Source organism: Onychostoma macrolepis, chromosome 23 (genome assembly GCF_012432095.1).
Source record: "Onychostoma macrolepis isolate SWU-2019 chromosome 23, ASM1243209v1, whole genome shotgun sequence".
Taxonomy (NCBI): domain Eukaryota; kingdom Metazoa; phylum Chordata; class Actinopteri; order Cypriniformes; family Cyprinidae; genus Onychostoma; species Onychostoma macrolepis.
In genome coordinates this window covers 7,569,394-7,621,887 of record NC_081177.1, presented here as the reverse complement: position 1 = coordinate 7,621,887, position 52,494 = coordinate 7,569,394, and the positions used below count along the sequence as shown (strand labels likewise).

The window sequence follows — 52,494 nt, the reverse complement described above, 5'->3', positions numbered from 1 at the left end:
GGATACCTTGTATCTGGCCCATGTGTAAGGGGAGCCTGTGGCTACACAGGAGGGGGGTCAGAGGGTGTGTGCGTGTCTGCGTTTGCGGGGGGGGAGCCTGCTGAAAAGCCCGGAGAGGCCTCCACTGCTGTGTAACTGATTCCCAGCTCTCTGAAGAGATTAGGCGCTACATTGTTGGTTTGGTTGCTCATTTCCATCTGAGGGCCGCTCCCCCTGCGGTTAGGGTCCGCCGTTGTGCCGGGGAGGGGGAACTGAAACCAGCGGCTCAAGGCCTCCAGCTTCCTTGTAGTCTTTGTTTTACAAATGACCCAAAATGTAGATGTCATGTCACAGATGCCTTACAAGCACACCAGGTATTGATTGTGAGGAGAAAAAAGTGCATTAGTTAAGCGCTTCATGCAAGTCTCTGCTGGCTGTTATTCTGAGTTTCTGATCACAAATGATCAATGATGTCTTATCCATCAGTTATCGTTTTGTCTATCCACCTGACTGTCTATATCTTTATCTATCTAATAAATTTTTGATCAATCTATCCATCTATCTCTGTCCTTATCTATCTATCTAACGCATTTTTATCTATCAAAAGCATTATCTATCTATCATCTATATATCTAACGCATTTTTATCTATCAAAATCATCTATTTATCTATCTATCTATCTATTTATCGCATTTTTATCCATCTGTCAAATGCACATCTGTCTATCACATTTTTATCTATCAAATACATATCTATCTAATGCATTTTTATCAAAAGCATTTATCAATCTATCAACGCATTATCTATCAAAAGCATCTATCTAATATATTTTTATCCATCTGTCAAACGCACATCCATCTGTCTGTCTATCACATCACATTTTTAATCTATCTAAATGCATTTTTATCTATCAAAAGCATTATCTATCTATCATCTATCTAACGCATTATATATCAAAAGCATTTATCTATCTATCAATGCATTATCTATCAAAAGCATTATCTATCTATCATCTATATATCTAACGCATTTTTATCTATCAACGCATTATCTATCAAAAGCATCTATCTATCAAAAGCATCTATCTATCTATCTATCGCATTTTTATCCATCTGTCAAATGCACATCTGTCTGTCTATCACATTTTTATCTATCAAATGCATATCTATCTATCCATCTGTCTAACGCATTTTTATCAAAAGCATTTATCAATCTATCAATGCATTATCTATCAAAAGCATTATCTATCTATCTATCTGTCTATCTGTCGGTCTATCTAATGCATTTTTATCCATCTGTCAAATGCACATCTGTCTGTCTGTCTATCTATCACATTTTTATCTGTCAAATGCATATCTATCTAAACGCATTTTTATCTATCAAAAGCATTATCTATCATCTATCTAACGCATTATCTAACAAAAGCATTTATCTATCAACGCATTATCTATCAAAAGCATTATCTATCTATCTATCTAATGCATTTTTATCCATCTGTCAAATGCACATCCGTCTTTATCTATCTATCTATCTATCTATCTATCTATCTATCTATCTATCTATCTATCTATCTATCTATCTATCTAATGCATTGTCTATATCTATTTATCTGTCTGTCTATCTATCTATCTGTCTATGCACATCCGTCTGTCTATCTACCACATTTTTATCTATCTATCTATCTATCTATCTATCTATCTATCTATCTATCTATCTATCTATCTAATGCATTTTTATCCATCTGTCAAATGCACATCTGTCGGTCTATCACATTTTTATCTATCTATCTATCTATCTATCTATCTATCTATCTATCTATCTATCTATCTATCTATCTATCTATCTATCTATCTAATGCATTGTCTATATCTATTTATCTATATATCTGTCTGTCTATCTATCTATCTGTCTATCTATCTATCTATGCACATCCGTCTGTCTATCTACCACATTTTTATCTATCTATCTATCTATCTATCTATCTATCTATCTATCTATCTATCTATCTATCTATCTATCTCTATCTATCTATCTATCTATCTATCTATCTAATGCATTTTTATCCATCTGTCAAATGCACATCTGTCGGTCTATCACATTTTTATCTATCTATCTATCTATCTATCTATCTATCTATCTATCTATCTATCTATCTAATGCATTGTCTATATCTATTTATCTATATATCTGTCTGTCTATCTATCTATCTGTCTATCTATCTATCTATGCACATCCGTCTGTCTATCTACCACATTTTTATCTATCTATCTATCTATCTATCTATCTATCTATCTATCTATCTATCTATCTATCTATCTATCTATCTATCTATCTACTGTATCTATCTATCTAATGCATTTTTATCCATCTGTCAAATGCACATCCGTCTATCACATTTTTATCTATCAAATGCATATCTATCTATCTAAAGCATTTTTATCTATCAAAAGCATTATCTATCTAACGCATTTTTATCTATCTATCTAATGCATTGTCTGTCTGTCTTGTCTATCTATTTATCTAATGCATTATCTCTATCCATCTATCTATCTATCTATCTATCTATCTATCTATCTATCTATCTATCTAATGCACTTTTATCCATCTGTCAAATGCACATCCGTCTGTCTGTCTATCACATTTTTATCTATCAAAAGCATTATCTATCTATCAAAAGCATAATCTATCTATCTATCTATCAACACATTTTTATCAAAAGCATTGTCTAACACATTTTTATCAAAAGCATCTATCTAACACATGTTTATCTATCAAAAGTATTTATCTATCTATCTAATACATTTTAGATTTTTGTCTATACATATATTTATGTCTCTTTTCTGTTTATAGAACTTTCTTGTTCCTGTCTTCTGTTCTTTTTTTCTTTTTTCTTTGCAGCAGCAGTATCCCAGTCTTTCGTTCAAGCAGCAGAACATGTAGCAGGAATCTGGGTGCCGTATGGACGCAGTGCACTGTATTCTCAACCACACATAAGGATGCTAATGTAAATGGGCCCCAATCTACAGCACAAACTCCAACCACCATGCCGCCTGTCACAGGCTAACGAACACCACCTGTCACTCACCCCATGCGGGGGCTGTCAATCAAATCACACCCCAAAAGAGAAAGAGGAGTGGGCGGGCCTGGTCCAGACCCCTAACAAAGGCATCCTCCCATTGGTGAGTACTTGCAATGTCACTTCTCTGTAAAGAGGAGTGATAGAGTGGGGCTGATAACACAAATGACAAAAGATAGATGGATAGTGGAGGGGGTGATTGATAGAGGGGAGGTGGGAAAGACTGATAACATTCACGTTCAGCTAACTTCCCTCTGTTTGGGCCTGTGGACTTGGCATAGCTCATTAGCTCTCAAAATGAGGGTTTTGAACACTAAAAACAACAGCATTGTTTTAGGAGGCCAACACTTTTATGTGGTCATGCCATTTAAAATGAGACTTGATGAGGACTTAATGAAATGCCCATATAAAAACAAATTTCTTTTTGAAAGGGGATTTTAAAAGAATTAAGAGCAATTTAGACCACAAATGGATATTTATTTTCATTTCTTTAGATTTGTCAAACTAAAAAAATATGCTTCATAACATTCAAATGACTCATAACCTTTTATTTAGGTCACTATTAAAATATATTTAGTATAACTCAATCAACAAAAATGAAAGTCTTTTTTAAAGGTCATGTTAGGTGGAAAAAGCTCCTTAAAGTAACATCTTGCTTTATTTATTTGTTTGTTTCTTTAGACTAAATTTCTCTAGATTATGCTTTAGTAAAAACTAAATGTGATAATTCCTTTTTAGCTATTATTCTTTTAGGTTTAATACTAACTTGATTCACAGTGTTTAATTAAATTTGACCTCTTCTCACCTCAAAACAACTTAAAATGGAACTACTTCCAGAAAGAAAAACTAACATGTTGAAGGTGTGAAACACTCTCTGTGGATTCCCTTCATGCTTTTGTTAACAGATCTTATTGACACCTGACTATTGGCCATTCTAATGACGTGTTCAAGCCTTTTGTCTGCTCAGCAGTATGTGATGAGCACTAAATGAAGTCACACCTCTGCCCATTGTCATTATCAACTCATTAGGATACACATACTGCGCTCAATGGATGATCCTCCCATTTGCAAAGAATTCCATTTGGGTAAAATGCAGATAGTTTAATTTTCAGTTTTGGAGTACCTAGACAGACCAGTTTGTTTTTGTCTTGACATGTTTAACATTTACATGTCCTCAACAGTAGAAACTATGGTTTATTTTTATGGTTTATTAATTCAGTCTTGGAAAAGTTGATTTAATTACAGATTTCTTCTTTTACATTACATATACATAGTATAAGTACAGCATCAAATAAGTTAAATAAATGTTATATATACCATATCCATGAACTATTTGCCATATACAGATGAATTTACTTTTTATTTACCGTGTATTTGTATGATTTTTATTTAATATTAACAGACGCTTAAGAGTATATCCTAGTAAAACCAAGTTTTGTGCATATACATTTTATTATTTGTTTATTTTTAATTAATTATTTTTTTTATCATTTTCCATGCATTTGCATGGTTGTTTTATTACACTTTTTGTTTTTTATTTTAACTGCTATTTTAAGGTGTGTCTTAAAGCCAAATTTTGTGCTTATTTATTTGAACTTTTTGAGTATGTCATAGTAAAACCAAGTCTTGTGCTTGCTTATTTATGAGTTTATTCATCTAGTTTTTTTTTATTTACCATGCATTTGCATTGTTGTTTTATTTAATTAAATTAAATTTTCTAAGCCATTTTACAGTAGCCATATCTTATAGTAAAACCAGGTTTTGTGCATATTTTTATTTATTAATGTAGTGCATTTTTATGTTTCTATTTAATTTTCTGTATATGATATAATTGTATTAATTAATTTATTATATTTATTGTGATTAATTATGACCTATGAAAATGTCTTTCCAGTAAACATATTTTATGATGATATTGAGGATTCCAGCTGACCTTGATGTGTAGAAGTAACACTAAGCTGGTAAGTACTGGCACCTTTTTCTCTGATCCTGCAGTTGTTGATTTGTATCGATTAATCTGGTTGATCTGTTTGGTTAACCACAACACAATCCATGAGGATTTTGACACGAGGAGTTCCAGTAGAGTGAAACAAAATTGAATTAAGCTCTCAGGAGAAATCTCCACTCACGCCGATCTTGATTTCTCTGCTTTCTCTGTGGTGAAAGACTGGAAAAGCTCATCTCTTATCTGAATTATGTCGGTCTGCTATCTCACACTGTTCTCCTCTCGGCAAATGACTGACATCCCATGAGCAAACAGTCTTAACTGGACCTGTCAGAACATGAGTACACCTGTATTGTGTGCGAGAAGAGAGGAAAGAGAGTGTGTGAGGAACACAATAATCACAGCCCTGAGCTGCTTATCTCCAGAGATGCAGCATAAGCTTTGCTCTTTGCTCTCTGTTTTGACCATTGTGCTAGCTGAGTAAATTTGCTCCCGGCCCGGGGGGATCTGAACCCCACCCTGCTTCCAAACTTATCTGTCCGTCTGTCAGCCCTTCAAATGTCTCACACCTTCACACAACCTCACCCTAGAAAAACTTAATAAACATTTCCAAATAAAAGGTGATGGACCGTTGGAAAAGATCAAGGTAAGTAACACTTGTTTTCATCAGATACCCTACTGAAATAATACATAAAATTGCACTAAACTTAATTCTGAGACTCTGTCAAAGTTTTAGGAAACAATGCATGCCAGCATTGTTTACTAGATAACAGATTAAAGAGCTAGTTTCAACAAAAAAACTTGTATTTCCAATGTCAGAGAGCCTGCACCCCCTGCTATCGAGTTGTTTGCTGTGCTTTTCTTTCCAGGGCATTGGTATGTATGTTTAGGAATTCTAATCTTATCTGAGTATCTCTCTACATTAACATCTGTTATGCTGCAATTACCATATACATTAGTCGACACCTGTTTCGCTTAAACCTATTTAATTACGCCAATTGTACTGGTTTGTTGTAGGCAAAAGCAAAGTCATCCCCTTTTAAAAGAGGTTTGATGTTCGGTCACAATAAAGCCAAACAATTCATAGTCCATGTTTGGAACCGAATGAAAAAGAAAATCATTTGCAACCGTGCGGAAATGATTTACAGAGGCTAAATGAAATTAGGAAAATCATTTCGCTTTTAGACCAGTTCATTTGATTAAAAATTAGGCGTGTATAAACAAGATTATTTTTATGTCTAATGTGTAAAAGACATCAAATGATTAAACTGATTAAACAAATTGTATTTTTAATAACTTTAACGAAAATGTTTTTTAACAATGCTTTAAGAAATTCTAATAGGCCTACATTAATTTTGCTTAATGTTATTAATGAAAGCTAATCTACTTTTTATACCAATGAATCAAACGTGCAACGCAAGTTAAATACATCTGCAATAGTAGCCTATATATATATATTTTTTTTTTTAAATAATTTTTATATTTAAACTTGCAATAAAACTAATATCAAATCAAAGTAACTAAAGTGTCTAAATCGGTGTTAATTAGCCCGCTACAAGGTATTTTCTTTTTCAAACGCCTCAGACACGCATTGCACCGTGTTGCTAATCAAATTCTGATAATGGCTTGTCATGTCGTGTCTTGTATCGGTTTGCTCAGACAAAAAGATGAAACGGTCTCAGCAAGATGGAAAAAAGTTTATTCTGAGACGTTAATGTGCGACATTTGTAGGTGTTCCGATGGCTTTCAATCGCTTCTCTCGGCTGAGCATCGTTCAATTCAATTTAAAGTGTTACATGCAATCAAGATTAAATAACCTATAAAACAAAATATAAAATATATTAAATGTAAAATAACATTTTAAGTATTTTTTTTAAATCCCATTAAAAATACTGAATGAGAACATAGCCATAAATAGCATCTGATTGTTTGACTTTAAGACATCAAGACTTTAAGAAGTTTAAATAGGCCTATGCCTAATATTTATCCTATAAATCAAAACAGACATATTTTCTACATGAAGCTTATTTTCATGTTTTTAATAACTGCCTGAAAGTATTTTCGATCGACGTACAATCAAACGCCAATCTCATTTAGGAGCATTTAAAAAAAAAAAAAAAAAAAATGCGAATTTCAAATGGAGGGTTTTCAAATTTCCACTCTTCAGTACGGATAAGCGTGAGATAAGCATCATGAGTTTAAAGACTTTTAGAGGCCGTTAAAAGGAACAACCGAAATTCTCCTTTGAAGGGATTTAGCCCCAGTGAAAGCCTTTGGGTCACAGCTGTCAATCAACCACCATGGCACCGCCCACTGATGCGGCTCCGCCTATAAAGAGCGTCCGTGAACGCGAGGGAGTGTCATTCAAACACCAGAGCTCAGGGAGTAAGGATGCCTGCTTCTCCAACGGGGTTTGGAAACTTCTTCATGGACAGAAACATCAACATGCCCGCTGGATATCAATTATTGGGCTGCCCTCCTGGAATGCAACAGCCACCGCCACATCTTGTGGGAATGGCTGGGGTTCCCTTACCTTTCTCAGGAATACCGGGGTACAGTTTCATCCCTTATCCTCATCCGGGACACATTGCACACATTGTAAGTATTCTGAAGTTTTATAATTTTTTTAAATTTTTATATTGCATATGCATTACAATTCAATGCAGATTTTTTTATTACAAATGGTATAGCCTAATGCATGTGAAAAAAACTGAACAATTATTTCTTTATTGTTGTATTTCAACATGCATATTCTTCATATTCTAAAACCGAATCTCTTGCTTACTTTCAGAGCAATTCCTATGACCTCAAGGCTGCATCTCCGTATCACCAAGCTCTCCTCGGACGTGGAGGACCCTATTACACTTCATATCGTCCCATGCCAGCTGATGACCCGAGTAGGGTCACCAAAGTAGCCACCAGAGAGAGCACCAGCGCTTTGAAGGCCTGGCTCAGCGAGCACCTTAAAAACCCATATCCCACCAAAGGCGAGAAGATCATGCTCGCCATCGTTACCAAGATGAGCCTCACGCAGGTGTCGACATGGTTCGCCAACGCTCGGCGCCGCCTCAAGAAAGAGAACCGGGTCAGCTGGGCCTCCAAAGGAAAGTCCGATGAGGAGGATGAGGAAGAGGAGGGTGAGAGCGAAGAGGAGGGGTCTTTGAGGAAAGGCACGGAGGACGAAGATGAAATCGATCCTCAAACGGTTGATGATGATGAAGATGATGAGGAGGAGGAGGATGTCGCGGTGTCAAAGTCGGTGGAGGACCGTTTAGCGGAAGGACTTGATCAGCAAAAGGAAAGTGACAAATCGTGTGAGAGCAAAAAAGAGGTGTGTAAACAAAATGTCGATGTCCAGAAACCTAAAATCTGGTCTCTCGCGGAAACCGCGACTTCAGATATCGTCAAGAAACCCAGCGATTTGAAACATCTTCACAGTCCAGACTTTGGGAAGTGGTGGGCTGGATGGCCTTCAAGGGACTCCTACTCGCCTGTAAACCTCTCCACACATGACCTGCTCAAAGAAAGCCAATGAAACTGTTAATCCAAGACACTATAGACTGAATTTTGCACTTTGAAAACCATTGGGAACATTTTGTTGTGGAAGTTTGCATACAAGATTTAATCCAAAGGACGCGTATTGTGTAAATATTGTACAGATATTTTGTTTAAATTATAAATGCATTTACCTGCTGACTTATTTTTGCTAAAATAAAACGTTGAAAAATTGAAAAGTTTTGGTCATGGTCAATGGTAATGGTAAAATCCCTAATAATGGTAATGGTTTGGGGTTTATTGAATTTAAAAACGAGTTGCGTTGAATTTATTTTATTTTATTTTTTTAAAGTGCTGCATTGTTTTGCTTTTAGGTTTAGTTACAGCATACTTTCGATTTCCAGCTGTAATGCTGTAGTTTCTTAAAGTCCTAAAGACCAATTAATTAAACGAATAAGTCACGAAAAGTCTCAAATTTCAGTTAATTTAACTCGCCAATTTTTTCATAACCAGCAACATCGGCTATTTCATCGGGCCATCGGTTAACAAATGGAACCTTATGAAATTTCGAAATGAAAAATAATAGGCCTATAGATCGTTATGCTGTTTACACAAGCAATTAAAGCATCAACATGATGGAAACTGTATAGGCCTACTGACTTCAAATAGCTAAGGCTCGCCTCGCCCAATAAAAATTGGCGCACAACTTTAGGCCTAATAAAAGTTATAAAATAAACAAGAGCTTAAGAGGAGTTCTCAGATTTTGGAGGCAGATCAAGACGCGTTCAAAGCGTTTCACTTCAAGGCTGGATTTAGGCTTCATGTTATCAGTGAGGACACTACTATTAAGGGATTTGCATATCTGCCTCTGATCTGTTAAAACAATTCAAAGCAGCGCGGATTAAGGACATGAATTGTTCCGTTTTAAAGAGTGATAATTAAGATTATTCTCCTGTTTAGTCACGACTTGACAGACGAAAAGTGCCAGAGGCTTCTACCTTTACCCTCATTTAGTGCTTAAATGTAGGTGCCATGGGATCAAACGTGAACAAAGTGACTTGTGTGAAAATAAATAATATACTGACACAAAAGTCAAGTGCAAAAAGGTAAAACTGAAAGTAATATAAGCCAACTTGAAGTGGAATAATTGTATATTATTAAAATAATGTTATACTACAGTATAGAATATAACGTGAGCAAAAAATAAAAGAATAAATAGTCTAAAACCAAAAGTACTAGTAGTAGTAGTAGTAGTAATAAAATGAACAAACATGGTACTCACAATTACATATAGAATAAAAATACTTATGCAAAAAATCTAAAAAGTCCAAAAGGGTAAAAAAAAAAAATTAATAAATGCAGCAATTTGTTATAACATCATAAAAATATCATGTGCGTATTTAACCAATCATATAATTTTTAATTGCTACTACAAAACGATCAAATAAATAAAATAAAATGAAAATAATAATAAAATAAAATGGTCAAACAAACTGCTGCATCAAGGAATGGGGCATCACAGATCTTGCATCCTTTGGTTTCTTTTATAACTCTCTCTGACACAAACACACCAATGGGATTAGGCCTTGGGACAATATTCTGTTTTTGCGGCCTCAACCTCTGCAGAGGGAATGATAAAAGGAAAACTCTTCCTTGCCAATCACTATGGCCTCCATGTAAATTCAAAGGCCTGTGGCCTGTTAATCCAAGGATAATGAGAAAACCCCTGGGTACAAAAAAGGAGCACCTCCCACCCGCCCCCCGAGCACATATTCACAGCTAACACACACTGGGCACAACAATCTCCTCCATGCCCCCCCTTCAGTGGCCCAAATGATGTGTAATCCCAGTCTAAACATGACAGGCAAAAGGCTGTGATATTGAGATAAGGATTGAGGCGTTGCACAATGGCGTGAGATACAATGCCTAAATCGGCCATCAATGGGCTCCTCGATCCGAGCATATGGTCATATATGCTTTGGATACTACGGTCTTATTTATAGTTCAACAAGCTACTTTTGGATTTGTTTGTTTAGATATATACAAAAAATAACAGCTTTAGGAGTCAGAAATCTACACATCAATACAACTTCACATTTTCTAAAAAAAAAAAAAAGAAGAAGAAGGGTTGATTTAAGAAAAATCATGCTGTGATTTTAATGTGAGGAAAAGATGAGATTGAATGTTTAACTGTTTTATGCCAAAATATGGAAATAGCAACCTCTTGTGGACAGTCAGAGTATCCCACAATGCACGAGCGATTCGTGTACAACTCAGTTTCACACCATTTGTCAATAGTTTTTCTATGGATATTTCACACCTCATAAGCAGAGAGTGAATATCTTACAGTGACAGACGGGGAATTATTCATGGAGAATCAAAAATGTTTTAATGTACAGAGAATCAGGAATTACTTAATATGTACAGTTTTTTCCCACATAAACCTAATATAAAACACACAATGCAAATAGTAACTCCCAGTAAATGAAATTAAAATCATACAATGTACAATGAAAATTATTTATACAACATAACATCAACATGCATATCAACATTTAACAGCAAATCAATGATTACGAAGACAAAACATGACAAAACTTTACACATGATTTTGTGAACATAGGCGTAATTACATTACATCCAAGTTAATGTTCTTAGAATGTTTTTCTGACATTCCGATTAGGTTATGAAAAAACGGCATTTCCAAACATTCCATGAATGTTCAAAACTTCAGTTTTTAAGTTATACAATCATTCTGGAAAACATGACCTGAATAACTTGCAATCTGCAATCCTAAATATAAAGCACTGTTCTTGAAAACCGAGATGGGATGCACGTGCGTTTGTTTTGTGCAGTCTTTTTGTATAACATTGGTGGTGCTGAGTCTTTTTCTTATCAGACTACAGCTGATGTGGGGAAAATCTCCTTTAACAGTCTTCTCCTTCACTCTTTTAGAATAAGACGGCGTTAGCAGAGGTGGACAGTAACGAAGTAAATTTACTTGAGTATTGTACTTTACTCGAGTATTATTTTTTCTGGAAACTTGCGACTTTAACTTCACTACATTTGAAAGACAAATATCGTACTTTTTACTCAACTACATTTATATCAAGGTCCCCAAGTAGAAAGTCGTTATATTTAGCAGTTTTTACAGTGTGTGCATTTTCAGATTCACTGAACCCTTTTTTTCTGCGAAAATTCGGCCTGCGATCTGCCAGTACCTTCCTGTGTTGCCAAGTGTTACAGTATTTCTAAGCCTGAAGTTGCTTTGAATGGACATTTGGCTGATTTTTTTTTTTTGCGCAAATCTGGCAACCTCGGGATCTTCCCCGCTAAACTAATGTAAACGTCCGCGCTACTGCACAGCTAAAAGCGCTCTAAAAGGGCATGTGTTAACTCTTTAAAGCCCTTTGGAAAATTAACCATGTTTTTACTATAGTAACCATAACTATGGTATTTGCAGTAAAATCACAGTATCCACAAATTTACTATTATCTCACTATAGTAACCATATGCTGTTTGTAGTAAAACTTCAGTAACCACAAATTTACCATAGTTTCATTATATTAACTAGAGTTTGATTTTTGTAGTTAAACTATGGCAATACAAATGGTAGGCTAATATATCTGTCAAAAATTGCTGCCCTCACTTTTCTAATATATATATAAACTTTGGCCTACTGGTAAATTGCTGCTAAAAACTGGTCAGGGAAGTATACGAATCTGAACATTATTTTATTGTCAAAACACTGCACATAAATGCTTTTTTTCTTTTTCTGTGCAAACAAATGATCAAAAAGTACGTTAAATGAAAACTTTGGAATCTAAACTGGGAATCAATAAGAATTGAAATCAATAAGCAGAAGCAGAATCGGAATGGATAAAATTCAAACAATACCCAACCCTAGCAACATGTTGTGAAGTTCACTGATTTCTGAGTATTTTATGAACACTGATCAGTTGATGGCAAAATTCAAAAAGATGGTTATTTGGTGCAACCTTCACACCCGTGGCCATACTGAGAGAGTATGATCCAGTTCTCTGAAGAGACTAAAGGTTTGTTTTCTTTTCAATGTTTGCTTTGTTTGCCTAAAATGAACAATATCATAGACTTCAATATCTCTTTGAAAAAGAACTTTGTAACTTTTAAAAAAGTATTAAAATGAGTTCGATGTAGTTAACACTCCTGGTGTTAAATACGAAAATAAAGATGATTATCTTCATTCAGTTGTTCCATTTCTATAGGTTTGGTAACATAAAAGCTCTTAATTCCAAAGATAATACAAGCTAATCAGTGTATTCAGTAGGTTGCATTAGTGGCATAAGGTATTGTAAGTATACAACAATGCGACAATAAAACAATGCATTTACTTTTTACTTTTGATACTTAAGTACTTTTAAAAACATGTACTTCCGTACTTTTACTTAAGTAAAAATTTGTCTTTACAACTTTCACTTGTAGTGGAGTAGTATTTGACCAGTGGTATCTGTACTTTCACTCAAGTAAGGAAGTTGTGTACTTTGTCCGCCTCTGGGCGTTAGTGTCAGTAAAATGAGTGTATGGAGGGCAAGCCAGCTCATAAAGCCACTCTCACTACATTTTCTGCTTCCAAATAGATTTAACTGTCTTCTATTTTTGCCTTGTATTTTTCGTTACTGAATAATGAGTTTAAAACAGCATTATGTAACAATCACAGGATGCAAGTGTATATGTCTGAAACACAAAGCAATGCAGTGAAGCTACTGTTTCAGTCATTATATAGAACATTTTTATGAACGTGTAAGACACATGCCGGTTTTGGGACATTTAGAGTTTATAATGTAATGCTCTATATGTTGATGGTTGTAACGTGATAGGAGCACAGCTGTCTGTATTTTGTAGAAGACTGTGCTCTACAAAACTGAATTTGATTCGGGATGTGAACTGACGGACTCTTTGCCATGCTCTTGTTGTACAGGATATCCATTTTCAGTCACGTTACTCAGTGTGGGGCTCACGGGCGTGCTGTCATCATCGTCCTCCTCAGGCTGTTGATTTAATGGTTGGATTGCTCTCTCAACATCTGCATCTTGCTCCAATCTTGTTATACTTATGCCTGTTATCTTTTGGGAAAACTAAAAACAAAAGAATCACATGAGGATGACTATTTCATGGTGATACATCTCAGAAAGATGTCTGCACTGTAGTGCATGTGATTTGAATAGTAAATAGACATTTACCTCTTTACAGCTTTTACTGTCTAGAGGAAATTAAAAGAGCAATTATTGATCAACTCAAAGCTATAATGTGATATGATTGCAATTGATCACTTAAAAGGATAGTTCACTCCAAAAGAAAAAAAAAAAAAAAAAATCATTATTTACTCACCCTCATCCTGTATGAGTTTCTTTCTTCTATGGAACATAGAAGAAGATGTTTTGAAAAATGTTGGTAAACATACAGTTGATGGTCCAGAAACTGTTTGGTTACCCGCATCCTTCAAAATATCTTATTTTGTGTTCAGCAGATGTAAGAAATCCATACAGGTTTGGGGTGAGTAAATGATGACAGAATTGTAATTTTTCAGTGAAATATTCCTTTAGGAATTGTACTATAGATGAATGTAATTTGTTGGTTGCATTACTTACTTTTTAACCAGACAAGCACTCCAGTTACAGCTATAATGGCAAGCAGAAATGCTGCAACTCCCAGCCCAATTTCAACTCTGCGATTGGGTGTACCATCCACTGAAATGTGACAAACAAAAACACAACAAACTCAGATGTCAAATGTCAAACAGTACTGGTGATCAAAACGTTACTGACAGCATTGTAAAACATTTTAGTGTGTATTGCAACCATGCAAACATGTCACAGTCTTGTTTCAAATAAGCATGGTTTTCTGATTCTGGTGAAGTGATCACACCAGTTTAGCCGTACAGGAACTGGACTCCACCCCCTCAACTCTCAAGTTTCACTACTGTATTTACAACACCCACATGAACTCTTTTAGGAACTAACAAATGTACAACAGTATCAGTTTTACTGGCAATTAAACAGCCGTATTAATTTTAGATAAAGACTGCTGTCAGTAAAAACAAGATCACGTTATACAGTGTACTCACCGCAGATCCGGTCTGAGGTTGAACTGCCAGGAGCATTTTTGTCATATCCATGTTCACATCTAGACACAGAATAAACAGAAATTTAAGCAGACAGTAAATAAAAAATACAAAACAATTTTAACTACTAATTTAGCATGCTGGACAAACTCCCCAACAAACAAAACAATTCTGACATAAACCATAAATGAAAATATATAATAATTAATAAACAAAATATATACACTACGGTTCAAAAAGTTGGTAAGACAAATTCAAAGCAGGTAGAAATAGAAATTTAAGGCAACGCTTGCATGTTACTGTGTAGATTAAACTCAAAATTACACTAGAACAAGTCCCTTTTTCCTTTTTTTTAGTGTATGACAACAGCAGTGGCACAAAAAAAGGACAAAAAAATGTTTTCATACATTGTCCATTCCTTGCAAGTGTCAGCTGAATCATGGGTGGAGAATGTTCCATTTTTACATGCCTCACACTCAGCATCACTAACCGATGAACCTGCGAAAATACAGAGAAACAAGGATTAAACCACATTTTATTTTAAAAATAAGATATATTTTACAACAATTTAACGACAATGATTATACATATATCTCTAAATCACATCTGAAATGATGGTGTATGGGATGTGGCATATTATTATTCCATAGGTATAGATTAGGACAGAATCAACATAAACCAGTGGGTTTGTATATGAATATTAACTTCAAACTGACTCTTTACCTTTTTTGATGACTTTCTGTCCTGGCTTGCAAACTGTGTGTTCCCTACAAGTGTCGCAGTCATCGTCTTGTGTACAGTAGTATCCACGTTGACACTGGCATTTGCTAAGGCTGGTTTTACTGGGATTCATTTGTGACAGAAAATGCAAATCTGATTTAAACAGAAAAGCAAGAGAAAAAAACAGTAAGCTTCAGAGACCTTACATTTATTTAGATTGAAGCATTTAACAGACACCGTCTGACTAATGTTAGTGATTGATATTACTTTTGAACTATTTATCATAAATATCATTATTTTTTAACAATTTATCATCAGTGCTGTCAAATGATTCATAATCACATCCAATTTTTTTTTTTTTTACATAATATATGTGTGTACTGTGTATATTTATTATGTGTATATATACACACTCATACAGTATATATTTTAAAATATTTTCATTATACATATATATATATATTCATTTACATAATTTATATTGTATATAATATACAAATATAACATTTTTCTTAAATATATACATGCATGTGGATGTATTTATATATACATAATAAATATACACAGTACACACACATATATATTATGTAAACAAAAACTTTTATTTTGGATGCGATTAATCATTTGACAGCACTATTTATCATAAATATTAATATGAATAGGTATTAATAGATTGCTATAGCATCATCTGAGAGTCCTTAAAACAAGTGTCCAAAATCAGATACATTTATCTAAACTAATATATATATATATATATATATATATATATATTAATGATAAAATATTGACACTAAATGTTACCTTTATTAGACCAAACAGCTTTTTCTCTAGTATTTCAGCAGTAATACTTTAACCTGTGGACACTCACTGGTGTCACAGCTGGGCTGGCGTTCACATTTGTTTTTGCTTGTGTAGCCGCTCTGATACTCTCCGTCTTCGCAGTCCTGACAGCGTGGGTCCTCGCAGTTATCATCCACCAACATCCTCTTACCTGTGACACACTCACAGTAACTACCCGCTCTGATTAGACTCGTATATTAACAGAGGACTAAGATTAAGATAGCATTGATGGGTTTATTTCAAGGCAACACTTGAAACAATATCATCTAGTTAAAGTAAGGCCTAGGCAATTAAAACAAGATAGTACTGTAGCAGAGTAGACTACTCTTGCATTAAGGAAGTAGACTTCATGCTGATACTTCCTCTAGACTATGCCACTTTATTGTCACGCCACATTGAATAACAGTTCGTCCACATACCTGGTCCACACATCTTACAGCATTTATCATCCTTCAAATAATGTGTTTCCTTCTCACAGCATGACACAAGGTAAAACAATGTGACCTGTCAAAGGTAAATGCATAAGGAACATTATTAAATATATTAACCTTTGTGTTGTGCTGAAAATCCTAATTTGGTGTTCCCAATCAAAATTTCTTTTTTTTTTTTCAATTAACACAGGTTTTGTATTTCTGATTGATCTGAGCTTATGCACCTCAGGAAGTGAAAACAAGCATTAGTTAATTTTGGCAATGTTCACCTCAGATCAGTACAAAATCTGTGCTAACTGAAAAAAAAACAAACTGACAAAACAACTGCATCCAATATTTGGTAATATTATAGCATAATGAGACTTTCAAGTTTTTTTTTTTTTTTCAGCAGTCTGGTCATTTTTGACTGGGATCAAGTGTAACAAAGTGGGAGAAAATCCCCCCAGAAGTAGGCTTTTTTTCTATTATATTAATATGTGTAAAGTCTATTTTTAAATGTCTAAACATCTTTATTAGCACATAAAGTTAAATCCTTCTATAATCAGTTATCATAAATTGAACTACTACTATATTTAAATGTTAAGTATGTTTTTGAGCTGTTTAAGTGGACATGGGGTCCCTCAGACCGCCAAACAGAACATAGGGCAAACATGAAACCGAAACGACTTTATTACACAGTAAATGCGGAAAGTCCCCGAGATCCCCACCCAGAATGGCCGTTTTTCAATACAGAAGGCTGCAAGCTTACAATAATGCATTAAATTGCTATTTAACAACAGACAATGCAAATGTTTTCATATGTCACTTAGATACAGACACTTTAAACGCTTCTCCAATAACGTTACCAGTATTCAAATCGAAAGTGAAAGTAACCCTAACACACGAGTCATTGTTTCAATAACAATCTAAACGGTCTAAACGCTGCACATGAATAATAGAATCTGATTCATAGTTACAATGAATATTAGCAATTTCAATAACAAGCATCATTCATTTGAATGCGTAGTTAACATGCACGCGCAAAGCGTAACTCAAGCGTAAATTACATCACTTACCAGCGCACAAAGAATGAAAAGTCCTCTCATTATGGAAAATTATTTATAGAAATGGATCCTTGTAACCAGTTTGTGCCTCATAAACGCACAAGACACTGACTAAACCGTCCGCTGCAGATCTTAAACTAACGCTTGGCAGGCGTGAAGAGAAGATTTCTTCCCGCAGACACGCCCACATGTGACATGTGACCATTTCCCATTTCCTCATGCTATTCCAAGAAGAGAGAGTAGAAACTCTAAAGACGTATTAAGGCTATTGATAGGCTAATGCATGATAAAACTGGTGAAGTTATTGCACTTATATTATTTTAAGAATTATTTCACGGTTTAGTGAGATTTTTTTTTTCAAACATCCGGAAAGTTGAGAAAATAATTATTAATATAATTTTAATTAATATAGCCTAATCTAACACATAAATCCAATTTTTTTTTTTTTTTTTTTTTAATTTGAAAAAAGACCCAGATTATAACCTGGAATTGGTTTGTTTGTCAGTCTAATTCCATGACAATGTTACTCAACCATGCAGAACTTCCCAGCTTGACTTTCACTTCCTCCTGACCACAGGCTATTATTCAGTCACGTCACCAGTGACAAAACATTTATCTCTTACTTGCAAGTGACATTTATTTATTTACTTACGTACTTGCCCGATTTAATGTCACCTTAGCATCATTAGCAAAACAGAAAATCATAATTCATCTGTGATTTACTGAATGGACTACACTGTGTGACTAAAGCAGAAACATTCGGAGCATTAATGCCTGCCATTGCATTTTGTACTTTTTACTTTTGCATTTAGAGGGAATGTAAACATTTAGTGTTGGTGGCAGTGCAGTGACCTTTACAGTGCTTTCAAACGCATAAATAAGTTGAGGTTTGTATTAAGTGACAATTAACTTTTGGGTAAATGTGTACTGCAGTATATAAATAATATTAATAATATAAAGTACCATATAGCACAGTGTTGTTATTAATTCAAAATAAAAATATTAGAATTATTTTTCATTATTTGAAATTAAGCTGAAATAACAATAAAATAAAAATTATATAAATAATACAAATTATGGATATATAATATAAAACTATAGCCTATATGAAAGACAAAAATGTGATAGCAAAACACAGCTCATGAAACAATAATGTTGCATGATTTGACACAGTTCACACATTTTGCCACTGTGAGAAAAGAAGAGCAAAACAGCATGTAGCTCGAGTGTTTTACAGCCACAGGTAAATCCCACCCCTGCTAAAGGGCTCTCCCCTATAAAACGAAAAAAAAACCCAGGTCTGGATTTAACAGACAGCAGTAGGAAATCCCCACGTTACAAGGAAGTTGATTTGGAATATACACGCATGAGTAGTTTTAGGGACATACCGTGGAAGAGAAGAAATACTCTGAGATCGCTGATGTAATCAGCCAGATCCCAACACAATGACGTCTGGATTTAGGAACTTCAGACTGACTTAGATTTTCATAACATAAAGCTGATTGTCTCACTTCCTCACAAGGTATACTATCTGAGAATGATTTGAAGCATGGCATACTGTAATTAAAGGTTCTAGTGAAAAACCCTTCAGTCCCACGAGAAACAGTTCAGAGAATATGGACGTCACATTTTCCACGTCAGTTTAAAAAAAAAAGAAAGTATTTTCTCTTTCAAGACACTGCACAGTCTAGGGGGCTTGTTGGATTAAAGTCTGTAGGCCTGTGTGTTCAAAGTGCAATAATTGACAAAAATAAAGGTGCTTTAAAAGGTTCTTCAAGCGATGCCGTAGAAGAACCATTTTTGGTTCCACAAAGAACCATTAAGTCAAAGGTTCTTTAAAGAACCATCTCTTTCTTACCTTTTTATAATCTGAAGAACCTTCTTTCACCACAAAGAACCTTTTGCGAAACAGAAAGGTTCTTCAGATATTAAAGGTTCTTCTATGGCATCGTGAAGCACCTTTATTTTTAAGAGTGTATGCAAAAAAAAAACCCATCTGCTTTACATGTGTGAGAGAACTTCAATAGTTTACACTACACTAATCACTAGACTACTGGCAAATGAAATAGGATGTAAACACTTCCTTTTCTCAGTCTGTCACTTTTTTGACGTATATAGGCTATTTTAAGTACGTGTTAATAGACACCTACATATGAATATGTTTGGGAGTTTTTAGATGTTGGGGGACTGCTAAGAACGCAACCTTTTAAACTTTGTTTATTCTGTGAACTTTGTTTTGTTTAATCTTAATGTGGTTGTTATATGCTTCAAAGTGTATTCAAAAAATTCAAAGGTAATTAATTTGTGAAATTAAAATACTAATTTGTCCCCCAAATTATGTGTCAGTTTCATAATTTATCAAAATATAAAAGTTAATAGTTCACAATTAAAAACCATAGTTAGATTTTTACATTTTCGCAAATGTTTGCAATGTTAGGGTGGTTGTCTGTGCATTGCTACAGTGTTATGGACCGTTTCACTCCCTAGGCAGATATTTCCAAGTACAGTAAGTACAGATCCTATCTATTTGAACAGGGAAAGACAAATCTCAGAGGCTAGATAGATAGTGTTATCCTTAAATAACTGATTACAAAAATATATATATATATATTAACAACATTATAAATGGTAGGCTATCACAAACTGTGCTTCTTTTTTAGTTACATTTTAGTCCTGCTAATGCGCATTCCAGCGTCAACAAAAAGGCCTACTAGTTTGTACTTCATTTAAAGTCCAGTTTGTCTTTTACAGCATCGTATAGTGATTTGTTTGTGTCGGCTGTTCGCCATCTAGCGGTTAATAATTATGCTACACTTTAATAATCTTTCATACATATTTGGAAATCCGTGTTTTATTTACTCTGCAAATTTGAGAGAGTGCAACTATCAATATATCGAGACAACAGCAATGTAATAATACACAGCCATACATAATGCTTAAACGAGAAGTCAGATAAAGGGTGGAGGTGTATAACTTCATTTTTTTTTTCTTTTTCCATCTTCATGTAAGCTGCATTATTATTTTGTTCTCCTGAAGTCCAATGAAGAAACATGGATCACAGAAGACAGTGCATGTTGCTCGAGGTAATAACACAATTCATTTATTTAATTATCTAGTTTTAATCGTGAGTAATAATATGTGTTACAGTAAAATATCGCCCTCTTGTGCTCGTTTACAGTATTGCATATTAGTATTTCCTGCAACAGTATCTAATGCTTAAAACATTGTAGAAGTAATGCAATATACTTTAGATCACATCTGACGTATGTACATCTGTTTACTCCTGTTTTTGCACCAAATTATTGCTTGAATATTGAAATTATAGACTAGAAACGACTATTTGCACACATTGGAGCACCAAAAGAAAATTTTTATTCCTGTTTTTGCACCAATTTCTTACTTGAATATTGAAATTATGGACCAGAAATGACTTTAGCACACACTGGAGTACCAAAACTAAATTTTGATAATATACAGTTGATTATTGACCAATTCAACTGCAGAAAGTGAGGGGGAAGTTAATGTCGTGAAACCTGAATATGTCGAGGTTCATTTCACCCTAAAATCAAAAGGAAAATAAAAAAACAATACTTTGATTAAAGAAAATTATGATTATTCTTAGGACCTTTATTTATTTAGGACGTGATTCATTTAGTTACATTTTTTTAATTTATTTTTTTTACAAAAATCTCTCTTTTTTTCTTTGGATTTTTGGAGCAAAACATGATCTGTTTATATGAGATTCACTCAGTTTTCAATGTTGGAAAAATGTAATTTAAAAGCATTTTTTGTCATTGTTAAAATTTCCCAGACAGAGCATTTATTGCTGTATTTAATGCTGTAGCATTTGCTTAGATTTAAGGAAAAGGTTAAGCAATGTGTAGTTCCTTCAGCTGCCTCAGAGCCGATGCGAGGTGAACTTTGCCCTCTTGCTGAGTGTTACGTGTGACCTCGCTGACCTTCAGAGGACTCAGATTCAGATCATAGATGAGGCTGTAGTTCTGTAGCAGGCGTTTGGCTTGGTCTCTATCCACATATCCTAAAAAGCGGTGTTGAAAACATAATTTCATCATACAAAATCAGATTATTGAGTCACAGTGCTCTAAAATGTGCTTCAGACAAGGTTTTATACCTGTGTTTTGGGTGTCACACATTTGTAAGGCTATCTCCATCTTCTGGAACCTCTGAAGCCATGTTTCTCTTTGACCTGCATTCACTTTGCTCCTGTCGCTCACTGATTCCAGGTCAGTACTGGCCACTGACGCATCCCAGATCTCTGCCTGAGAGGATCATGTTCAGAAAAATCCATCAAAATGTGTTTTTCTATTTCAAAAAGCTGCTGACAGTATAAAATTATAATATTTTGTCAGGCTCATTGACAGACCTTAAAACTTTGCTGTTTCTCTTCTTGTACAGCTTTCTGTATGAACTGCAGCAAGTCTTGGTAGTGTACCTGCAAAGCAGCATGGTGAGTAAAATGCACTAAATATGATAGAACATAAAAATCATTTCATATGACAACATGACAAACTTTAATGAAAATAATTCCTATAGAAATCCATATATGCATAAATGCACTTTAACTATAATTTGAAATAGTATAAATCGATGTCTTTTAATGTTTACTTTTTTTGAAAATCTGAAAATGTATAAAAATATTAACACAGGCAAGAATCAGGTAACAGGCAATACAATACAAGACTAGACTATGAACTTAGAATGGGAAAACTAGACTGGCTCTGTAATGTAGCTATCGCTAGGAGAGTGATATGCGCTAAACAACACTCAGCAGTGAGAAAGAGGAAGTCCATGGCTTATGTAGAGAGTGTGATTGGCTGCAGCCGTGTGCGTAATCAGAGTGCAATGAATTGTGGGAACTGAAGTCCAGTGTGAGTGTAACAGTCTGTGTAGTGTGAGAGTCTATATGATGGAAAGGTGACCTCTGGTGGCAATCGGACAGAAAGCCACGGACCAGATTCGTGACACTTTCATTTTAAAATCTACAAAAAAATAAAAAAATAAAATAAAAATCTTCACATGAAATGATAAATGGTCCGTGTACGTTTTGATCATTTGATTTTCAATTTGAAATTAAATAAGCAGAAACCAGAAAACGGTCGTTTTTTTCGTTTTTTCATTTGTTCAAAAAAACGAAAAAACTACATTTTGGCTAGATTTTCGTTTTTTTGTTCACGGGTAGAAAACGGATAAACAACTTCAAAATTCGTTTTCCCCTTATGGGTGTTCATGACACGCCCCTTTCCGCCGATTGGCCATCCAAATCTGAGCCCGTGACGTCATCCTCGGTTCGTTCAGCAAAATAATAGTCCTCTGCTGCTGTACGGGGCAGGTCCTAGATCGGGCTTTCTTCTGTGCAACCTAAGACGTTTAGCAGAAATATTTATTTCAGAAATTTTAATCAGCACCCAGCCTGTTTTATTTAGTGTTGTTAAATCTGTATGGTGACGCTGCGCTACCCATAGACAGACAGTGCAGAACAAGAAATAGACGTAGGGGGTCCCTACAATGTCAGAATTGTTGTCTTACATACATTAACGTGCACTAAATTGTCATTATTAAAATTTTAACATTTTATACATTTAGCCTACATTTAATCATTTAGCAGACACTTATCCAAAAATGGTTTACAAATGAGTGTTGTGACAAGTCTGTAATTATAACTGATCATTAATTAATTATTAGTCTATGATTATTGCAAAGTCATCAAAACTGGTTCATGGCATCAAAACTCCCCAAAATGTCGAAAATCAAAATGATTGTGCATGACATTCTTTGAAGTATACAGTGTGCAGTCATACGAACTCATTAGTGAAATCTCCACCTGGTGGCGCAAAGGGACAGCTGCACCATTGCTCAGATTAGAATTTTCATTAGTAAATGAAGATTAAATAATCAAATAAATTGCTACTGAATTTGACAGTGATACTCTCCAGTGAGTTTATTTTCTACTTTTTTATTTATTTAATTTTTTAAATTTTTTTAGTTATTTCAATGTATTTGGAAATCACATCAAATATTAATTAGGGTAAGCTATTAAAAAGATGAACAATAGCTTGTTATATAGCCTAACATTGCATTGACTGAATATGTATCTTTTTGTATATATTGTTGATGAACTCAAAAGCCTGTTCTTATAAATGATATAGCAACACTAACATAACAACCCCCAGCCTCTTCAAAAAAGGGGACCCCCTATAGCAGTGGTTCTCAAACTTTTTACACCAAGTACCACCATAATGACCAACATTAAAATACAGTAGCGTAGTAGGCCTAATTATCCAGCTACAGCTATGCTCAGTTCAAAAACGAGGGTGTTTTATTCCTAATAAGAATATTTATTATTGTCGGTCACTTTAAACATTGTAAGAACAGTTTGAACATTAACACTGCACTGTGCTTACATACAGGTAAACAAAAACTTAAATGATTAAATTAAAATGCACTGTACATAAAAGTTAAATAAAAATTGTACTGTACTTAAATGTAAAGTAAAAAAATGTACAGTACTTTATAAAAAAAATTAACAGGCATCATTTAGCAACCTTGCAAACCTTTTAAAAGTGTTTTAACATTAATTTATATTTAATTCAGTGATTCCTCTGCGTACCTCCGCGTACCTCAATTCGAGCACTTTTAGACAGTACGCTCAGTAACTGTAGTAACTCGCCTACTGTAAATGCAAATCGGCTGAGGGTGGATTTAATTTTTACTGTAGGCTAATCGTAGCTGCGGGAATGTTGCATTTAGCCAGGATTTATGTTATGAGTGTGCACAGCCCTCGACGCTTAGTAACATGTTGATAAATAAGTAGATAGATAAATAACTAACTCTTAAGGTTTGTGCCGGTGTGCTCGGCCATCCACCGATTTTTATACAATAGGCCTGCCGCCCAACATAATGTAGCCTAGTTGAGTTGGACAGCAGACAAGCATCTGCTTCAAACGCGCAGAGCTTTTGTTAATATAAAAGATATATATTTATTTGTTTAATAGCCTATAAGTGAGTTTCTTTTTTTTTTTCTCCATTAAAGTAATAATGGACCACAAACTGAGCGTTTGTTTTAATGGGGAAAAAGTTTGTTTTAATGCGGATGTAATCAGTCTTAGTCATTTTGTTAATAAAGGTTTAGCCAGTTTTAATGAACCAAAAACTAAGCATGTCTTTTTCAGTAAGGGGAAAATCCATAGGTCTTTCATTTATTTGTGTTACAACTCGGGTAGCCTACAGGCCATGTCTTATTCGTTTTGTTAATAATATTTCGATTAAAAGATGGGGAAGATGTAAAGATCAAACATTAACGATAAATAAGAGCTACACATGCTGAACGTCATCGACATCTTTTCTTGTTAAATGTGCAATAGTGTATTTTGAACCATAACACTGGTGTTAATTAATATTTAGAAATATAGACCCTAATTGAGGAATTCACATTTTGATGTCCTACAGACTTTAGTCACATGAATGACCGTAAACAATTAATTAACGAATACTGTATCCTAACTGCTTGAGCTTAATCAGACTTATCATTATTTTTTACCAAAAATATCTGGGGGACCCCCTACGTCTTATTTCTTTTTTTTTTTCAATCTGTGCTTCTCATCTGTTCAGCACTGTCTATGGGTAGCGCAGCGTCACCATACAGATTTAACAACACGCACAGCTAAATAAAACAGGCTGGGTGCTGATTAAAATTTCTGAAATACATATTTCTGCGAAACGCGTTAGGTTGCACAGAAGAAAGCCCGATCTAGGACCTGCCCCGTACAGCAGCAGAGGACTAATAGGTGTGTTCGACTTCATGCGGCGCCATGAAAACCGACCGGCGGCTGACTTGAAGAAGTGCATGCCGGTTAGAAAATTTGTCCGACTTGAACCGGCGCCGACGCCACGTCACTGTCACGTGTGGCATCAAAGTACCGCGAGAGCGTTTCGAGAGCAGCCGGCTGACTCAGCTCGCGCAGTTTCTCCAGAGCGACTGCAGGAGCGCTGATGACCACACAGCTGTTTCACGATTGGCCAAATTCACCACATGACAACAATGACATGTGTTTCTAACATGTGTTTCTAAAAAATGGAAGCTAAGCCAAACTTGGAACATTTTATAAAAAGAGATTAAACAAATGGTAGCCTACTACATTAGATAAAATTAAGAACAAAAAAGCAAGAAAGACCTATGAAGCTTTTTGTTACTTTAAATTGTTGTAATTTTACCCCTGGCATGAATTCACTTTACATATTCTTATGAATGTTTATTTGTTTTTGTGCTTGTTGTGAGTTGTGTATGCTTGTACAAACCTTTGTATAATTTTTGCATAATGATAAAAAAAATACTGCCCACAAATCTGTTTTTAGAACAGTAAAAGCTTTTTTTACTGTATAGTCACAATGTTATAATGAGTCACATTTAATAATAAAAAACACTGATAAAGGCTTATTGGTATTTAAATAGTACATGTTTATGTTGAACTTTATTCTTGAACAGATGGCCCTGTATTAAGCAGTATATAAAAAGTGTTTCTGTTGTTCATGAAAACATTTCTAAAATATCTGTGCATTTGACAAATATAGCATGTTCACTTCATCTGTGATAAGAGTATGCAAACACTGCGAGAGCATCACTATCGGGAGCAGAAAGTGTCTGTGCGGCGCCGCATGAAGTCGAACACACCTATTTTGCTGAACGAACTGAGGATGACGTCACGGGCTCAGATTTGGTTGGCCAATCGTCGGAAAGGGGCGTGTTATGAACGCCCACAAGGGGAAAACGAATTTTGAAGTTGTTTATGCGTTTTCTACCGGTGAACCAAAAAAACGAAAATCGAGCGAAAAATCTCATTTTTTAGTTTTTTTGAACAAATGAAAAAACGAAAAAACGACCGTTTTCTGGTTTCTGCTTATTTAATTTAAAATTGAAAAACATGTGATCAAAACGTACACGGACCATAAATAAATAATAGTTTATAATAATTTATTCTAAATCATAATTTATAATAAATAGTTGGTTTCACAAAATATTTTTACAGCGTTTTTACACGTTTAATCTCAAAATCTAGAAAAGAAAAATACCAATATGCTTTTATTGTCATAAAAATAATGTCACCATGATAAACAAACAAACAAGGGTCCGTTCTTCGTACGTTGCTAACTCAGTTAGCTGGATTTGATTGTTGACGATTTCGCTTGATCTGGGATCATTTGGTTCTTCGAAGCTCATCCTGGACTTGCTGTCATAGCAACGGGTCCGTAAACTTAAACCTGCTTGGGAGCAGGTTTACAGGTGCATCTCAATAAATTAGAATGTCGTGGAAAAGTTAATTTATTTCAGTAATTTAACTCAAATTGTGAAACTTGTGTATTAAATAAATTCAATGCACACAGACTGGAGTAGTTTAAGTCTTTGGTTCTTTTAATTGTATTGATTTTGGCTCACATTTAACAAAAACCCACCAATTCACTATCTCAACAAATTAGAATACTTCATAAGACCAATAAAAAAAAACATTTTTAGTGAATTGTTGGCCTTCTGGAAAGTATGCTCATTTACTGTATATGTACTCAATACTTGGTAGGGGCTCCTTTTGCTTTAATTACTGCCTCAATTCAGCGTGGCATGGGGTGATCAGTTTGTGGCACTGCTGAGGTGTTATGGAAGCCCAGGTTGCTTTGATAGCGGCCTTCAGCTCATCTGCATTGTTGGGTCTGGTGTCTCTCATCTTCCTCTTGACAATACCCCATAGATTCTCTATGGGGTTCAGGTCAGGCGAGTTTGCTGGCCAATCAAGCACAGTAACACCATGGTCATTGAACCAGCTTTTGGTACCTTTGGCAGTGTGGGCAGGTGCCAAGTTCTGCTGGAAAATAAAATCAGCATCTCCATAAAGCTTGTCAGCAGAAGTGCTCTAAAATCTCCTGGTAGATGGCTGCATTGACTGTGGACTTCAGAAAACACAATGGACCAACACCAGCAGATGACATGGCAGCCCAAATCATCACTGACTGTGGAAACTTCACACTGGACTTCAAGCAACATGGATTCTGTGCCTCTCCACTCTTCCTCCAGACTCTGGAACCTTGATTTCCAAATGAAATGCAAAATTTACTTTCATCTGAAAAGAGGACTTTGGACCACTGAGCAACAGTCCAGTTCTTTTTCTCCACAGCCCAGGTAAGATGCTTCTGACGTTGTCTCTGGTTCAGAAGTGGCTTGGTAGCCCTTTTCCTGAAGACGTCTGAGCGTGGTGACTCTTGATGCACTGACTCCAGCTTCAGTTCTCTCCTTGTGAAGCTCTCCCAAGTGTTTGAATCAGCTTTGCTTGACAGTATTCTCAAGCTTGCAGTCATCCCTGTTGCTTGTGCACCTTTTCCTACCCAAATTATTCCTTCCAGTCAACTTTGCATTTAATATGCTTTGATACAGCACTCTGTAAACAGCCACACCTTTCAGTAATGACCCTCTGTGACTTACCCTCTTTGTGGAGGGCGTCAATGTTCGTCTTCTGGACCATTGCCAAGTCAGCAGTCTTCTCCATTATTGTGGTTTCAAAGAACAAGAGATAACCGGAATTTATACTGTAGGGATGGTCATTTATTCAAACTCAAATGTAAATATTCTAATATTTTGTGATACTGATTTTTGACTTTCATGAGCTGTAAGCTCTAATCATAAAAATTAAAACAAAAAAAACTTTTGAAATGTTTTACTTTACATGCAATGAATCTAAAATATATGAAAGTTTCACTTTTTGAAATAACTTACATGAAAAAATGAACTTTTCATGACATTCTAATTTATTGAGATGCACATGTATTTCATGTAAACAGTATTAGATTGCATCTTTTTAAGCAGAATTGATACTTAAAATCTGTCCTAGCCACCACTACTTTATTACAAGAGTACCCTACTGGTCCAGGGACAATAATTTAAAATAATAATAATTTAAATATTAATTTGAAAATAATATAACAATAATATAATATAACTATGTTGTGTAGTCTATAATACTATAGACACAGCCAGTTTTACTCATTGAAAGATTTATTAGTGATGAAATAATTGCTTTATAATTTTTTACAAATAAATTAAAAACAGTGCACATTTCATTTATCTATTATAACATTTATGTAGTTTTGTTCGCTTGGCTGTTTCCTTATAAAGGTCCAGAAATTTGTCAACTTTTTCGTCAGGTGTCTTTTTTAATGATATGATGTCATTACATTGCTGTCTTGCCGCCAGCCAATCGCTGCATTGCTGATCGTGGTTTCGAGGATCGATACATCTGCCCTTTTCGGGGAACACTAGAACGCGCAGTAATCTTATCCAGATATTTTAATCTAATACGCAAATTCGTTTGAAGAACCAAATTAGCCAGAGATCAATTATCAGGATTAGAAGATCTGGAATCTTTCAAATCATCTCAGATGTAATAAGGGACGTACGAAGAACGGGCCCCAGGTTAATAATGAAAACAGTCAGTGGTGTGCAGTGTAATATGAAACTTGTATGAGAGCAATTAATTCAGCATTCAAGTTTAGATTTCTGATTTAATCAATGGGTTTAATTTTTGCTGAACGCATATGACACCGAAATTGTACAATGACTCAAATAATATTATTTGCTGTAATTCCCAGAGGTTCTGCTTGATAAGTGATCTGCAGTACCTGCTCCGGGTCGGTGGTGTTACTGAAGGATTGGAACATACATGCCAGTGTGCTGAGCTTCAGAGGGAGCTGCAGTCTGAGGAACAGACATGTGAGTTCTGACTGATGGATGGTTCCTGATCGAGACGGATCCAGTGATGTCACTTCCTCCTCGATGATGTGGAATGTTTGTGGTTCCAAATCCTGCAGTTCCTCTGAGACAGATGAGAGGAGGCAGAACTCTGGACTGGATTTAATTGGATCCTCTGTCTGGACATGTTGAGTAAGACTTTTATTTTTAATTTAGCATACACTATCAAAAGTTTGTGGTGTTTTTTTTTTTTTAAAGAATGCATTAAGTTGAGGAAAAATGCCAGTAAAGACATTTATAATGTCAAATTAATAATAATTTATTTGATAGAATATTTATTATTTCTATTCATCAAATAATTAAAAAAGTATCACAGTTTCTACAAAAATATGAAGCAGCACAACTGTTTTCAACATTGACAATAATGAGAAATGTTTCTTGAGCAACAAATCAGTATATTAGAATGATACTGGAGTAATGATGCTGAAAATTCAGCTTTGCATCACAGGAATAAAGTAAATTTTTAAAACACATTCAAATAGAAAACAGTTATTTAAATTGTAGGAATATTTCACAATATTACAGTTTTACTGTGTATATGCAAATACAGTCATGACTGTATTTGCATATACACAGTAAAACTGTAATATTGTGAAATATTCCTACAATTTAAATGACTCATGGCCAAAAATATCTACGGTGGCCGAGAGAGCTCAACGCGCTGCAAATAGAAAAAACACCTTCAAATTAAGAAAACAACTTCGTCAATTTGACAACACACCCGCTGCAAATGCTCACAACACAACCAAACAAAGAAACGTGCTGCAAATAAAATTCTTTATTTCTTTGTGTTGTGAGCATTTGTAGCACCTGCTGTCAAATTGATGAAGATATTTTCTTGATTTGCTGGTGCTTTTTCTATTTGCATGTGCTTTCTGAAATTGCAGCACTTTGAGCTCTCTCAGCCACCATAAATATCAGCACCCTTGCAATTCTGTCAGAAAATTCACACTTGCAACCGGTTAAAATGGAGAAAAGTTGACTCAATCTTTGTGTTGTGTGTCACACTGAGCATGGAGAAAAGAAAGAAGTGTAAAGAGTTGTCTGTGGATTTGAGAGAAAAAATTGTGGGAAAACATGGACAATCTCAAGGCTACAAGTCCATCTCCAGAGATTTTAATATTCCTGTGTCCACTGTGCGCAATATCATCAAGAGGTTTACAGCCCATGGCACTGTAGCCAACCTCCCTGGACGTGGATGGAAGAGGAAAATTAATGAAAAATTACAACGAAGGATTGTTTGAATGGTGGATGAATAACCCCCGATTAACTTCAAAACAAATTCAAGCTGATCTGCAGACACACGGTACAACAGTGTCAGCTCACACTATCCGTCGCCATCTGAATGAAAAGGGACGCTATGGTAGGAGACCCAGGAGGACACCACTGCTGACACAAAGGCATAAAAAAGCAAGACTGGAGTTTGCCAAAACTTATGTGACAAAACCTCAATCAATCAAAACCACATACTGTGGACAGATGAGACAAAAGTAGAGCTTTTTGGTAAAGGGCCTCATGCCACTGTTTACAGAAAAATAAATGAGGCCTTCAAAGAAAAGAACACAGTCCCTACAGTCAAACATGGTGGAGGTTCAAAGATGTTTTGGGGTTGCTTTGCTGCTTCTGGCACTGGATGCCTTGACTGTGTGAACAGTGTCATGAAATCTGATGATTACCAAAGAATTTTGGGCGGAACATAGTGTCCAGTGTCAGAAAGTTGCGTCTCCACCAGAGGTCATGGGTCTTCCAGCAGGACAATGACCCGAATCACACTTCAAAAAGCACTCAGAAATGGTTCCAAACAAAGTGCTGGATAGATCTGAAATGGCCAGCAATGAGTCCAGATCTGAATCCCATAGAACACCTGTGGAGAGATCTCAGAACAGCAGTTGGGAGAAGGCATCCTTCAAATCTGAATGACCTGGAGCAGTTTGCAAAAGAAGAGTGGTCCCAAATTCCAGCAGAGAGGTGTAAGAAACTCATTCATGGTTACAGGAAGCGATTGATTTCAGTTATTTTTTCCAAAGGGGGTGCTACCAAATATTAAGTTAAGGGTGCCAATAATTTTGTCCAGTGCATTTTTTGGGTTCTGTGTGGAATTGTATCAGATTTGACTTTTCTTCTCTGTTTTTTTTTTGTGTTGTTCCAATGCAAAAAAATAAAAATAAACATGTGAGTACCAAAACATTTGCAATTGCAACAGTTTTCTGAGAGAAGGGTTGCATTTTCTGACAGAATTGCAAGGGTGCCGATATTTTTGGCCATGACTGTATATGCAGCCTTGGTGAGCGTAAGAGACTTCTTTTAAAAACACAAACAATTTCTGACCTCAAACATTTGAACAGTAGTATTTGTTTGATTTGATTAAAGACCGCATGCACATTATGTCTTACCTGTGGCTCCGTAATATGAGGATTTTGCATGAGTTGTTTTGAGTAACCCATGTTGGTTGTGGACTTCAGATGTATGTAGGATCGTGATCGATCTCCACATGGTGCCGTCACACACCGTCTGTCAGGTACCTGGATCATTACCAAACCATTAGCATCCAGCTATCTTCTGCATTAGCTTCAGATTATATAGCACATTTCTTCCTTCTAGTAAACAATGGGAAGTGGATTTCAGAACCCTGAACAGCACTGTTATTTTGATTGGTAAGTACCAGGTTTCAGTACCATGCACAGTGCAACCATTTGACCTCTAAACTCATCTGAAAACTGGTCAATGACAATCACACAGTGGTAAACAATGGTTAAGTCTTGCAAAATTACTGAGTTTGTGAGTTGGATATTACGTTTAACAGTCAGTGTAGTTTTTTTATGTAGTTGATTTTTTTTTTTATTACCTGTCTGAGGGCATCTAACAGGTTTTCTGTGTGCTCAGCTGGTCTCAGATGCTCCAGGTCATGAGAAGGTGATTTTCTGCTTGAATCTCCATCTGTGACTCTGTTAGGTGGACTGTGTCTGTGCTCCAAGCAGTTTGTTACCTTAAGATGATCTGTAGGACTATATATAATATTAAATGTATTTGTATATTTTTATTATTGTTAATACTAAATGTATAATGGTAAATATAATAACAATTATTAAATGTTATTAAATGTTAAATGGCATTTTAGTTTATTTTAATTAATTAATTATTTTTTTATTTTATCCTGCACCATTTGTGCTGTGGACAATAATAAATAAAATAAAAAATATATTTTTAGTAATATTTATATCTTGCCTGAGCTGTAAATTTAAATATAATAAATGTTTACAAGTTTATTATTATTAAATAATCTGCCAAAATATGTTCTAATTTAACAATTCAGAATTATAAAATAAATAAATTATACATAATTTAAAATATATTTAGATATATTTCAAATATATTTAGATATTTTTAATAAATGTAATTTGTTTATCATTTTACATTTTAATTTTAATTTTTATTTATTCTTTTTTTTTTTTTTTTTACCTTTTTGTCCCATCAGTAAAATACTTAATTTGTTTCCCACCAACAATCTCACCACCAGCTGTGGCATGATGATCTTCCCTGTGGCTTTCCATCCATCCATGATGTGGGAAGCTCCTACAGAGAAGATAATGAGACACAAATGAGTGATTGTTCAAATACACACATGCATATATTGGGCATGAAAAGGAATTGCATGCTTAAAAAAGTCTGAATGTCACTGCATTACATGACAAGATGTCAAACCTCAGAAATGACAATTTGACTTTAAAGACTGTAAATCTATCAAATACTTTAATCCTGTGAGTCTGGTTGGTGTTTGAATGCTGAAAAGAAGCAAAAGAAAACATTTACTCACCCACTATCACTGAATCTCTGCTTTCTGTGTCTTTCAGGTCTATAAAACAGCTCTCTTAAACAGACCAGCGCCCTTGTCCTGAGCTGATATGTGTCTGAGATACAAGCAGGGTGAGGTTAGGAGCAGCAATATCCACAAATAAGAGCACAGCCTGTTCTCTCTTGGGTTCTCTGGATTCCAGGGGGGTACAGTCTTAACTGTGCCATGGTTACCTGGCCAGCCCAATGTCTCTGCCACAGCCACTTCCAGTACATACATAGATAAGAGTGATTTATTATAGTCCGCTTCTGAAAGAAAGTAATTCTGCCTGACTACACAATGATAAGGTAAGTAAATGGGTTTCAAAAGCCTAAACATGGTCAGCTTATTGAATAGCAATTGTAAATGGCATTTTATATTATTATTGTTTTTTTTTTTCATATTTTTATTGTTACTTTTATTATATTTTATTATATTGTTTATTATTTGTTTTATTTAGCCTTGCAATAATATTAATAATAATAAATTAATATTATTTTATAAAGAAATTTATTTTTGGAATATTTATATTTTGCATAATTTTATTTTATTTTATGGTGTTTTTCAATTTTCTTTTCTTTTTTGCCTGTTCATACAATAAGGCAAGTAAATGGGTTTTGAATGCTTAAAAATGGTGTATCTTACTAAATGGCAATGGTCAATGGCATATTTATTTATTTGTTTGTTTGTTTGTTTACTTATTTTTACCCTACAAAGGTACTATAATAATAATAATAATAATAATAGTAATAATAATAATAAATGAATAAATAATTATTTATATTTTTAAATAATATTTATATTTTGAATAAGCTTATTTAATTTTATTTTTTACTGGACTACATAAGGTAAGTAAATGGGTTTTTAAAGCCTAAAGAGAGTTTGACAAATGGCATTTTTTATTTTATTTTATTTTATCCTGTAACATTTGTGCTTTGGACAATACAGTTTTTTACAATCATTTTTGCACTAATAACAGAACCTTCATGTAATTTTTCAAAACTCTAGACACATAATTCACAACCAGTGATCAAAACACTTAACACTTTTTCCAAATGCTTGGATACAATACACATAAACCAAAGATCTTTTGTTCATTGATCTAAAATCATCGGTTCAAAATGACACAACTTAACATCAAAGTATTACTATTTCAAAATGCAACTCGCACATTACATCTGAATTGAGTGTTTATTCATTTCATTACAATGATCTAACTATCAACTGATACAACTGCTCAAAATGCTGCGTAACTGTTGCATTACTCTTGAAGCATAGTGGAAATGATGAACAATATTAAATGTTTAGATTATGAAAGTGAAGCAACTGAGGACTGAGCATGTTCAGGTATGATCAGTTTCAAGATGCCTGTTGTTGGGAGAGAAAAATAATCCCCAAAATTCTATATCATTGTTATCAGTATTTGTTTTTCCTACAGTAAATGTCTTTTTAGAGGGTGATAGAGCTGGCAGCTGATGAAAACCATTGATGAGGTAGGCTTTACCCTGGCCATGACATGGAGGAGAGGTTGAGAGCGGCCCAGAACGATGTTTGCTGGGGGCCTGACCACCCCCCACTACTAACAACTGTGTATTGTGGGTATCTTGTGTGTGGGTGATCTAAAGTAATGTTCCTATGATATTTCATAATAAATTAGTATTTTGAACCAATGCTTCTGCAAATGCAAAAAGTTTTGAACATTGGACAGACTGTGTTACAAATAATGACTGTTTTGAGTTTTGTGTCTAGAGTTTTGAAAAATGACATGAAGGTTCTGTTATTAGTGCAAAAACGATTGTAAAAAACTGTAATAAATAAAAGAATAAAAATATTTATTTTATAATAGGATTTATATTTAGGTTGTAAATTTGAATATGATGCATGTTTACAAGGTACTTAATTTGAAATAGTCTGGCAATATTCTAACTCTGTAAATAAATAAATAAATATGTAACATACTTCTAAAATATCAATTCATTTAGGCCTTTATGATTCAGTTGTTTAGGCGTCAAGGCTGGTGATATGAACCGCCACCTCTAGGGGGTGACCTAACACAGAAAGTAGACATTCCGTTCCCAATCTTTCAAATGAGCAGCACTGACAGTACTTTCAGGTCAAGATGACATTAGTAATCAACAGCACATTGCTCATATTTCAAGATTGATTTATTGTTCTTCAGTTCCACGGCAGATGAAGTCTTCCAGCCAGTGTTCCCATCATGCTGATCCTATCAGATCTGTACTCTCAGGGTGTAATTACTTTATCCATCAAGATAAAGGACTAGTCTGTAGTCTATTTGATGGCAGTAAAGCTGCTAATAGAATCAGTTTTAATTTTAGCACAATTCTTGATAAGCTACAGGGAGATACAGACAGGTAGAATTGGGTTAATTACCCGTGGAGGACCTCAAACCGGTTAATCCGCTGTCTTGGATTGAAACGTGAGCGCAGAATGTGCTTCTGATTGGACTTGTAGTGGTCAAATGAAAGGCCAGCACGTGGTGGATGAAGAACACAAGTCTAATAAGCGCCGCGGTTCCCTATTTTGTTTGATTTGTGCAAATTAAGGCGTGAAAGTGGCTCTTAATGGATGAGGAAATAGCCGGTTTTGGGGAGCATCAGTAGTCGCGGCACATCCCTGTGTTTCTGCCTTTCTAAACGGTTTAACACGGTTGAAGTGTGAAAGTCAGACGGCTAATTCTGATCTTAATGATCAAAATGCGATCCAGCCGGCGGAGGCTCGGACTCCCTCCACGAGGCAGATTGCACAGCCCCGAAACCTCAAAGGAGCATAAAATCACAGCGCTAACACACAGAGTTCACTCCAACTTCAGAGGCAGGCAAAGACGGTTAAAAAAAGCCAACTGAAAGATGAAAGAGAGAGAGAGAGAGAGTTGGTTAGAGATCTGGGATGGCAACTGAAAGACTGTAGGTTCAAACCTCACAAGAGGTGATGGAGGAGCTCCACTGAGGCTCTAATCTATGGTTAAGATTCCTGTTGGAATTCTGTCATAATTTGGAATCAGTCCTGATGGGATCAGGTAATAAATCCTTTTAGAATTAAATAAGATGCAACTGGATAAACTGAAATTACTACAGGATTTTTCTAGTGAATGATCTTTATCAGAGCCTTGTTTGTTGTATTTGAATAATGTACTTTTGTTATATTGGAATGCTCTTAGAAAATTCACAGTCCTTCTGGATTGCTTCCAAATTATGATAAAAAAAAAAAAACAATTCTAAAGGTTTCCAATTTCTGATTAAATATAGTCGGAAGTGGTGTCAGGATTGCTATTGCTTATCGTGCACAACACCCTAGCATGTTGTGGTGAGATTTGCACAGGTCAGAGTTGTGTAAGTTCTTTTCTGAGCAGATATTGTCATTTTTATAAATTGCCTGCTCAATGCATGCTTAAGCTGCAAAAAAACAATTGACTTGAGGCTCAGGAGGACAAAGAGAAATATTTTCTCTGAATGTCATGACCCTGTATAGATGAAAGGAACTCCCGTATGCAATTTGTCATTCTTTTTTTTTTAATCTAATGAAATTTGTTTGTTCATGAATTCCACTAATCAAGCATTTTTTTCCCTAGGACATTAAAATTAATCCATTTAAAAAAAAAAAAAAAGATTTTATATTTATTTATTGTGCTGCAACAGGATTTATAAAACTAACCTGCAATATACAGAAAACTACAATATTAATAAAATAAGTATATTATTTTGTTTAAAATCTAAGTTATGTTATTTTATGGATTTTAATGTTAATATTTTGGTATAAGGAAGCATCTTGTGTTTTCTCAAGTTTTACATTACTGCAGCATTTTTTTTTAATATATTATTTTATGTAAAATATTTATTTATTTGTTTATTTATTTGTCTGCAGGATTTATAAAAACTGTACTATAAATATTAATAAAATAAATATATTATGTCATACAAAACTGATTTGATTTTAATTGAATTGAATTTTATTTTGTCTCGCAACAGCATTTACTTGCAGCATATGTGACCCAGGACCACGTAGGATAGGACCACTTAGGATAGGACAGTATTTGGCTGAGATGCAACTATCTGAGAGTTGCAAAAAAAATCAAAATACTGAGAAAATCGCCTTTAAAGTTGTCCAAATGAAGTTCTTAGCAATGCATATTACTAATCAAAAACTAAGTTTTGGTATATTTATGGTAGGAAATTTACAAAATATCTTCATGGAACATAATCTTTACTAAATATCCTAATGATTTTTGGCATAAAAGAAAAATAGATAATTTTGACCCATAAATATACCCGTGCTACTTATGACTGGTTTTGTGGTCCAGGGTCACATATATATATAAAACCGCATTAATAACTATTAAAAAAGTGAATATATTATTTTATAAAACACATTTATTTATTATTTTTAATGAATATTTATTTGTCTTACAACAGGGTTTATAAAATTGTCTTGTCTGGTGATAAAAGACCAAAACTTGACTTAATCTTGGCTTAGAATTACGACATGATTTGAGCATTAACTTTGCACCAGAGACCTGTGAACATCCCATGAAGATTTCTAGTTTTTAGTTGCTCTAAATAAGTGCATCTGCTAAATGCCTTGAATGTAAATTTTACTCCAAAAGAACTGTCTTTTATTATTACTGCAAGTCACTGTAGATAAAAGTGTCAAAGAATTGACTAATTAATCATTAGGGTGAGTCTGTTTGAACATGTGCATCTGAGTGTAAGAATAAGTTGATGGAGGTCGTGACAGAGGCGGCGTGAGAGACTGAAGTGTGTGTGTGTGTTTGTGATAGAAAGAGAGTGATGTATAAGAGGAAGGTGCTGTGGAGACTGACAAGGTGATGAATCACCACTTTCATCCTTTTTATTTCATCTGACGACATCCAATTATCGTCCAAACCCTCGCACACTTACACCGTATCAGGACGCGTTTCTGTAGAGAGCAGCCATTTAAAAAATTTTTGTGTGTGTGTGTCTTTGTGCTGTACAATGGGACATAAAATGTTTTTGAAACATGGAGAAAGAGAGAGAACCGAATTTGATGCGCTTTCCTAACATTTTTCATAGTACGATGTGATTCAGCATGTTTTCATGTAACTGAGAGGCGTTTGTTCACAGCATTAATCATGTAAGTGTGCTTGCTATCTTGCAGACAGACTGATAGGGCTGAAATGAAGATGAATGAAAACCACAAGGCTCATGGGTGTCGCATTCAAACATTTATCTCAGGATGGTTTATTTAAATAGTCATTTTTGTTTCATTTTTACTTTCTCATTGTCATAAGTACTTCCATTCATGCTTGTAGGCCTTTACAAATGCAAAGTCATTCTGGTTTCGGTTGTGTTGAATGATAAATCTTTGGAGATTCTGTTTAATGTGTTTCTATCAGGCTGAAATCATAATGATATGTTTAACGGTGTCCTGATAAGGTTGGTTGAGCATTAGCGAGGATGGGATTTTTCTGTGGCTTGACACTTTCCTGGGCTGTAATCTCAAATCAAGATTTCATGTCTTACATAAGACTTTACTGTTTATTTGGCTGTGAGGACTACCGGTGTTCATTATTCAAAACATTTATGATTACAGCCTCATTTGTGGAGTTGATTTTTGTGAGAGAACTTGTCATGAGTATGATTCTACCTTTCTGATAGTCAAACAAACAAACTTTTAACCTTCATCCAACTAAAATCGAGTTTATATCTCACAGTTCTGACTTTATTACATGCAATTGCGACTTTATATATCGTAATTCTGACTTTATAAATAGCAGTTAACCCCTAGTTACTGTTGTTACATCCGACAAGCTATGGTGCTCTCACGCAGTGCCAGTGCAAAATACATTGTGTAAAGAGGACATGACAATGCACTGACAGACAAGACAGAGCAGGTTAGTTTTGTCATTTTTAAAAAGTTTTTCAAAAAATAAATACAGTTTGTGGCTCTTTAATGTATCGTTAGAGATCGCTAGTGCCTCAGTTCAAGCGGCATGTGAACCGATCAGGTCTTCCACTTTACTAGTTATAACATGAAATAAACGTGAATGAACATCAGAAGGTATTTTGTTTCAACCGCAGAAAGATGTCAATACACCATTTTCACGCCAATCTACTCTACTGTCTGGTTTGTTTGTCAGACTAAATGGCAGATTTGGCAGTATGATTGGTCAGATCGCCTGTCAATCATACTCATCACAATTCTGAAAAAAAGTCACGCAATTGCGAGACAAATCACCTTTATTTATATAGCGCTTTTTGCAATACTGATTGTGTCATTTACAGTGTCAACAGGAAAATAGTTTGTCAAAAGTCAGAATTGTGAGACAAATAGTCGCAATTACCTTTTTGTATTTCTATTCAGTGGCGGAATTCCACATGATTAAGATGTCACTTGTTATGTCATCACTTGTTGACGCAACAAAATAATTTTTCTTTGTTAGTTCATAATACCTAATGCATTGATGCATTGAAGTTATTGTATTGTATTGTAATTGTAGTGTTATCAAATTTTGTTTAAAAGTTTTAAAAAAGTACTGTAAGAATCCAGTACCATGTCGGCACCAATAGCCTCGTGGTTAGTGCGGCGACATATAGCGCAACTGTACTCATGGCAACCTGATTTCGATTCCCGTCTCGAGGTCCTTTGCCGATCCCTCTCTCCTCTCTCCTCCCAGTAATTTCCTGTCATCTCTCTTCTGTCCTATATGAATAAAAATAACTTTATAAAAAGAATCCAGTACCATTTTGATGCACAGTATGTAGTGAACCAGTGTTTTGACCAATCAGCATCCAGGATCAGAACTGTTTTGCAATCGCTCATTATTACACATGGATAATGAATGATTCTGGACGGATGTGTTTACCATCATCTCTATCAGTGTGATGAATTCAATGCAGAAGCTTTTTCCTGTAATAATCTCCTTGTTTTTGTCACTCTTGTTGAAGAGTTCTGTCGCAGCAATCTGCGAGACAGTCTCTAATTGATCAGCTTGACAATTAAACACAGAACAAGGCCTGTCTCTCTGTTTGTCTCTCTCTCTCTCTCTCTCTCTCTCTGTCTGTCTGTCTTTGTATGTCTGGCAGCAGCCGCTCTGAATCAGGTTATCCTCTGACAGATAATGGATGTAGCCGGTATCTAAGCATGCTCCCCGAAGCCAGCTCAATCCCTCCAACAAGATAAAGCCGACAAATTACGTGGGCCGAAAAAAACACGCAGGAGGAGAGCCAGAGAAAGAGGCAAGGATGTAAAGAAAGAGAGGACACAGGTGAGAGAACAAATGTGCTTAGAGATTAATTTATAATTTGGTGTGCGATTCTCTCGTCGTTAACCTTTAGCGCAGCGCAAATGACGCGTCACTCCATTTAAACAATGGGGTTGTCCGCCACGGCCGATTGTGTATCTGCTGTCAGGAGGAGCATTGATCAAGAGCTCCACATCAGTCTAAATGTGCAGGAGTCTCTCAGCGCTCCGTTCATTCATCACACAAGCCTCCTCCTGCTTGCGTCCATCCTTATTAATGTCCTCTATGAATGTCAGAACCTCCCTCATAAGTACGGCCAAGGGAGAGCGTCGCACATCCTTCATACTTCCTCAAGGTCTTCAGGAGTTTTAGGGAAACTGACAGTATGGCGCTGAAAGTTTTCCAAAGGGCCTTTAAAGGGACAGTTCACCCATAAATTAAAATGTTGTCGTCATTTAAAGAAATGGTTCATACAAAAATAAAAATTCTGTCATTAGTTACTCACCCTCATGTCATTTCAAACACGTAAGATCTTCGTTTAACTTTGGAACACAAATTAAGATATTTTTGATGAAATCCGAGAGCTTTCATCGAAAAACGAGAATTCTTTTTGTGCGCAAAGAAAACAAAAATAACGACTGAACCACTGATGTCACATGGCGTAGTTTATTTTTTTTCTTGCTATGTTTCTGGGCCTTGAACGTGGTTGTTCCGTTGCTGTCTATGGAGGGTCGGAAAGCTCTCAGATTTCATCAAAACTATCTTAATTTGTGTTCCGAAGATGAACGAAGGTCTTACGGGTTGGGAATGACATGAGGGTGAGTAATTAATGACAGTTTTCATTTTTGGGTGAACTATCCCTTTAAGGCCTGATGAATTTAATGCGTTCTATAGTCGGTTTGACAGTAATGGAGGGACAATTAGGTCAGCCGGCAGCAGACCCTGACTCCATATCATCTGCAATGTTAAAGTGGAGTACTTACATGCTTGCCCCAGTATTTACTTATATATTCAACCGGTCGTTAAAATTATGCAGTCTCAGCATGTTTTAAAGCAGCTGTTATTATTCCAGTGCCAAGCTGAATATTAGCTGCTTAGATAATTATAGACCAGTGACCCTAACTTCAGTTGCTATGAAAATCTTTGAGCGATTGGTACTTAGAAATTTTATTTCTACAATCTGTCTGAATTCTTACCAGTTTGCCTATAAGGCAAATGGATCTGTGATGCTGTGCATCTTTGTCTTTATTCAATTTTGCAACACCTTGAATCCCCCAACTCCTATATCAAGACTCTTTTTGTGGACTATGAATCTGCATTTAAAGGTATAGTTCACTCAAAAATGAAAATTCTGTCATTACTCACTCAACCTCATGTCATTCCAAACCCGTAAGTGGTACTCGTGGTACTCTCCAAAATGCCACCAGGGTGACGCGGAGGAGAAGAATTGTTGAATAAAGTCGTTGTTTTTGTTTTCTGTGGGCACAAAAAGCGTTCTCGTAGCTTTATAAAATTACAGTTGAACCACTAATATGTCACATGGACTATTTTAACTATGCCCTTACTATGTTTCAGTGCCTTGATCGTGGTAGTACCCTTGCTGTCTATGGAGGGTCAGAGAGCTCTCGGATTTCATCAAAAATATCTTTATTTGTGTTGCGAAGATGAATGAAGGTCTTACGGTTTTGGAACGACATGAGGGTGAGTAATTAATGACGGAATTTCCATTTTTGGGTGAACTATTCCTTTAATACAAATTTTCCAGTTAAACTTTTTGATAAGTTAAAGCAATTTGGGGTTCAACACTCCTTTGCTCTTTGGATTTTCTCCACAATAGATCACAAGTAGGTAAAATTAATAATACTTTTTCGAGAGCTAAGACAATAAGTGTGGGGCTCCACAAGAAATTGTACTTTCACCGTTGCTGTTTTCTGTGCACACTAATGACTGTGTGTGGCTTTGTAAATCAGTGAAAATGTTTAAGTTTGCAGATGATACTACATTGATTGGTCTAATAATGGGCAATAATGAATCGGACAATAGAAGGGAGGTGTCTGCTTTGTTCGAATGGAGTTGTACCCTAAAAACAATGGAAATGGTGTCTGATTTCTGACGGAGGACAAATGCTGTTTTGCCATTAATTATTAACGGTCATGTACTTTACAAAGCTTTATGTTTCTTGGGACTACCATCTCTGCATCGTTGAAGTGGGACAATTTTTTCTTAAGACAGCTTAAAAAGTTTGGCGTAACTAAAGTTGGAATGTAATTTTATAGAGCTGTGATTGAAAGCGTGCTGGCTTTCTCAATTGCAGTGTGGTTTGGTAGCTCCACAGCTCAGCAGAGAAGTCAGATTAGTAATATAATACGGGCTGCCTCGAAAATTATTGGTTGTGAGCTTCCCACTATTGATGAGATTTATGTCTCACGTTTGCAGGAAAAAAAAAAAAAGGTCTAACAGTCCTGAAAGATCCCTCACTTCCAGCCAGATACCTCTTCAGGCAGACATTTTCTGAACAGCACTTATTGTAGGATTGTTCAGGCTCTTAATTCCTCTGGCATTTATCCATCTCTATTTCACTCCCTGTAACTGATAGCACATATATGTATTTATGTATGTGTGTTGTTTTAGCTCACCAAGTAAAATTCTGAACAACTAGGTAACGGCATTAAATCAATAAATAAAGGTGCGTGGAAACACTAAGATGTATCATTTCCAAAATGTGCATAAAAATGGCACGATTACTTTGTTAATTTAGAAGTCATTAGTACAGTATAACCCAAGATGAAAATACAGTGATGTTCCCTTTCTATTTCCCTGGAAGTGATGATTTTGTTCTCTTGAGCACAATGAGCGCACAATGCAAATGGTTTCATATTATTTGCAAATTGTTTTATATTTTAGTTGTCGGTTTTTATTTTATATTTTATTTTACATTGATTTCATTCAATTTTACATTTTATTTAATTTTACATTTGTTTTGTTTATTTATATATATTTTTTACATAGATTAATTTGAATAGAAACATAGCTGGTAAAAATGTCTTAAAGGCTTGCTTCATAAGATTTAATATATCATGATACAGATTACTTTAATGATGCTTTAATTGTGTTTTTTAATCATTTTAGAGCCTCTTTTCTCCTCTTGTTTTTCACAGAAGAAAGTCATACGGGTTGAAGCGACATGAGGGTGAGTAAATGATTAAATAAGTTTCATTTTGGAGTAAATTATCCCTTTAATGTCACCTTTTCTCTACTTTTCGTTTGAGATTTCAACCCCCCAGAAAAAAACACGCTGACCTGATTAGAAAATTACCTGAAATTGTCTCGACATCAGTTGTTGTCATGCAATAGAGGATTGTTGCTGGAAATATCTGGAGCAGGTCCGTTGTGACATAATTATTCAAGGAGCATTTTGTCTAACCTTCACAAACGGCGCCGTTCATCCATTCAGAGCCTCGCGTTTGGGTGGGAAATGTAGCAGGACCAGGGTTCAGTGTGAGACCTCAGGAGGCAATGAAGCAATACGTTTCCATCTTTCTGAAGGTCATCTGACCTACATGTGCTGCAGCAAGTTGGATACATTTTTTTTTTTTTACTGCCAGTTTGTACATATTTATCAATGTCACTCCTTAAAATGTGAGTAAATGCACATATTTTGTTCCTTTTATAACATTTGTCAGGGATGCTTTGTAAGGCGTGAATCAAAACAGACCCTGTTTACGTACTAATACATGTTCCAGGTGTTTTTGTGCATCTTTTATCAGTACTAAACAAAAACATGACTTATTTTATCTCTGAATGATGTTTCTTGACAATGATTTTGGTTGGAGTCATTGTACATCCTGTGCCAGTGACGTTTCATGTTCTGAACATTTTACGCCATTGCTGAGATATTTTAGTTGTTCTAGAAATGGCAATAAATAATATAGGAGAGCACTCACATATCGGTCCTAGAGATGTGGCTGACCTAGAAAGACAGTAAAAACACAGGAGGAAAATAGACAAAGGGTCACTCAGTCAGTTCAGCTGCTTTATCCTCAGCCCGTCGCCATGTGCTCGAAAACCCTGTGGTGTTCAAAGTCACCTAAGACCTGTTGGAAACAGTTCCTTGAGTTGAGCCACTTTGTAAATATTCACTATATTGGAATAACCACATAGCTTGTATAGTCTTCCACCCACTTAGACTGGCTGATTGGCAGGTAAAGTGACTAATACTGCTTTCAAGCCCTCTGGAAATCATAATTACAACATGATGTGTGTTCAAATGATTTTTGCTAAAGTGAAATGTTTTTGCTCGATAATGTACTTCTGGAAGCATTTTAGCACTAATGCATAATAATGAAGAGCAAAGGATATGCATTTGGTGAGTAATCAGTGTTTTTTGTGTTTCTTGTTCTCTCAGAGAATGATGGGAAATGTAGTTTGATTGCACTAGTCTGTCTGCCCATGAATCAGCTAAATGACTAGTGTTTTCTGGCTAGCTCTATAGCAGTTGTTAATAAACAGTACTCTAAATGTGTACAAAACTAGCAGCAAGATCTATGTCTTAAAGAAGTTTATTCAGCAAGGACACACTAAATTGACCAAAAGTGACAAGGTATTTATAATATTTCCATTTCACATAATATTTCTATTTCAAATAAATGCTGTTCTTTTGAAATTTCTGTTCATCAAAGAATTCTGAAAAAAAAAAAATTTTTTAATTAAAAATAAAAAATATTTTCGAAAACTGTGAAGCAGCACAACTGTTTTTAACATTTATAATAATAAAAATGTTTCTTGAGCATCAAATCAGCATATTTGTATGATTTCTGAAGGATCATGTGACACTGAAGACTGGAGTAATGATGCTGAAAATTCAGCTTTGCATCACAGGAATAAATAATAATAATACATTTTAAAATACATAAAAATAGAAAACAGTTATTTTAAATTGCTATATATTTTCAGTGATTTTTAAAACAGATCAATCCCCAGCATACTGCGGCTGTATTTGATTCCATTTTTTTACACAGTTTTTATCTTAAAAACATTTCTATATATCTGACATTGCTTATATAAGTATGGTTTAATTAAAATAGTTATGAATTTAAATGAACTCTTTGTAGGTCTGCCGTCTGAGCTGACACTATATTTGACATAATTCAAAGGTAGAAATTAAGTTTGATATTGAGCTGAATGAGACTTGAATGAAACCTCTTTTTTCCGTGAAATTTTGAAGAGTAAATGTTCGGTTTTCAAAGAGCTGCGGCTCACGGATGATTGCCTCCCCACCTCTATGTCATTTCATGACAGTGTGTGAATCCGCTGCTGATAAGGAAGCTTTACTGACAGAGAGACTGACGGTCTGTCATGGGCTCATTGCACATTGGAAAAAGCCTGTCGCTTGATCGGGTTTAACTCGCTACTGAAAAGGGGTCAGTGCTAGATTTACCCCAGGTGCTCATGCTTTTCTTTTAATGCTAACCAATGCAAACTGCTTCAGTGTTATCTCTCAATTATGCCAAATTATTTTAATCCAACAATACTTTAGATCCGTAATGTGTGCCGGGAATGACGGATGCCAGCTGTTCTTCAAACTCGGACAATGCCTGTTTGAGCTGAAGCATTGATGGCTTCTCTTTGCAATAGTGCTCCAGCTCACCCAGGGGACGAGGACGGATAATGGAAGTTCAGAGCCGAAAAGCTTGAGGGTTTGCTGGGAACGCCACGTGCCTTTTCCCTCTGGATCCACCTGAAGAGAACCTGAAAGATTCATTCAAACGGCACAGAAAGGCATAAAAAGAAACTTGAAATGCTAAGTTTTGATATGATTGAAATACGTCACATGGTTTAGTGTTTCTGCATTCAGCAAGTTAAACAAAAGCAAATTCATACACATCTTTTTTTTTTTTTTTAATTAGTAGTACTTAATTCATGTCTGCAGTCAATCCAATACATAGTACATTGACTCAAGTCAACAGTAAAGTATATTACTGTTGAAATAGTGTCTCAAACATTTAGAAATCTATATTGCAGTACACACAGATTCTAGCAATCAATGAACATTTACTTCTACAGTTGGTTAAGTATAACATACTGGATGCTTTGGTCACTTCTATGCTGACTTTGGCTGGTCATCATGGCTACACTGCTCAATCTGGCAACCTGCAACAATAACCAGTTTAACCGACTAGACTAGCAATGCTCCTTTAAAACCAGTTTTGGATTTTAAAACTCATGTTCCTCATAAAACTCATAAGACTTAAGAAGACTTGGTACTCAATATGCAAAATTTAGATTACTTTCATGGTTCTTTTTTTATGATCTGCTTTATTTTTCAGATATTTTTCAGTCTTCTCCCTTTGTGTTCCACAATAGAAAGAAAATCCTGCAGGTTTGGAATGAGTTTAAATTGACTTCAACCTGATGGTGAGTAAATGGAAATTTTCATTTTTGGGTGAAATTAACTAATCTGATTTATCACATCTGTTTATCATTTATTCTACTAAACTGGTTTAAGCAGTGTTAAGTGCCCATGCACACCAAGAATGATCACTATGAAGATAACTATAACGATAACTGCATTAACATCCATCCACACCAACGCACAATAACATCTGTTTATTATAAGCACACTGAAGTTTTGTTGTCTTTTACCGTTGCTTTAAATGCTTGAGCTCTTTAAAGTCTAGAGTCTGGTGAATTCTGTTCTTAATCCTATTATTATATATTAAGATAAATTAGCCTCTTAAAACTTTATATTTATTGTTCTTGGTGGGAATGAGCCTTTACTATTTCTCATACTTAAAGTTAGTGATTTGATCAAATCTCTACACCCTTGGTAAACTCTGCCATATAATTTGAATGAAATATTCCTTAATTAATGTGTCTTGTTCAGGTCAGGTGTACTTTTACTTTAGTAAGTGATGGCAGATGCAAAACAGGTGCCAAAATCCCACAGACTTACAATGGAGGAAGGACCTGAGCTATATTTAGTTGAGCCTAATTGTCTAGCAAAACAAACAAAATTGCACTTAGTGTACCTTTAATGACATGAAAATGACAAATGTGTACATATGCATATGTATTTTATGGAAAACAGGGGAACATGCAAATAAAAAGCCACCCAAATCATTCATTAGGCTCATATCTAGGTCGACCCTGTAGGCACGAAGCGTCTGCTCTCATTGTGCTTGAAAAGAAACTTGCTGGACGTTCATGCCAAAACTCAGACACAATGTATGATTTTTAAGGGACACATTTATACTGTTCTCATAACTCTAGAAATTTGCATAGTGGAAATAATGCATGAATAATTTAACATCATGTGTACATCTAGCTCACTCGTGAGTGACTGATTTGGAACGTTCCACCGGCAGCAACTCTGTTAATGTCCGTCAGTTTGCTCACTTAACAAAACAAATGGGAAATACTATACGCTAACAGATGATTCCAGTAGGTTTTCCATTAGCAAATGAATGAAATGTATTGCACATGTATACAATGAAAATGTAATCTGCATTTTTGTCTATGCTTTCTTTTCACAGAGATTATTATAATGCATTTTGGGATTGTCACCTTCAAATATTGGCCAAAAAAAAAAAGGTAGGATAATATAATTTACCTGTGATGCCATAAATGCTATCTAGGTAGGTTTTTTTTTTTTTTGTTATCAACATTTTTTTATTTTTCATACATAACATCCAAAATAAAATAAAATAAAATAAAAATAAAAAAACAACAGACACATACTCAATATCTCAAAGTCCAGTCAAAGGGAGGGAGAGAGGGAAGGACAAGAAAAACACAAAAGTCACTCCTTTATACAGTCACGTATATCAAAGAGAAAGCACTGCCAAGCATCAATGGTAGAAGGCTTGGCCCCATTGATTCGTGCTGTTGTACGTTCATAAGTCACTATTTGCAGGAGGCTATGAATCCAATATGTTTTTCCACACATGTGCGGCGTAAACCAGTTTTGTATTATTGTCTTCTTCGCAGCTGTAAAACCAGCAAACAACATTCTCTTTTGCATTGAACTTATACAGAGACCAGAATCATCATTAAGAAGACACAAACTTGGATTAACAGACCAATCAATTTGCAGTAAGGATAAAACCAGGTTTACATGTGTCCATAGACTGATGACGACAGGACATTCCCAAAACATATGCAGAAAAGTACCTGATGATGTAGTATTACATATATGGCAGTTGAGATTTGGTTGTAGTTTCATTTTAAATCTTTTGTAAGGAGTTATGTATGCTCTATGAATGACTTTGAAGTGAATAAGACGATGAGCCAGATTTTTAGATGTTAAACTGAGATTAGACCACACTCTCTCCCAGTCGACAGATAAATTAAGGTCAGATAATTCCCTATTCGAAATAGTTTTAATAGAGAAAGGTTTTGTAATGCAATCAATAATCTTATTATATATTAAAGAAACAGATGCAATCCAGTCCTGCATAGGATGAGAGGAGATGGGAGATGCCCAAGGAACTCCATACGCTTTGAGAGCAGAACGTAATTGAAGAAAGACTAAATATGCGGATGCTGGTAGACAAAATTTGGTTCTTAATGTCTGAAATGAACATAGGCCCTGGTTATCATATATATCACCGCACGTGTTTACACCTAGAGAGGACCAAGAGGGTTGGACAAATGGACGATTTTTTTTACAAAATTAAAATTGTGCCATAAAGGTGTACTGTTACAAAATTTGAAGGTTCCTCCTATCCGACGTTCCACCGTTTTCCAGATTTTAATAGAGTTGGCCACAACCAAACCAAATTTATAATTATCACCTTTTTTTTCCTGTGCCAGTAAATAAAATATCGTAGGTAGGTTTTTTTAATACAGTTATACAGTCCGTCATTTTCAGCTGTGCTGGTTTCGGAAGTAAAATACCTATTCATTTTCCCCATACTGATTTCAAAAGTGTTTTTGTTAAAGCATCATAAGCCATGAACCAAACCAACCAGCTACAAGGTTAATCACAACATTACAAACTTACAAGACAAAGGTACAGTATAAGACTGTTTACATAATGGTTTAATGAGGGAAAGAACTAAATTCCCATGAAACATTGCGATTCAAATGAAAAACAACTGTTAAATGTTTTTGCTTTAATTATTTGTTGTTGGTTGCAAAGAATCGATATATGTTAGGTTTATTTATATTTAAGTATTTGAGAGTGTAGGGAGACCAGTGTTGGGCACATTACTTTAAAGTAATTAGTTATAGTTACTAGTTATTTCTCACAAATAGTAACTGAGTTACATCATTATAAAAGTAACTAATTACCTAAAAACAAAAAAACAAAAAAAAAAGTTCAAATGTGTCAAATAACTTGGGTGCCCCCAATACTAAATGAATGAAATGGACACTAAATATAATAAATTATTATTATAAAACATTGCACTAATCTATTTTAATATTTCTGTGGGACAATGTGAGAGACCCCTATCAAATTCAGTATATTATTGTAAATATTAACAAACAATTTTATATATATATATATATATATATATATATATATATAAAGCTTATTATTTGTAAAATGGCAGTTTTTTTTTTTTTTAAATATCTGTCACTTAGCATTAGTCAGTCAAGCATTATAATATGATATTATGATAATTTAGCATTATATGATGATAGAACTTTATTAATTAGAATAAAATTAGATAAAAGCTGAAGAATTCCAAAGGAACACCGTTATTTTGACAGGAAAATACAACAAAGAATATCGTTTACATGTGGCGCGTCAGTTCTGCATATTATGAAAGACTATCTCACTTTGTATCTTTCTTAGCGCGTGAGAGACAAAGCGACGGCGAGCCGTGCGCCTTCACACTAGAGTTTACAGTACGTCAAATACAGCTACACTGTGCGTCCACTGAAAAATAAAATGATAATAATATTATAATAAATTATAGTAACGGCGCATTTTATTGTCAGTAACGGTAACGGCGTTGTAACGGGGAAACAGTAATTAGTTTGATTACTCGTTACTGAAAAAAATAACGCCGCTAGTAACGCCGTTTATTTATAACGCCGTTATTCCCATCACTGAGGGAGACTGACTCATATATGTAATCTGCAGTGTTTATGAGAGTGGGTGGAGCTAAAGATCGCGTGCCTCTCTGATTGGTGAAATTTCCTGTACAGCATCATGGGTGATGTAGATTTTACCACAAATTCTGCTATTAAGTGTAATTATAGAAACATGTTGAATTAATGTGAACAAATGGGTTCAAGTAAAACATACAATCAAGCTCATAACTGATAAAGGGTTTATCAGTTATTATTAAAAACCAGTTTCCCTGTGGAGAAAATGACAACAGAGGCCTCACACATTCAAGATACAAATGTTAAAGTACGCCTATTATGGGTTATGAAAAGTTCATATTTTGGTTTTGGGAGACCCCAACAACAGGTTGACATGCATGCAAAGTCCAAAAATACTTTCATTTTCTTATAATATGCATTTATTTTTACCTTATTTGCTCAACGACTCCCAAATGATTCGCTCAATGATTCGTTTTTCCAAACCCCTCCTTTGCGTGACGCTAATCTGCGGTGATTGGTCCGATTGGTCGATTTCATTTAAAGCAGAGTGCAGTGCTGCTTTGCGTACAGCCGTTACCGGGGAAACAGCTATTTTTAATGCTCCAAAAGCAGCACCTAGTGGCAACAAGTGGGCGGGCAATATGCTAATGTTTCATGTTGACGTCAACATGAAACGGCTTACGATTCGTTTAAAAAATTCCGAGTCGACTCTTTCTTTTGAGAGACAATAACTTTAAAGGGATAGTTCACCCAAAAATGAAAATTACACCATGATTTACTCACCCTCAAGCTATCCTAGGTGTATATGACTTTCTTCTTTCAGATGAATACAGTCAAGACTTATATAAAAAAAAAATGTCCAGGCTCTTCCAAACTTTACAATGGCAGTGAATGGGGGTGGAGATTTTGAAGCCCAAAAAAGTGCATCCATCCATCATAAAAAGTGCTTCACATGGCTCTGGGGGGTTAATAAAGGCCTTCTGAACCAAAGTGATGGATTTGTGTAAGAAAAATATCCATATTTAAAACTTTATAAACTGTAATCTCTAGCTTCCGCTTACTGCTGTACACATGTTCACAAGAGAGTGTTCTAGCAGAGGATGTAGGACGGAGACGTAGGCTAACTTAAGTTCTGCTGAGAAGTCATGAATTAGAAGTACAAAACGATTTTGTACAAAGATTTGTAAAGAAAAATGGATTTTGATATAAGCCAAGAGGAGACTGGTTTTCCTTTGCTGTAAACAAAACTTGGTTTGCATTATATTGTCACTGGAGCTTACGCTACGCTTACGTATGCCATCCGTTGAAAATGCCACTCTCTTGTAAACGCATATTAACTCCGATTGCATTCATCTGAAAGAGGAAAGTCATATACACCTAGGATGGATTGAGGGTGAGTAAATCATGGAGTAATTTTCATTCTTGGGTAAATTATCCTTTTAAAAACAAGGTGGATATAGTAGGCTAGGTGTATATTGCATTTGATCTTTTATTATCACGGTCTTAGTACATTAGGCATGTTATGCGTTTTTCACGTTAAGTGCTGTTGAACGTCCCACTGTTTTTGTGATTGAAACTGTAGCGAGTGCAGTTTGTTCTCAAATCTTTGCTTTTCTTCATGAGAGGTGACCTAAATATCTGTGGTTTGATATAGATGGAAATTCGACAGATTTGTTTTGCAATTCTATAGATGTTTTGCCCTCCAGGTGTCATAATGTGACTGAAAACTTGAACTGAGGTTAACTTAGGTCTGCACAAAAATTGACACATGATGCACAGTATGCATTCTGTTACTTAATAAGCAGCTAGTCAGAGTAGTTTGGTAGTATGCTGTTCCGAACACTCATTCTTGTTGGCTTTGAAGCACATATGTGTTTGAGTAAGTGAATGTACTGTATATGTCCGTGTCTGTGTGTGTATGTAGA

At 35.2% G+C, this 52,494-nt stretch overlaps 3 protein-coding genes and 1 long non-coding RNA gene across 6 annotated transcripts; 2 read left to right on the top strand and 2 right to left on the bottom strand.

The window, feature by feature from the left end:
• The first annotated feature begins 2,821 nt into the window (after positions 1–2,821).
• Positions 2,822–8,892, top strand: irx7 (iroquois homeobox 7). The gene is made up of 3 exons (XM_058763776.1): positions 2,822–3,158; positions 4,950–7,598; positions 7,792–8,892. Exons 2-3 carry the CDS (start codon positions 7,392–7,394, stop codon positions 8,533–8,535), a joined length of 951 nt encoding a protein of 316 aa, XP_058619759.1. The 5' UTR covers positions 2,822–3,158; positions 4,950–7,391; the 3' UTR covers positions 8,536–8,892.
• Positions 8,893–10,858: 1,966 nt separating this feature from the next.
• Positions 10,859–17,822, bottom strand: cd40 (CD40 molecule, TNF receptor superfamily member 5). The gene is made up of 9 exons (XM_058764570.1): positions 17,642–17,822; positions 16,575–16,659; positions 16,184–16,306; positions 15,319–15,468; positions 15,003–15,093; positions 14,599–14,657; positions 14,123–14,221; positions 13,715–13,734; positions 10,859–13,609 (listed from the first exon to the last, which is right to left on the bottom strand). The coding sequence occupies exons 1-9, from the start codon at positions 17,669–17,671 to the stop codon at positions 13,388–13,390; spliced, it is 879 nt and encodes a 292-aa protein (XP_058620553.1). The 5' UTR covers positions 17,672–17,822; the 3' UTR covers positions 10,859–13,387.
• Positions 17,823–20,075: 2,253 nt separating this feature from the next.
• LOC131531642 (uncharacterized protein C1orf87 homolog) lies at positions 20,076–35,795 on the bottom strand. The gene is made up of 9 exons (XM_058762564.1): positions 35,665–35,795; positions 33,253–33,346; positions 32,898–33,011; positions 32,284–32,443; positions 31,832–31,960; positions 29,309–29,557; positions 22,014–22,082; positions 21,762–21,909; positions 20,076–21,668 (listed from the first exon to the last, which is right to left on the bottom strand). The coding sequence occupies exons 3-9, from the start codon at positions 32,987–32,989 to the stop codon at positions 21,499–21,501; spliced, it is 1,017 nt and encodes a 338-aa protein (XP_058618547.1). The 5' UTR covers positions 32,990–33,011; positions 33,253–33,346; positions 35,665–35,795; the 3' UTR covers positions 20,076–21,498.
• Positions 35,796–36,187: 392 nt separating this feature from the next.
• Positions 36,188–45,107, top strand: LOC131531644 (uncharacterized). Of its 3 annotated transcripts, XR_009268749.1 has the most exons (5): positions 36,188–36,310; positions 40,388–40,537; positions 42,089–42,214; positions 43,672–43,703; positions 43,783–45,107. It is a non-coding gene; the product is annotated as an uncharacterized LOC131531644 (long non-coding RNA). The 3 variants fall into 3 exon arrangements; XR_009268750.1 differs by lacking the exon at positions 42,089–42,214; XR_009268748.1 differs by having other exon boundaries at positions 43,672–45,107.
• Positions 45,108–52,494: the final 7,387 nt, after the last annotated feature.

Coding starts and splice junctions, on each gene's coding strand:
- irx7 (XM_058763776.1), top strand. CDS start 7,392: ATGCCTGCTTCTCCAACGGGGTTTGGAAACTTCTTCATGGACAGAAAC. Junction 7,599..7,791: donor CGGGACACATTGCACACATT/GTAAGTATTCTG, acceptor GCTTACTTTCAG/AGCAATTCCTATGACCTCAA.
- cd40 (XM_058764570.1), bottom strand. CDS start 17,671: ATGAGAGGACTTTTCATTCTTTGTGCGCTG. Junction 15,469..16,183: donor CCAGCCCAGCTGTGACACCA/GTGAGTGTCCAC, acceptor TGTTTAAATCAG/ATTTGCATTTTCTGTCACAA. Junction 15,094..15,318: donor ACAGAAAGTCATCAAAAAAG/GTAAAGAGTCAG, acceptor GTATTTTCGCAG/GTTCATCGGTTAGTGATGCT.
- LOC131531642 (XM_058762564.1), bottom strand. CDS start 32,989: ATGGAAAGCCACAGGGAAGATCATCATGCCACAGCTGGTGGTGAGATT. Junction 32,444..32,897: donor TTTACTGATGGGACAAAAAG/GTAAAAAAAAAA, acceptor TATTATATATAG/TCCTACAGATCATCTTAAGG. Junction 21,669..21,761: donor GTGTGACACCCAAAACACAG/GTATAAAACCTT, acceptor ACCGCTTTTTAG/GATATGTGGATAGAGACCAA.